A 71905-nucleotide genomic window follows, 5' to 3' on the forward strand; every position below is an offset into this window, starting at 1 on the left:
CCCCCGGGTTTACGCCAAATACCTGATCTTCGGACCTTTCGCCGCGAACTGAAGACACATCTTTTCATTCGCGCGGGGCTGGCTTAAATTTTATTGATTTTATAATTTTTGCTATTAATTTTAAATGGGGTTTTAGTTTTCTATACATTTTAAATTTTTAGGCTAATTATAATAAGTTTTTTAATCTTGCATTTTATACTGTATATTGTCTTGTCTGTTTTTATTTGCCTGTACACCGCCCTGAGTCCTTCGGGAGAAGGGCGGTATAAAAATCAAATAAATAAATAAATAAATAAATAAATTTCTGGCCTGATTGTACAGCATTTTATCACCTTTTCTGTAGGCTTCCTCTTTGGAATGTCGTAGCTGCTTAAGTTTAGGTGTAAACCAAGGTCTGTTGTTACTGTGTATTCGCAAATTCCTTGTAGGTACATATAGGTCTTCACAGAAGCTGACATACGATGTTACAGTATCTGTGAGTTCATCCAGGTCTGCAGAGGTATCTTTAAAAATATTCCAATCAGTGCAGTCAAAACATGCCTGTAGCTTTAATTCTGATTCCTCCGTCCAGGTTTTCACTGATTTAATTATTGGTTTTGTGGCTTATGTCTTTGCCTGTAAGCAGGTACAAGGTGAATCATGCAATGATCAGAGTGTCCTACAGCTACACGTGGTAAAGACCGATAGGCATCTTTTAGTGTTGTGTAGCAATGGTCTAGAGTATTCTTGCCTCTGGTGGGACAATTGACATGCTGAAAGTATTTTGGTAGCTCTTTCCTTAAGTTTGCCTTGTTTAGATCTCCCAAAACAATGGCCAGTGAATCAGGGTGTTTGGCTTCAGCCTCCATGATTTGGTCAGCTAGAGTTTGTAATGCCTTGTTTACACAGGCTTGTGGTGGGACATAAACAGCAATTAGAAGAAATGAGGAAAATTCACGAGGCGAATAGTAAGGTTTGCAGATGTGAAAAAAAGAAAAAGGATACATTACACTGAAAAAGCAAACAGGCCCCCATCCTAGAATAACCTCTTTAATTATGATTCATCGAACATTACAGAGATCTAAGTTCAAATATCCATTCAATCATAAAATTCTGTTATTGATTTGCATCTATCATAAATTCTTAGTACTGCAATGGGTTATCAATGAATATATCTGGAAATATTATTATTATTATTATTATTAATTAAACTTTTATACCGCCCTTCTTCCGAAGGACTCAAATTCAAATGTACATACCTATAAATGTATATATATGGGAAATCCATGCTTTTTCAACCTGAAAAAATGTCCCAAAAACGTTGAAGTCAAGCCATCTGAGCTAATTTTAGAGATGTGGGGGCTTTAATTGATGAAATGATGCCTAAAGTCTCTACAAGATTTGAAGCACCAGTTTTGCCCATGGTAGTCCTCAGCTCCAAATAAGTGCAGTAAATACTGTCCACAATCTCTCTGGTGCATCAAGTAGTCCTAACTTATTGCCTGCATTTGGGACTGGCATCTGTGTCATTAAGTGGCTCGATCATTACGCATGATGTCACATGACAGTGCCAACTTACATCTGTTCTTCTGCAGTTGTTAAACAAATCACTGTGGATTGTTAAATTCAATTTCACCTCTCCACTGATTTTGCTTGTGTGAAGCTAGCTGGGCAGGTCACAAATGGGGATTATGAATGTGGGATGCTGCAACCATTATAAATATGTACTGGTTGGCAGAACCCAAATTGGTGCAACTCCTTTTCCTGTATCTTCATAATCACAGACTCAGTGAACAAGTGGCAAGTGAGGACTACCTATACAACTGAACATCCCCAAAAGTCCTCATTAGCTATTTTTAAAAAAGTGCTGGCTTAAGCACAGTTGAACCTGGTTAATACATGGATGGGGTACCAGTAGGAAATACCATGCTGGTTGATTAGACATGGAAGTGTAACCAGTGGCAGATCAGTCTGTTATTGTTGCCAAGAAAACAGCAGGTCCATTAGAGAATAATAAGAGTTAGAAGGGACATTGGAGGTCGTCCAGTCCAATCCCCTGCTGAGGCAGGAGACTTTGTACCATTCTGGACAAATGTCTGTCCAATCTCTTCTTAAAAACCTCCAGTGATGAAGCATCCACAATTTTTGGAGGCAAGCTGTTCCATTTGTTCTCATGGACGGGAACTTTCTCTAAGTTCTAGCTTGGGTCTCTCCATAAGTCTCCATCTGTTACTTCTTTTTCTGCTCTCCGGCGCTTTGGAGAACAGGTCAAACCTCTCTTCTATGTGACACTCTTTCAAACTCTGAAAGACTGCTATCATCTAAACAGAAACTCTCCATGCGAGCATTTTAGTCAAACAATTGAAGCCTTGCTGCAGCCGAACCAACCTGGTTCATCTGTACACCAGCCTGTTCCCCAGAACGCTCTGCAGGCAATTATTAGAGCTCCCAGGCCTGTCATTTATCCTGAAATTCTGATATCTTTCTAAATATTATCGCAGAACCCCCTTGATTTCTATGGAAAGCTGTTTGTAAAAAATAATAGAAAGCTTCTTTTTCAGGGTAGATTATACCTGTATAATTTATATCTATAAAACAATATATATAATTTATATATATATATATATATATATGTCTTTGGTTGTTCGGGTTTTCTCCCGTGTAAGATTGGAAGTGTCTTGGCGACGTTTCGAAGTCTCATTTCATCTTCAGGCTTCAACCGTGCTTCTGGGAGCAATGTGTGATCGCAGCTGTTTCTTCCTTTTAACTGCTGGTGGGGTTTGAACTGATTGGGTGGGAGCTTGGCTGTGCTCTGATTGGATGGGGTTTTTCTGTGCTCTGATTGGCTGGGGTGTGTCCTGTGTTGGTGGGGCTTGGTTGTGCTCAGTCTAGTCTGTGCTGCAGGGGGATTTGAGCTGGTGAGCTGCATAGCTGTTGTTTGGCTTTGTGGTCGTGCTACATCTTCATAGTGGGTGTCAGTCTGCTGCATGAATGGATTGGAGGGGTTTGAAATGGCTAATGTTGCAGCTGCGGTCTGGCTTCTGGTCCTTGGTCGTGCTTCATGATCAGTGTGGGTTTGGGTCTGCTTTCTGGGTGGATGTGTGGTGGTGACATCCTGTGTGGACCTTGTGAGTGTGGGTCTGGTGTCATTCCTCGTGTTAGGGACTCGTTTGTCAATAAGGGCGGGTTTCCAAATGGCTGGTAGGCGGGAGGTGTCATCTCGTTTGTTCATGCTGTGTGGGCGTTTTTCTATCTCAATGGCTTCTCTGACCTATATACAAACACCCGTGAAAACCTCAGAAAACATATATATATGTTTGCAGGGGGATTTGAGCTGGTGAGCTGCACTGCTGCTGTTTGGCTTCGTGTTCGTGGTCGTGCTACATCTTCATAGTGGGTGTCAATCTGCTGCATGTATGGATTGGAGGGGATTGAAATGGCTAATGTTGCAGCTGTGGTCTGGCTTCTGGTCCTAGGTCGTGTTTTCTGATCAGTGTGGGTTTGGGTCTGCTTTCTGGGTGGATGTGTGGTGGTGACATCCTGTGTGGACCTCATGAGTGTGGGTCTGGTGTCATTCCTCGTGTTAAGGACTCGTTTGTCAATAAGGACGGGTTTCCAAATGGCTGGTAGGCGGGAGGTATCATCTCGTTTGTTCATGCTGTGTGGGCGTTTTTCTATCTCGATGGCTTCTCTGATTATTCTGTTGTTAAAGTGTTCAGTTTTGGCGATAGTTCTGGTCTTTTTAAAGTCAATTGATATATATAACTATAAAACAATAGATGCAATCTACATAGACTTCTGCAAAGCTTTTGACTTCTCCTAAAACTAAAATCCTATGGCATTTCAGGACCCCTTCACAAATGGATATCTGCTTTTCTGTCTAACAGACAACAAATGGTCAAAATTGGCAATGCTCTATCAAATCCCGTTCCTGTCAAGAGTGGCTTTCCTCAAAGCAGCGTCCTTGGACCAACACTCTTCATACTATACATCAATGATCTTTGTGACCATATCGCAAGTAATTGTGTTCTCTTTGCTGACGATGTCAAACTATTTAACACCACAGACAATACATCTATCATTCAAAAAGACCTTGATCATCTAACCACTTGGTCTAAAACTTGGCGACTCCAAATCTCAACCAGCAACTGCTCAGTCTTACATATTGGAAAAAAGAACCCAAAAACTAAGTACATACTTGATGGACATTATCTTACAGATGACTCCCCATTAAAGACCTTGGAGTTTTCATGTCAAATGATCTAAGTGCTAAAGCCCACTGTAACTACATAGCAAAAAAGGCTCTTAAGAGTTGTAAACCTAATCTTGCATAGCTTCTTTTCCAAAAACTCTACACTACTAACCAGAGCATATAAAACATTTGCTAGACCAATTCTAGAATACAGCTCGCCTGTTTGGAACCCTCACCACATCTCTGACATCAATACAATTGAACGTGTCCAGAAATATTTTACAAGAAGAGTTCTCCATTCCTCTGAAAACAACAAAATACCTTATCCCACCAGACTTGAAATCCTAGGCTTAGAAAACTTGGAACTCCGTTGCCTTCGACAAGACCTAAGTTTAACTCATAGAATCATCTATTGTAATTTCCTTCCTGTTAAAGACTACTTCAGCTTTAATTGCAATAATACAAGAGCAACCAACAGATTTAAACTTAATGTTAACCACTTTAATCTAGATTGCAGAAAATATGACTTCTGTAACAGAATCATCAGTGCTTGGAATACTTTACCTGACTTTGTGGTCTCTTCCCATAATCCTAAAAGCTTTAACCAAAAACTTTCTACTATTGCCCTCACCCCATTCCTAAGAGGACCATAAGGGGCGTGCATAAGCGCATAAACATGCCTACCGTTCCTGTCCTATTGTTTTTCTTTTCTTCTTCCTATATATATATTGATGCTTATACCTCCTAATATTTACTCATATATATGTTTATATACTATATAATCTTTTTATATGATGTTGTGACAAAATAAATAAATAAAATTATACAACACTTAAAAGAACTAAAATTAAAATTGAAAACCTTTGCAGACAGAGCTGTTCAGTTACATGTACAGAGAGAAACGGATACAGGAGTCACCAGAAAGGGAATCTGGGCAAGTTAAGAGAGGCACATTCAGGTGCTGCATCTCAAAGCAAGCCCACCTGGACAGGGCTGCCCATTATCCAAGCTCCCCTGGACGCCTCTCAGGTCTCTGTCACTTGCCTTTCAGATGCCACTGGGCTCCTCCTAGCAGGCTTGCCGCCCTGGGAGGGAGCCCTCCAGCCACGATCCCTCTGAGCCCAGATCCTCTTCCTCCCCTCCAGACATTGGGAGGCGGATCCCCCTCAGCAGTGACAGGGACGATCCCGTGGGAACGGTGGTGCTCAACCTTCCCCAACACCAGGCAGCCTCTCTCTGGGAGCCGGGCTGCATCAAATGTTGGGCTGTGGGGAAAGAGGGGCGCTTGGAAGGAGGATTTTAAGGGGATTGGATAGTCGATCGCAGAAAAAACCTTGCAAGGAAAGGCGGAGAGTCGGAAGGGGAGGGGGGGCAACTGGGGAAACCCCACCTCGATTTCCTTCCCTCCCTCAAGGAATCCCTCCTCTCCTTCCCACACCTGGCACCCCTCCTCGTTCCCCCCCCTCGCAGAGTCCTTGCCCACTTGACGCCCCTTGAGCGCCCCTCTCCGTGAGGGGATTTCCCCCCCCCCAGTAAGAAGAGAGAGATCAGGAAGAGGGACCTGAAGGAGGGGAGGGAAGCTGGGTTCCCAGCCCCCTTTTCCTGCCTCCCCTTTAGGGGCAAAAGCTCTCTGCGTTTAACCCCTTCGCTGAAGCCGCCAAGCAAGGCCAACGTCCTCTTGCCGGGCCCCGCAAAAGACCGTCACCTCTGCCACCCCCAGGGGAAAACTAAAAGATCAAAATAAGGATCAAGATTTAAAAAAATAGTTGCATATGCTAATGTAAGGAAACAGATATACTGAAATACTAGAATTAGTAGAAACTTGCTGTTTCCTGCAACGTATATATGCATGATATATCTTTGTATACCTACTGTGCCATAAATATTTCTTTCCTGTGACACTGACATATATATTATGCCCTTTGTAGTTATAACACAAACATGCCACATTGAGTAACTTCCTGGATTGTTACTGGGATCTGTTGTGAAGTATCTGGCATTTGTCAAACTATATGTCCCACCTTTTGATCAGTCTTATCTCCCCCCCTCCCCTTCCAGTAAGTATCAGATTGGACATGCTAACACTCAATCTGTGTTGATTTCCATTCCCTTCACACCAAGGGGTCAAGTGGTCAGTTGTGAGAACAAAGGAAAGAGGCTCTACCCTGTTTCAGGGGATATACAAACCAAATTCCAGGAATACACAAAGATGCCAGAATTGGAGATTTATGACTTTCCTAAACAATATAAAAGGGGTTCACATTCCCTCTTGTTTGTAGATGTTACCTGCATGTATCTTGTATTTGGAGCAGCTAACCATTTAAGCTTGATCAAGATTAAATGCTATTTTATTCAAGCCTCTGTTTAAGTTTCTTGTTTGGCATTTATGAGCTTAAACATATTATTTTTGGACCTTACACTAATCTGCACCTCTAAATGCAAATTAGGGATTCATTGTTATTAAAGATTGGAGAGAAAGACCTGTAGATGTCGTTGAGACTAGAACACCCACCATCCTTCACCCCGGCATTAGATGCTGCGATTTGCTGAATAGCATCTATCCTTATGTAGTATGTCAAGATGAGTCTTGATAGCATCTTTTCGAACAGATTGCATTAAAATGCATAACTAATTCTGAGTCTGCAAAAGTGCTATTCTATGCCATCCGGTTTTTGGCTCCCATAGACTCACACGGCTCTCCTCCCAAAAATATCTGTTTCCTGCCTGCCTTCTCTTGTTTTAAAGGTTTCATCCATCTCAAATGAAGCTGCACTCCCTTCACTCTCCTTTTCCACCAATAGATTTACATGTTCACCAGGGATAAAATGAAATTAGCCACAGGAGCCAACGGATGCCACAATGATGCCTTAGATCAGATAATCCAGGGAATGTCATCCAATCCCCTTTCCTAACTGCTATCAACATTTGCAATCACACCAGAAGAAAAAAAGGAGGAGGTGAAGGGATCCACAGAAGGACAAGAGAGGTGTGAGTGATCAGAACAGGCTGGCAGCCAGAACAAAGCACAGAGCAAGAGGCTCTGAGAAATTAGACCAGTGACTGAGGGTGGGAAGTCTCCCAATTGCCAAGGAGAAAGGGACAAAGGGATCCAGACTTTTGCGTCCTTTCAGAGCAGCGCTTCACAACAAAATCAAAAAAGACCCATTAAACAAACAAGCTTCCCAGCCGACTTCCAATAACATAGGACAACACATTTACTTAATGACTTGTGGTTGTTTAACAATCACAGTAAAAATGGACATAAAATCAAGTGATAACTCACGTCACAAATGCATTGCTTAGCGACTGAAATTCTAGTCCCAAAAGTTGTTGCCAGTTGAGGACAATATGCACCCTTGAAATGGCAAATTCTCAAAACAAATCCTGAGGGGGAAAATTAAGGCAGAATGAAAAATAAACTTTTAGTGGCACGACAGTTTACAGAGGAACCAAGGAATGTTGGGTGTCTTCTCAAGTGAAAAGCAAATATCCCGCCAAATGATTTGGCCAATTGATAAGCTGGCTCTAACCTTCTTAGAGGGCCATCATACGTACAGCACTACTCCCAATGCAGACCCAAAAGCTGTGGATGTGATGATGATCCAACTACTAGAGTTAAAAGAGGCCTGTTCAGCTTTTGGCCCCAAGGTCTATTCCATGGAGCAGGGGTCTCCAACTTTGGTCGCTTTAAGACTTGTGGAATTCAAGAGAGCATAGAAAACATTCCTATCTTTTGTATATAGATAGTCCTCAACTTACAACCATTCATTCAGTGACCAGTTACAATAGCGTTGAAAAAAAGTGACACGACAGTTTTTATACTTAGGACTGTGGCATCATCCTCAGCGTCATGTGATCCAAATTTGAATGCGAGGCAACTGGTTAATATTTATGATATCTACAGTGTCCTGGGGTCATTTGATACATTTTGTGACCTTCTGGCAAGCAAATGGGGAAGCCAGATTCACTTAACAACCATATTCTTAAGAACTGTAGCAATTCACTTAATACCTGAGGCAAGAAAGGTTGTAAAATGGGGCAAAACTCACTTAACAAACAGTAACAGAAATTTCAGGCTCAGTTGCGGTCCTAAGTCAAGAACTACCAGTAATATTTTTTAAAAATCTGCACCAGCTTACTGTAGCCTCCCAGAAATGTTGTTCCTATGTTTCCCTGTTGCTGCTGGGGAGGATCAGCTCTCTAGTGTTTGGAGATGAGGACTTGGGAAAATCTGAGATCAGAGGAAAAACGTGAAGGACCTGAAGGCATGATCTGTCTTAGGAGGAGACCAGTATCCCGAAGACCAGTATTCAGGAGGCAACTTTTGAAGATGTTTTGCTTCTCATCCAAGAAGAGAAGTGAAACATCTACAAAAGAAAAAACCCAAGTCCAGTTGCCTCCTGAAAAAACATCTTTGGGACAATCATGACCTGGATGATAGAATCTCTACAGAGGAGACCAGTGGCATCTGAAGGCTGGTGTCAAGAGACCTGAGAGCAGGGGTGAAATGCTCCCGGTTCAGTCCGGATCGCCCGATCTGGTAGCGATGACGGCGGGTGGTTCGGAGAACCGGTAGCAAAAATCCCTGCCAATGGTCAGCAGTCGCGCGATCATCAGAGGTTTTTTGTTATACTTTTAAAAGCATTTTTTCTTTGGCCGAAAAAAATGCTTTTAAAAGTTTAAAAAAAAGCCTCTGATGATCACGCGGCTCAGCTTGGATCGTCAGAGCTTTTTAAACGTAAAAAAAATGCTTTTAAAAGAAAAGAAAAGCCTCTGACGATCAGGCAACTCAGCTGGGATCGTCAGAGCCTTCTAAAAGCATTTTAGAAAAGAGGTTGTAGAAAAAATGTTTTTGAAAGAAAAAAAAAAGTTGGCCACACCAACCCAGTCACATTACCACCACCACCACCCCACCAAGCCAAGCCCATAGAACCGGTAGTAACAAATTTTACATTTCACAACTGTCTGAGAGGCATCCCAGGCTGGGCCAATGGGCAGCCCTGTCCAGGTGGACTTGCTTGGAGATGGCGCACCTGAATTTGCCTCTTACGTGCCCAGATTCCCTTTCTGGTGGTTGCTGCATCCATGTTTTATCTCTGCCCCACTAACTGAAGAGCACCACTCCCATGGAGGTTTCAGTTGTTGCAATATAATGCTGCATGCAGCCATTTTGTAAGATCGTCCTGATTCCTCTAGCTATTCCATTACAATCCTCCCTTTCCAGTTTTAATTTTCCTCCCAATTTCATGCCTGAAAACGGGCATGGAATTTTTCTGAGTCTCTCCACCTTCACTTTTATAGCTTTCACTTACTCTGAAGATTTCCAAAAGTATTTTAACATAATGTAAGTCTTGTGGCATTTCAGAACCTATTAACGTCAGCTTGGCGCATGGATGATGGTAATTTGATCGGGCTTTTTTAAAAGGTAGGGCAGAAATCCATTTTCCCCAGGTGCTTTGAAAGGATAAATCAGTGTTCGGATCAATCATTTTTAATGTAAAACTGCTTAGTAAGTTTTAATAAGCCAAGGGCATTCCCTACAAATGTTCCCACAGAATGAAGCACTGAATTAAAAATAACTTTAAAAAGTTCCTTGGCATAGAATACAGGAAAAAGAAAGTATGAACATTCAGATGAATATTTGGCTCCCATATAGCTCTCCAGTTTTAAAAAAGGACCTTGACTTTGACCTCGCTCAACAGCAGTAACTGAGAGGGATCTATGAGTCCTAATGGACAACTACCTAAATATGAGACAGCAGTGTGGCTGCAGCTGCAGAAAAAGCCAATGCGGCCCTAACCTGCATCAACAGTGGGATGGTATCAATATCACATGAAGTGTCCGTACTGCATTATATTGCACTGGTAAGACTACACTTGGAATATTGCATCCATGTTTGGGCACCATGATACAGAAAAGATGTTGAGGCTCTAAAAACAGAGCAGAGAAGAGCAACAAAGATGACTGTGGGGTGGGCGGTAAAACAAGATGGAACAGCTGCAGGAACTGGATATGTCTAATCTACTACAGAGAAGGGCTATAAGGGTGATTAGTAGTCTTTCAATATTTGAATGGATGACACAGAAAAGAGGGGGGGGTCTATCTATTCTCTAAAGCACCCGAGAGATGGACAATAAGTTAACAGAGGGAGATTTATCAAAGAGACCCAACCTAGAATTAAGGGCCTCTGGTGGCTCAACAGGCTAATGCAGTCTGTTATTAACAGCAGCTGCTTGCAATTACTGCAGGTTCTAGTCCCACCAGGCCCAAGGTTGACTCAGCCTTCCATCCTTTATAAGGTAGGTAAAATGAGGACCCAGATTGTTGGGGGCAATAAAAGTTGACTTTGTATATAATATACAAATGGATGAAGACTATTGCTTGACATAGTGTAAGCTGCCCTGAGTCTTCGGAGAAGGGCGGGATATAAATGCAAATAAAAAAAACAACAACCTAGAATTAAGGAGAAACTGCCTGACAGTGAGAACAGTTAATCAGTGGAACGCCTTGCCTCCAGTGGAGATTTTTAAGAGGAGATTGGACAGCCATTTGTGTGGAATGGCCTAAGGCCTTCAGGGAGCCAGAGGAAATGGGAAAATGCCTGAGAGGGGACAGTGGGGGAAGGAAAGACCTGGTGGGAGCCTTTTAGGGTGGAAAAAGCATGGAGGTGACCAAGAGTTGGGAATCGGAGCACAGGGTGTCTCTGAGGGTAAGGCAGACCTCGAAGAAGTTCCCACAACCCTGAGGTAGCCAGTGTTCTGCTTAGCAACTTGCACATTTGTTTAATGGCTGCATCACGGAGATCAGGGACTTGAGTAATTAACCAAAGCACTCTTGCTTAACAACCATTGCAAAATGCTACCATAATTGGCAGCTCCAATTACATTTATATGTCTAGGACTAATTCTATGCTGGCTTGGGAATTGTGGGGCTCAAAATATGTAGGACACCAAGAAAGAAGGCTGAAATTTGACATGTGGAAATTCCAAAATCAGTATACAATAAAACATTACGGAAAACCCTTTTTGAGGAATTCCACAACTTCTGCAAAAGGAATCATAACAGTACTTTTGCTGAAAAGTGAAACAGGAGTTAGCTTTTATGAAAGTAAAATTTTCAGTTTTTTTCCTCTATCTAATCCTAAGAGATGTTGACTAAAAGGAATTAGGCCAGAATTCAAATAGTCAATTTACTACCTATACTCCCAATTGGAAATCAGAAATGAAATTTAAGCCTTTTCTAAATTCATCAATGTTTGCCTCATATGGATTTCCTTGTGTGCAATAAAGGACGATTTATGCCTGAAGTACCGTCCACAGACTGGACATCTGAAAGGTTTCTCCCCTGTGTGTAAACCTACATGACTTAGAAGACTAGACCTACTACTAAAATCTTTCCCACAATCCGGACATTCATACGGTTTCTCTCCTGTGTGTGTCCTCTGGTGAATCACCAGGCTGGAATTCTGACTGAAAAGTTTTCCACAATCAGGACATTCAAAGGGTTTCTCTCCTGTGTGAATCCTCTGGTGTCTCACCAGGTTGGAATTCTGACTGAAACCTTTGCCACAATCAGGACATTCAAAGGGTTTCTCTCCTGTGTGACTCCTCTGGTGTATTGCCAGGTCAGAACAGTGACTGAAGCTTTTTCCACAATCCGGGCATTCATACGGCTTATCTCCTGTGTGAGTCCTCTGGTGTTTCACCAGGTTGAAATTCAGACTGAAAGTTTTTCCACAATCATGACATTCAAAGGGTTTCTCTCCTGTGTGAGTCCTCTGATGTTTCACCAGGTTGGAATTTTGACTGAAAGTTTTCCCACAATCGGGACATTCAAAGGGTTTCTCTCCTGTGTGTGTCCTTTGGTGTTTCACCAGGTCAGAACTGTAACTGAAACATTTACCACACTCTAGACACTCATACGGTTTTTCTCCTGTGTGAGTCCTCTGGTGTTTCATCAGATCAGAACGGTAACTGAAAGTTTTCCCACACTCTGGACATTCGTAGGGTTTTTCTCCTCTGTGAATCCTCTGGTGTATCACCAGGTCGGAATTCAGACTGAAACTTTTTTCACAATCTGAACATTCAAAAGGTTTCTCTCTTGTGTGAATCCTCTGGTGTTTCACCAGGTTGGAATTCTTACTGAAACATTTCCCACAATCAAGACATTCATATGGTTTTTCTCCTGTGTGAGTCCTCTGGTGAATCACCAAATGGGAATTCTGACTGAAACTTTTCCCACAATCAGGACATTCAAAGGGTTTCTCTCCTGTGTGAATCCTCTGGTGTATTACCAGATTGGAATTCAAACTGAAACTTTTTCCACAATCAGGACATTCAAATGGTTTCTCTCCCGTGTGAGTCCTTTGGTGTTTCAACAGGCTGGAATTCTGACTGAAACGTTTCCCACAATCAGCACATGCAAAAGGTTTCTCTCCTGTGTGAGTCCTCTGGTGTATCACCAGGTGGGAATTTGCAATGAATCCTTTCCCACAATCAGGACAAATGTATGATTTCTTTCCTGTGTATGGCCTGCGGTGTATCATCAGGTGGGAATTTGGATCAAAACTTTTACTACAATCAGGGTATTCAAATGGTTTCTCTTCTGTGTGAATCCTCTGGTGTTTCATCATGCTATATTTCTGTCTGAAACGTTTCCCACAAACAGGACATTCAAAAGGTTTCTCTCCTGTGTGAGTCCTCTGGTGTATCACCAGGTGGGAATTTGCTGTAAAACTTTTCCCACAATCAGGACACACATATGATTTCTTTCCTGTGTACGTCCTGTGGTATATCACCAGGTGGGAATTTGGATCAAAACTTTTACTACAACCAGGGTATTCAAATGGTTTCTCTTCTGTGTGAGTCCTCTGGTGTTTCATCATGCTAGATTTCTGACTGAAATGTTTCCCACAATCAGGACATTCAAAGGGTTTCTCTCCAATGTGAGTCTTCTGGTGTATCACTAGGTGGGAATTCGCCATAAAACTTTTCCCACAAATAGGACAGTCATAGAGTTTCTCCCTGATGTGAATCTTCTGATGCATCTCCAATTTGCCATTTTCGCTAAAGCATTTACCACATTCAGAGCACTTGTAGGGCATCTCTCCTGTGTGGGTCCTTCCATGATCCACAAGGGAGCTGTTCTGACCAAATATTTTATCACATTCAGATAAATTGTATGGTTGTTCTCCAGAGTCGATCGTGTTGTCCACAATGAGCTCTGATTTGCAATCTGTTCTTTTCCCATAATAGGCAGATCTGTGCACCTTTTTCAATACTGATATTCTTGAAGAGGTCAAAAATATGCGTGATCCTTGTTGGATTTGATCCTTGTTGCTTTGATTACAGCTACTGTTTTCTTCCTCACAGGGTAAAGCCTCCATTACTGTCTGCCCTATGTGGCTTCCCAATTGACCTTTTCCTCCCCACTGACTTCCAGATATTTCACTTTTTTTCTAAATGGAATAATAATCTCCCTTGACTTTTCATGTAATGCTTCCTTCTGTTCCTTGTACTCTATTTATTCCAGCTTGAAATCTCTCTTGATTTTCTCTCTTTTGTCGATCACCTTCTGGAGAAGGAGAATAATTGTATATTTTTCCAAAGGAAATGGAAAATATTTTGATTTCTGGATTGATTTGCTTCCTTCTTCAAAGTTGCTTGTTATTCTCAGTTGTCTGGAGTGCTCTTATTGGCATCCTCTTTTTCTGTAATATTCAAATAAAAATGTAACATTAATTGTTTATAAAATGGTTGAAGAATATGTGAAAAAAATAAAAGTATGCATTACAAGTAAATAGCAAACATGCCACAATGGTAAAATAATTTCTTACATTAATTATGATTGATTTGACATATTAAAGATTACCGTGATCCAAGTTCAAATATCCATTCAATCATGAAATACATTTGTGGACTTGGATCAATCACAAATTCTTAGCATTGCAATTATTGGGTAGAATCTCTTTAATTAAGATAAATGTTTTACCAAAGATGCTTTTACTGTTGTAGACTTTACCAAAACGTGTAACTCATACTCCATTTAAACAACGGACATCTGTAAGTTTATATGGCAAGGGGAAAAACCCAAGAATTAAATATAAATTATCACAAGACGCTAAGGAAACAGGAGGTTTGGGCTTACTAGATTTGCAATTGTATTTTGATACTTGTTGTTTTGTCTGCCAAAAAGAGTTGGTGACTCTTAAGAGGCTATAAATAAGAGCTACGGGGCCATAAATTAAGATTTTGATGGCATGGCTATTTATGGGTTGATAAGGTTAAAGAACATTTTTATTTTAATCATCACTTTTTTAAACATGCAATCTTAAAGAGTTTGGAATAAATATAAAGTAAGGTTCTCTGCAAAGATGTCTTTTTGGGTATTTCAATTAATTAATTTTGATCCTATGTGGAAATTGCTTTTGGATTTTTTCCTTGAGGAGAAAAAAATGAAAGACTAATTTTAGGATTTTTTTGATTAGATACAGTAAGTTTGTTGTTATAGAAATAGCTGGTACAGATTATTATATAAAATCAAAAAGTTGAGGTTTTTTATTAGTACCTTATTCTACTGCACTAAAAGGAGTCAGAGGTCAATACTTTTTTTCTTTTCCTTTTTCCCCTTAATCCTACATTTTCCTCTCTTCACCTTTTCCTCCCTTATTTTACAATTATTTTCATTTTTCTTTATATTTATTTTTTTTATATGTTCTTCAAAGGTATAAAGAGCAGACTATATTCAGTATTTAAATATAAGTGAAACTTTTGATCTGCAAAGCAAAGTCTTAAGATTCAGGCTGTTTGAAGTTTATGATGCATATTGTGGGAAATACTTTCTGTTCTCCCCCCTTCCTTCTCTTTCAGGCCTATTTGACAGCACAGTCCTTCATTCAGTGACTATTTTAGCTTTTTTTTTTAAAGAAAAACTCTATATTTAAAAGACTGAGTCTGAGTAATTCATATATAACTGCATAATTAACCTTCATGAATATGAAACTCACAGATCAGTAAATCAAATTTTTCTTACAGTCCTAGACTAGAATAAGAAGGGTGGGATGTAAACAATTTTAAAAGCTAAAAAATATAAAATACACAAATTTAAAAACATTTTAAAAACCAAATTCTTTTCTAAAAAAAGAAACTTATTAAAAAGATAAAACATTAAATACAAACAAAACAAAAGTATATGGCTGACTATATCTACCATAATACCGAATGCTCTTAACTGACAAGTTAAAATTATTTTTTTAAAAAATAAGATTAACTTGAAGCTCATAAAAGCTTAAATTTTCCTGGTATGGATAAATTTGTCAAAATGAAAACACTGACCAGGTTATTGTATTTTTTAAAAAAGAGTTTTAAAATCTGAAGCCATCCATTTGTGGTGGGTGGAGTCTAGGGCTCATATAGGGTGTTAAGAAAGAGAGAGAGAGAAACAAGAAAAAAAGAGAAAGAAAGGAAGGAAGGAAGGAAGGAAGAAAAAGAGAGAAAGAAAGAGAGAAAGAAAGAGAAAGAAAAAGAAAGGAAGAAAGAAAGAAAAGAAGGAAGGGATGGAGAGAGACAAGAAAGAGAAAGTGAAAGAAAGATAAAAAGAAAGGAAAAGAAAGAGGAAGGAAGGGAGAGAGAGAGAGAAAGAAAGAAAAGGAAGGAAGGAAGCACCCCAAACCCTGACACTAGATGTGGCATGTCTAGTGGGACCCAGTCACATGACCAACCAGCCATGACCACCCAGTCACATGACCAATCAGCTACGCCCACCCAATCACATGACCACCGAGCAAGCAATGCTCACGGAACTGGTAGTAAATTTTTTTGAAACCTACCACTGTCCAGGACATTGCAACCGTCATAAATTTAAGTCACCTGTCAAGCATCTGAATGTAAGCCATATAACTATGGGGATGCTACAATGGTCATAAGTGTGAAAAATGATCATAAGTCACTTTTTTCAGCACCGTTGTAACTTTGAATGATCACTAAATGAAACTGTTGTAAATTGAGGACTACCTGTACTTACAGAGAAATGAAAGGGCAACAAACAGGGCTAGAGGGGGCTAGAGAATAAAACATATGAAGAACAGTTGCAGGAATTGAGCATGTCTAGTCTAATGAAAAGAAGGGGTGACATGATACCAGTGTTCCAATATTTGAGGGGCTGCCACAAAGAAGAGGGCTCAAATTATTTTTCAAAGCACCAGAAGGCCGAACGAGAAACAATGGATGGAAACTAATCAAGGAGAAATTTCCTGATAGTGAGAACAATTGATCAGTGGAACGGCTTGCCTCCAGAGGTTGTGGGTGCTCCATCACTGGAGGCTTTGAAGAAGAGACTGGACAGCCATTTGTCTGAATTGGTGTAAGGTCTCCTGCTCAAGCAGGGCATTGGATTAGATGACCTCAAAGGTCCCTTCCAACTCTGTTATTCTATGTCTAAGGAAATTCTTAATCATCTAGATCATGGTTGTCCCAAAGGTGCTTTTTTTCAAGAGGAAGCTGGACTTTCTGGTTTTTCTTTGAAGACATTTAGCTTCCTGGATGACAAGTGAAACATCTTCAAAGAAAAACCAGAAAGTCCAGTTGCCTCTTGAAAAAAAAGCACCTCTGAACCTATTATTCTATATTCTATTCAATACTCTAGCTGCTCCTCTGATCTACGGCCGTGGAGGAAACCTAACAGCCCTACTTGCTCCCAGCCTCTCCTCCGACCTCTCCTGAACTCACCTGCCAGCTGCTGCTTCGATCCTGGGAAGAGCACAAAAGCCACTCGGCACACCACCTTCCTCCCCTGTGCGATCCAGTAGAGGAAGTTCCTCTGCGCTTCTTCTCTCCTCCCATCCTTTCTAGCAACACAGCACTCGATGGTTTTAACTCCTTTAAACTCAAACACAGGTGGTGCTGTTATACTTTGGCTCTCTAGGTACAGATGTTGCCTATCTGACTGCCATCTTGCGACAGGAGGCGGAAAAACATGTTTGTCCTGTTTGCAAGATGTTTTCATTGATTACATGCTATCTAGTCATTTTCCATTCCTAGCAATTGGACTTTGCAACTCTGCCAAGTGAAATGTGACACTACTTCTCTTGTGAATATTAACTATGTGCTGAATTACAGAATAAAAGTTGGAGAAGGGTCCAACTTCTCCAAGCAGGAGAGCTTATACCATTCCAAGCAAATAGCTGTTGAATCTCCTCTCAAAAACCGTCACTGATAGAGCACTTCTGGAGGCAAGTCGTTCACTACAGTAATTGTTCTCATGGATGGGAACTTTGTCCTTGATTCTAGATTGACTCTCTTTCTGAAAAGTCTCCGCCTGTTACTTCTTGTCCTGCTCTCAGGCACTTTGGATAATAGGACGACCCCCTCAAATCTGTCAGCTCCTCAATTATTGAAAGATTGCTATCTTGTCATCCCTAGCCGTACTCATCACATATTTTAGAATCTAGTGCCTAGGTTTTTTGTGGGTTTTTTTCTGCACTCTCTTCTCTTTTCTTTTTCTGCACTAGATTCTCATAATCTTTTTTCTATCATGGTGACCAAAACACAATATTCCAAGTGTCGCCTTACTAGTACAGTAGAATGCAGTACACTGAAAGCATATGACCCAAAACAAATTCCTTGTGTGTCCAATCACACTTGGCCAATAAAAAATTCTATTCTATTCTATTCTTCTACTGACACTTCCTGTGATCTTGATACTATCCCTCTGTTGATGCAGACAAGGTCTGTATTGGTTTTTTTCTGCAGCTGCAGCACACAGCTAGCTCATACTTGGGGTGGTTGTCCACTGGAACTCCTAGATTCATCTCAGTTACTGCTGTTCAGCCAAGGACAACCTCTTCTCTAGATATGCATTTAGTTTTTCCTGCTTAAGTGTAAAAAACTATTTTTCTCACCGCTGAATTACATCGTGCTGGAAATTACATTGTGCTGTTCAAGACTGTTAAGATCGTCCTGTTGTCTCCAAATTTGGTAAGTTCCCCCTTCTATCCCTTCACCAAAATCATGTATGAAGATGTTGAAGAGTACTGGGCCTAAGACAGAGCCTTGGGGTGTCCCCATTGCACGCTTCCCTCCATATAGATGCAGTCCACCTTTTGCCACCATCAGATAAGCAAAGACAATGAGAAAGCCAGATTCACTTTACAAATGTGTTACTAAGTTAACAACTGCAGTGATTCACTTAGCAACTGTGACAAGAAACATAAAATGGGCAAGACTAAGTAACTTTCTTTCTTAGCAACAGTTTTCTCTTCCTTGTCTGTCACCTGCTGGGGAAGAAGAAGAGTTTTGTAGCTTTTCTGAAGGAACTGTAAGATTTTAATTGATCAGTTTGATCAGGTTTGTTTGTACTAGAACGCATGGCGCCCAGGTGCCCCAGGCTGTTCATGCATTGATTTGACATTTTTATAAAAAAATAAAAAAATTGGAAAAGAAAAAAAAAGATTTTAACTACAGCTTTGGTTTGCTTTCCATTTTAATGCTGCTTGTGATTCTCAGTCCTCCACAGTGCTCTCTTTGGCATTCTTTTGATTCACATAAAAGAGTGAGTTTCATTATGGTTTGTAAAATGGCGGCTCAAATTTGAAAAAATGAGAAAAAAGCATACATTTCAATTAAAAAAAGCATAACATAACATAACATAACATCAGAGTTGGAAGGGACCTTGGAGGCCTTCTAATCCAACCCCCTGCCCAGGCAGGAAACCCTACACCATCTCAGTCAGATGGTTATCCAACATTTTCTTAAAAATTTCCAGTGTTGGAGCATTCACAACTTCTGAAGGCAAGTCGTTCCACTTATTAATTGTTCTAACTGTCAGGAAATTTCTCCTTAGTTCTAAGTTGTTGTTTTTTTTTATTATGTTAACAGAATAACAAAGTTGGAAGGACCTAATAATAACAACAACAGAGTTGGAAGGGACCTTGGAGGTCTTCTAGTCCAACTCCTGCCAAGGCAGGAAACCCTACACCATCTCAGTCAGATGGTTATCCAACGTTTTCTTAAATATTTCCAGTGTTGGAGCATTCACAACTTTGAGGAAAAGTTGTAAGTCTTCTTTTTCAGCACCACTGTAACTTTGAAAGCTGAGTGGTCAAAGGTAAGCAAGGACTGCCTATAAATCTGAACATCCCAACTGGTGCTCGGTAGCTACTTTAAAAGAAGTCCTGGGATCAGCACACTTGTGCTAGGTTAGTACATGGACGGTGCACCACCAGGTGCTTGTTTTCTAGATATGAAAGTAAAAACAAAATCCCTGAAGGCAGCAGTGGCAGATCAGTTTCATACTGTTGCCAAGAAAATAACGTGTCATAAAATCACAAGAAATCAACCCTAATAGAAAGGAGATTTTAACTACTGCTTTGGTTTGCTTTCCATTTTAATGCTGCTTGTGATTCTCAGTCCTCCACAGTGCTCTCTTTGGCATTCTTTTGATTCACATAAAAGAGTGAGTTTCATTATGGTTTGTAAAATGGCGGCTCAAATTTGCAAAAATGAGAAAAAAGCATACATTACAATTAAAAAAGCATAACATAACATAACATAACATAACATAACATAACATAACATCAGAGTTGGAAGGGACCTTGGAGGTCTTCTAATCCAACCCCTGCCCAGGCAGGAAACCCTAAACCATTTCAGACAAATGGTTATCCAACGTTTTCTTAAATATTTCCAGTGTTGGAGCATTCACAACTTTGAGGAAAAGTTGTAAGTCTTCTTTTTCAGCACCACTGTAACTTTGAAAGCTGAGTGGTCAAAGGTAAGCAAGGACTGCCTATAAATCTGAACATCCCAACTGGTGCTCGGTAGCTACTTTAAAAGAAGTCCTGGGATCAGCACACTTGTGCTAGGTTAGTACATGGACGGTGCACCACCAGGTGCTTGTTTTCTAGATATGAAAGTAAAAACAAAATCCCTGAAGGCAGCAGTGGCAGATCAGTTTCATACTGTTGCCAAGAAAATAACGTGTCATAAAATCACAAGAAATCAACCCTAATAGAAAGGAGATTTTAACTCTCCCAAAAGCAAAAACTTGCAGGCAGCAGCTTTTAAAGTATGCACCACCAGGTGCTTGTTTTCTAGATATGAAAGTAAAAACAAAATCCCTGAAGGCAGCAGTGGCAGATCAGTTTCATACTGTTGCCAAGAAAATAACGTGTCATAAAATCACAAGAAATCAACCCTAATAGAAAGGAGATTTTTTAACTCTCCCAAAAAGCAAAAACTTGCAGGCAGCAGCTTTTAAAGCATGCACCACCAGTGGAATAAAATCCACCGGGGAAGAAAGGAATATGCAGCAGCTGATTTGTTTCAGCCTCCTTGCTTCTCTGCTTTTACACCACGGAGGAAACCAAACAGCCCTACTTGCTTCCGGCCTCTCCTCCACCTTCCTCAACTCACCTTTCAGCCGCTACTTCGACCCTGGGAAGACCGGGAGAGCCGCCCTCCACGCCTCGATTTTCTCAGCGGAGAGCCGGAAAAGGAAGTTCCTCTGCTGTACTCCTCCAAGTCCTCTCTAGCAATCTAATATTCGAATGTTTCAACTCCTTCGGCGTCCGTTACCGATGCTCTATATTTGCTGTGACAGTCGTCTAGCGCGGGCGTTGCTTTATCTATAGTGCGCCATCTAGCGACATAAAGCTGAAAACCAGGTTGTTCCTCTGTACCTAAGGCGGTTGCAAGATCATTATTTTTTTTTATTATGTTAACAGAATAACAAAGTTGGAAGGGACCTAATAATAATAACAACAACAACAAGAACAACAGAGTTGGAAGAGACCTTGGAGGTCTTCTAGTCCAACTCCCTGCCAAGGCAGGAAACCCTAAACCATTTCAGACAAATGGTTATCCAACGTTTTCTTAAATATTTCCAGTGTTGGAGCATTTACAACTTCTGCAGGCAAGTCGTTCCACTGATCAACTGTTCTCACTGTCAGGAGGTTTCTCCTTAATTCTAGGTTGTTGTTTTTTTAATTTGCATTTATATCCCGCCCTTCTCCGAAGACTCAGGGCGGCTTACACTATGTCAAGCAATAGTCTTAATCCATTTGTATATTATATACAAAGTCAACTTATTGCCCCCAACAATCTGGGTCCTCATTTTACCTACCTTATAAAGGATGGAAGGCTGAGTCAACCTTGGGCCTGGTGGGACTTGAACCTGCAGTAATTGCAAGCAGCTGCTGTTAATAACAGACTGCATTAGTCTGTTGAGCTACCAGAGGCCCTTGATTAGTTTCCACCCATGGCTTCTTGTTCTACCCTCAGGTGCTTTGGAGAATAGTTTGACTCTCTCTTCTTTGTGGCAACCCCTGAGATATTGGAACACTGTTATCATTGGAGGTCTTCTAATCCAACCCCCTTTCCAGACAAGTGGCTGTCTAATCTCTTCTTAAAAACCTCCAATGTTGGAGAATCCACAACTTATTTTTATTTATTTATTTTTATTTTATTTATTTGTCAATCATATATAAGATAACAGGTAAACATATAAACATAATTTGGATACATGAAAAGAGTAAGTAAAAATGAATATTAGGCCAGGGACAGTAGGCACGCAGGTGCACTTATGCACGCCCCTTACAGACCTCTTAGGAATGGGGTGAGGTCAACAGTAGACAGTTTAAGCTTAAAGTTTTGGGGGTTTAGGGAAAATATTACAGAGTCAGATAGTGTATTCCAGGCATTGACCACTCTGTTACTGAAGTCATATTTTCTGCAATCAAGTTTGGAGCGGTTTACCTTGAGTTTGTATCTATTATTTGCTCGTGTATTGTTGTGGTTGAAACTGAAGTAGCCATTGACAGGTAGGACATTGTGGTAGATAATTTTATGTACCATGCTTAGGTCAGATTGAAATCTGTGTAGTTCTAAGTTGTCTAAGCCCAAAATTTGGAGTCTGGTGGCATAAGGTATTTTATTGGGAGCAGAGGAATGGAGGACTCTTGTGAAATATCTCTGGACTCTCTCAATTGTATTTATGTCCGATATGCAGTGTGGGTTCCAGACAGATGAGCTGTATTCAAGGATTGGTCTAGCAAATGTTTTGTATGCTCTTGTTAGTAGTACAATATTACCAGAGAAGAAGCTACGCAAGATTAGATTAACAACTCTTAGTGCCTTTTTGGTAATGTTGTTACAGTGGGCTGTGGCACTTAGATCTTTAGAAATGAGTAGTCCAAGGTCCTTGACAGAGTGAGGGTCATCTATAAGGTCATGTCCATCTAATTTGTATTTTATGTTTTGATTTTTGTTGCCAGAGCATTTGTGTGTTGAGATTTGAAGTTGCCAGTTGTTAGACCAATCTGACACATAGTCAAGGTCTGGAGGCAAGTTGTTCCACTGATTAATTGTTCTCACCAGTGGTGGGATTCAAATATTTAACAACCGGTTCTCTGCCCTAATGATTTCTTCCAACAACCAGTTCACCAAACTGCTCAGAAAGTTAACAAACGATTCTCCCGGAGTGGTGCGAACTGGCTGAATCCCACCACTGGTTCTCACTGTTAGGAAATGCCATCAAGTAGCATAGCATAGCATAGCATAGCATAGCATAGCATAGCATAGCATAGCATAGCATAGCATAGCATAGCATAGTTGGAAGGGATCTTGGAGGTCTTCTAGTCCAACCCCCTGCCTAGGCAGGAAACCAGTAGTTTTGGCATTGCAGCCCCAGTGACACTCCCAGTAGAAAGGCAAGCACTGCCACCACCCTCGGACGAGTGTTGCCACCCCGTGCCCCCCCTTCAGAGGTGGGTTTCAGCAGGTTCTGACCAGATCTGGAGAACCGGTAGTGGAAATTTTGAGTAGTGCAGAGAACCAGTAGTAAAAATTCTGACTGGCCCTGCCCCCATCTATTCTCTGCCTCCCAAGTCCCAACTGATCGGGAGAAAATGGGGATTTTTGCAGTAACCTTCCCCTGGAGTGGGGTGGGAATGGAGATTTTACAGTATCCTTTCCCTGCCACCCCCACCAAGGCACACCCACCAAGCTATGCCACGCCCACCAAGCCACACCCACAGAACTGGTAGTAAAAAAATTTGAAACCCATCACTGGTGAGGACTATCTGTATTACACTCAGAAAAAAAAAAAGCCATTGCAGTAGATGTGGATAATTTTTTTTGTATCCAGTTGTTGGATTACCCGGAAGGATGTGAAGGATCATGGTGAGAAAAAAACAAGGCTGATTAAATATTTGCTGCAGCCAGTGTCTATAACACTGTCTACAAGTGTCTACTTATCCCTGGACCCCCGTTTCTGGCACTACTATCCGGGTCTTGATAGTAAAAGGGTGGATAGATGCACTTACCATCATGTCACCGTCACTGTTGCTCCCCTTGGTGGAGCTTGGGGGGGTGTTCTCCGGCTGGAATTCCCTTGACTTCGTCTAGAAGATGTGGAACCTCCACAGCCTGTCTGCCAATTTTCCCCTTGTCTGGCGGCTTCCATGGGGTTTTTCTTATCTGGGGTGTACCTGGAACTCGAACTTGGGGAACGGGAGCTGGACCCAGGCATTCTGATGCCCTATTCTGTGCTGTCCACACCAGTAGCATTTGACAGTCCCGGAGGGTGTGGGCAGCAGTGGCTCAAGCAGCTTAGCTAGGGTCCAGCGACCCAAGGGTCTTCTCATCGGTTTCTCTGTGGTCGGCTTCCGATCGGGGTGGATCTCCAGATCCATGGCCACTGCTGTGCTGTACCAAGCTTGTATGCATTCTGGGACCCTCTGGATGCCGCATGCCTGTCAGAGTTCTGGGTCGAGGGCCTCTTTGAAGTGGTGAATAAGGAGGTATTCCGACCAGGGGTGGGCTCCTGGGGGTTCTGGCCATCCTCGAGCCTCCAAAGCCTGGGGACGGTGAAAACAGGCCTCCCAGAAGTTCCAGATGTTCTGAAACATGCCTGTTTCCGGCCTCTGGAGGGCCTCCAGAGCCTGGGGGAGGCAGTTTTTGTGGCCCTCAGGCTCCAGAGGCTTTTCCCGAGCCTCTGGGAGGGTGAAAAACAGCCTTCCTGAAAGGTCCAGAAAGCTGGAAACGGGCTTGTTTCTGGCCTCCTGTGGGCCTCTGGAGCCAGAGGGAAACAGTTTCCACCCTCCCGGAGGCTTGAAGGAAACGTCTGGAGCCTGAGGGTGAAAAAAGACCCCACCCCACCATAGTGCAGGTGGCTGACTAGGCCACATCCACCATGGCCACTGTTGTGGTCCGTCAGCAGCCTACAGAGCTGGCAATGGAGACAGACAGCGATGAGGCTGGGGTGAGGCCAGGGCCATCGGGAAGTGAGGTGCGGACTCCAGAGTCTCCAGACACTGATAGTAGTGAGGCAGAGGAACAGGAGGAACCTGTTCCTAATGCACACATGAGAAGAGCTGCCAAAAGGCAAGAGCAGCTCAAGCAAAAACGACAACTCAGGAGAAGGGCCAAGAGATGATTGGCCTCTCCCATACAGCTTAAAACAGACCAGCACCCGCATTTGAACTTTGCTGGAAAACAACGTTGTCGCTGTGTCTTCTGCTTCATCTTCTGCTTCATCTACGTCTTTATTTTTGTGACTTCTGGATGTTTGCCAGGAAGGGCCTTTGGCAGTTTGCGAGATAACTGAGGAATTTTTGTTGGGAGGCATTTGTTTTACTTTGAGTTGAACGACACTGGGAATGAAGTAATTCCCAGCTCTTCGAATAAAGTATGTTCATGGACTGAGTTTCTTAATACTTACTTGGGCCTGGGTTACAACAGCCACACGCACCCAGCAACAGGGCAGTGAACCAATTGCTAAGGGATCTGGTTCCGGCCAGTCCCTCAGCTTCCCAGCCAGTCTTTGGAATTCCCACACTAACTCCTTGGGAAGTTGGCCCGCTTGTTTCAATGCCTTGATTTGAGCCTCGGCTTCAAATCGATGGGCCATGTCTTCGAAGCGGCTTCAGAACAGCTGAACGAATTTGTCTGCATCATCTAGCTCAGGGGCTTCCTCAGCTATCCACTCTGCCACTTATCCCTCATTCATGCCCTCCGCAATCACCGAAATCAATTTCTGATCGGTTGGGTATTGGTCCCCATATTGATCGATGTGTGTCCAAACTCAGTTGAGGAAATAGGCTAGCCGCCCCGGGGTCCCATCAAAGGTCGCTCTAAATTGCAGAGGAGGAGGAGCTGGCAGGACCGGTTGCTGAGCCGACATGGGCTGCTGGGCTGGAACGGGCTGTTGGGTAGTATTGGCAGTGGAGCAGCAACTGGTGGCTGGAGTTGCACTGTTGTTGGACAGGCACTTGTGGCAGGACCATGACCTGCAGCTGTAACTGCACCAGCTGCTGGATCAGTATCTGCGGCAGGGCCATGGCTGGTGGCTGGAACTGCACTGGTTGCTGGATCAGTACAGGCTGCAGAATTGGAGACGGTGTCCACTGGTACTGCACCCACCCCTGGCCAGGGTAGAATGCCCACCCAGGTGGGATTTGGTCAGCTGGAGGAAGTCTGAGGATGTGCTGCTGGGGCTGAACCATGGATCCTACCAGTCCCAGTTGCAGTCCTTGCAGCGTCAGACTAAGATGGATCATTAGGCTTTGCTGCTACCCTACTCCAAATCCAGTAAGGGCTATTCCCTCAGTAGATCGGGCCCGAAGCGTGAGGCTGGGGTGCCAAATAGAAGGAGGCTGATTGTCCACTCGGTAGTGCTGAGGCTTTGAGGCTCAGGTAGGTGAACGTGGGTTGAGCCAGGGTCCACCAGGGTTGCCCAGCCCCAGGGAGCTGAGTGGTAGTGCCCACGTTGAGTTGGCCGAACTGTTACGGAAGGCCCACTAACGACTGGCTGAAAAATGGAGGTGGGAATCCCCATTCCTGGCAACATCTGGGGTTTGCTGGTCCCGATGCCCTCCACTCGTAGATTGGGGTCTGGTCCGCTCTACTCATTCCTGTCTGCTGGCTCGACAGCATCTCTCTGACCAATGCCTCCTGGGACAGCCCAGCTCCCGCAGCCTTGCTCCATAGAATGGGATCAGGCTGAGTGGCGTGCTCAGGTGCCAGCTCTTTGGGCCAGGCACCCAGTTGGTGCTCCGCTTCCACAGCCATGGTTCCCTCCATGGCCGTCTTGTCTTCCTCCATCTTCCCTGAGTCTTTGTGCCGCCCAGTTTTGGGTTGACGTTCAGGGCTCAGGGCCCAGGACAGCACCCCAGAGTTCAGGGAGCTGGTAGAAGATTTAATGGAAGATTCAAGTTAATATCACGGTTCAAAGTAACACCCCCAATGAAAGAAGACACTGAGACTAGGCATTCCTCAAAGTTCCATTTTATAAGAGATGTCATATTGGCAGGAAAAACCCGAATCTGAAAGCTTCCAGGTTTTCCCTACTAAAAAAAAAGTCCAAGTCCCTCCCCCAGCACCCACATGTCCAACACATGGTTCAATCAATGCACCGTCTCAACTGGAGATGCTTCCCAGTCACACCCCTCCAGGTGCAGGGCAGAGTGGCCTTGACTCTCGCAGAAAGGAATGTTATTTTGGCTATATATTTCCCCATCTCCATATAATCCCCCCTCCCAGTTTCCCACAGCACTAAATGTGGCAGGCCTGAAGATCCAATGCCCAAGATGGTTTCCAGGCCTGACAGCTGTTTGCATTGGATGTCATTTGCTGGAAACATCATGGGGAGGAAATAATTGTTGTTGTATCCAGCTGGTGGATTACCCAGAAGGATGTGAAGGATTGTGGTGAGAAAAAAACATTTCTGCTCTGGGAGATCCCCTTCTTCTGGGACTGATGGAGGAATTTGGGATTATGAGTGCGCACAAATGCATGGGTCTCTCCCAAATGAATCCCTTTGTGAGTCTGAGATCTTCCAAAGAAGCTCCCATAGGGAGCACAGTCACTTCTTAAAAGGCCCCTCACGACGGATTGGAAACTGCAGGATGGTTGGGAGAAGGCGGAAGTGGATATGGCTCCTATAGATTTGGAGTTAACAGACTCGATGCATTATGAACTGGACTTTCTTAAGACTGGGGAATGGATCTACCATATCTAACTGGAAAACAATGTGGAAAATGGATCAACCAAGAGGTTTTATGATTTGGAGGAATAAAAAACAACTGTTGTCTTATTGTTCTCAACTTAAATTTTAAAAAAAGTTTTATTAATAAGAATCAAACAAAGATATTTCAGCCCGGACAAATCAGAGACAATGATTCTGGTGATTTATGGTAAATAAGCCATTTTAAACTTTATACAAATTAAACTGAATTATTAATTATTAATGATTGTTAACAAAGTGCTTTGTTATTTAACTTTGTTGTTGGTTCACCTGTTAATTACAATGCCTTTATAGATTGTAGATAGATGAATGTCAAATTGGCTATAAATAGAAGCAGAAGTTTATAAATTTTGAGCCTGCTTCACAAGGGGAGACAACTAATATTGCTCCAATATGTATACGAATATTCTAGTGGGGGGGATAATAAAAGTAAATCTGTTTTTACCTATTTTAATGTACATTTTTTCTTTTTATATGGACTTTCTATCCTTGTTTTGCTTTTTTAAAAATTCTGTTTTTGGAATTTGTACTGTATATTAATATTTTGAATAAAATAACCTTTTTTTAAAAAAAGTCCACAAGCATGTTTATGGCGCAACTGTGGACCTATTTTCTAAACTGCCTCTGAATTCATAGAATCATAGCAACATGGGGTTAGTTGTATCCTCGTGACCAGAACTGGACATACTATTCTAGGTCTGCTGTCACCAGCACAGTGTAAAGCAACTCTATCACTTCTTGTCTTGACACTATGCCTCTGTTGATGCAGCCTAGGACTGCATTGGCTTTTTTTGGCAGTGGCAGCACTATACAGCACAATACTGGCACAAGTGGTACTTATCATAGTGCCCGGGATACTTGGCCTGCCCATTTGAAGATATCCCAAAGGCAGCCACCATTTTCACTGCACCCACAATTCCTTAACACAGTTTACAAAGTGTTACGGTAGCAAAACAGAATACTTTGTCCTAGTAACAATGACCCAGAAGCAGCCACCATTTTGACACAGAAGCAGACATGACAAAATGGCAGCTGCTTCCACAAGTCCACCACATGACCCAGGCATGAATCCCAAGCACATTCAAAATAATGACTGCTTCAACGATACAGTCAAGAAGCCCACAAATGCGTGTTTTGCCTTCCTTCACCAATATGAGGTTCAGAGATCTTCAAAAGATATGGAGAAGGAGGAGGCTGTGATGCCTGGTGAGTTGGGAGTCAGGCCTAACAATTCCAGGGACCCAGTGGGAATACAAAAATGCTGTGGAGACCCAAAAGGTGAAGTCGTGGAGGCTAGGCCTACAAGAGATTCCCACAACCCTGCGGTAGTCACTGTTCCAGTAGTGGAATTCAAATTTTTTAACAACCGGTTTTGTGGGCGTGGCTTATTTTGTGGCATGGCTTGGTGGTCATGTGACTGGGTGGGCCATGGCTATGTGCATAGGGACTAATCAGAAGGCTAAAAAAAGTCATATCTGACTGGTCCTTGCACTTTTGACCGGTCCTCACACTTATGACCATCCTCACATTTATGCCCGTTGAAGCATATTTACCAACTGTGTCACTCATTTCACAACTGCTTCTCTTCACTACAATTACAAGATAGGGCGCAAAACGTAAAATGTGAGGACAGTCGTAAGTGCTAGGACTGGTCAAAAGTGTGAAAGGGTATGTAAACTCATGTTTGAATGTTAATCTTTCTAGCTAGCCAATAAGCCTTGCTGAATGTCACTCATCTTCGTTCCTTGTCATTAAAAGCTTCTGTTTTGTTATTCAATTATTTCTTCAAAGTGCTGATCATTGTATCCTGGCTGGAAGAACTCCAACACAGGAGTATTTCCTCCCAACAGCGGTGTAAAAAGCTTAAAACAACCCTTTCCCTTTAAGAAAGTAAAAAAACAAAAAACTCTCCAAGAAGCTCTGGAACTGGAAGTGACAGTAAAATTGTAATAAGCGTTAACGGAGAGGCAGTTTCTGTAAGCAGGAGAATAAAGAATATTATGTTGTAATTCCTTACAGGATTAACCCTGTAAAGTGGAAAAAAACAAAAGGAGATTTCTTCTAACAACCGGTTGTCTGAAGTGCTTAACTACTTAAAAACCGGTTCTACCAAACCGGTGAGAACCGGTAGAATTCCACAACTGCACTGTTCTGCTTAACGACTTGAACATTCATTTAACAATTTCATCAGGGCGAGAAGGGGATGGGGGTAGGTAGTTAAGCAAAGTAATCTCACTTAACAACGATTGCAACATACAGCCATAATTGGCAGGCCCCATTACAGTTGTATCTAGAGGACTATTTCTATGGTGGCTAGTGTATTCTGGGGCCCAAAATCTGGAGAACAATAAGGTAGAAGACGGAAACTCCCGCTGTGGGAATTCCATAATCAATATACAAAAACCACCACCCAAAAGCCTTTTTCAGGAATTCCAGTACTTCTGCAAAAATGAAATTGCTGCTGATAACAAGAAACTGGTAGTTAGCTCTTTTCCATTTTCCTTTTTTCTCCACTTACAAGTCTAATTCTGATATATGTTTTTACCTACATTCCAAATGAGACACGAGAAATAAAATTCAAGCCTTCTCTAAACTCATCAACTTTTCCCTCAATTCGATTTCCATGTAGGCAATAAAGAACAATTTATGCCAGAAACAACATCCACAGATTTGTCTCCTCTGTGAGTCTTCTGGTATATCACCTGGTTCAAATTCTGACAGAAATGTTTGCCACAAATAAGACATTCAAAGGGTTTCTCTCCTATGTGAGTCATGTGGTGTTTCAGCAAGTTGGAATTCTGACTGAAATATACCCATAATCAGGTTACTCAAAGGGTTACTCTCCTGTGTAAGTCCTCTGGTGTTTTACCAGGTCAGAATTTTCACTGAAACTTTTCCCACATTCTACATTTGCAAAGGGTTTATCTCTTGTGTGACTTCTACTATGTCTTACCAAGTTGGAATTGTAACTGAAATGTTTTCCACAAACAGAACATTCAAAGGGTTTCTCTCCTGTGTGAGTCCTCTGGTGTTTAGCGAGGTTAGAATTCTCAGAGAAACTTTTCCCACAAACAGGACATTCAAAGGGTTTCTCTCCTGTGTGAGTCCTCTGGTGTTTAGTCAGTTTAGAATTCTCACTGAAACTTTTCCCACAAATAGGACATTGAAAGGGTTTCTCTCCTGTGTGAGTCCTCTGGTGTATCACCAGGTCATAATTCCGACTGAAACTTTTACCACAATCAGAACATTCAAAGGGTTTCGCTCCTGTGTGAGTCCTTTGGTGGTTCACCAGGTTAGAATTCTGACTGAAACTTTTCCTACAAACAGGACATTCAAATGGTTTTTCTCCTGTGTGAGTCCTCAGGTGTTTCACGAGGTCAGAATTTTTTCTGGAACTTTTCCCACAAAGAGGACATTCAAAGGGTTTTTCTCCTGTATGAGTCTGTTGATGACTCACTAGATAGGAATTCTGACTGAAACTTTTCCCACAAATAGGACATTCAAAGGGTTTCTCTCTTGTGTGAGTTCTCTGGTGTTTCACCAGGAGAGAATTGCTGCTGAAACTTTTCCCACAATCAGGACATTCAAAGGGTTTCTCTCCTGTGTGAGTCCTTTGGTGTTTAACCAGGTTAGAATTCTCACTGAAACTTTTCCCACAAACAGGACATTCAAAGGGTTTTTCTCCTGTATGAGTTCTCTGGTGTTTCGCCAGGTCAGAATTCTCATTGAAACTTTTCCCACAAACAGGACATTCAAAGGGTTTCTCTCCTGTGTGAATCCTCTGGTGTTTAGCCAGGTTAGAATTCTCACTGAAACTTTTCCCACAAACAGGACATTCAAAGGGTTTCCCTCCTGTGTGAGTCCTCTGGTGTTTAGCCAGGTTAGTATTCTGACTGAAACTTTTCCCACAAACAGGACATTCAAAGGGTTTCTCTCCTGTGTGAGTCCTCTGGTGTTTCACAAGGTCAGAATTTTGTCTGAAACTTTTCCCACAAAGAGGACATTCAAAGGGTTTTTCTCCTGTATGAGTCTGTTGATGATTCACTAGATAGGAATTCTGACTGAAACATTTCCCGCAAACAGGACATTCAAAGGGTTTCTCTCCTGTGTGAGTCCTCTGGTGTTTCACTAGGACAGAATTGCTACTGAAACTTTTCTCACAAAGAGGACATTCAAAGGGTTTCTCTCCTGTGTGAGTCCTCTGGTGTTTAGCCAGGTTAGAATTCTCACTGAAACTTTTCCCACAAACAGGACATTCAAAAGGTTTCTCTCCTGTGTGAGTCCTCTGATGGTTCACCAGATTAGAATTCTGACTGAAACTTTTCCCACAAACAGGACATTCAAAGGGTTTCTCTCCTGTGTGAGTCCTCTGGTGTTTCACCAGGTCAGAATTCTTATGGAAACTTTTCCCACAATCAGGACATTCAAAGGGTTTCTCTCTGTGTGAGTCCTCTGGTGTTCCACCAGGTGGGAATTCTGATTGAATCATTTCCCACAAACAAGACATTCAAAGGGTTTCTCTCCTGTGTGAGTCCTCAGGTGTCTCACAAGGTGGGAGTATCCAATGAAACTTCACACAATCTGGACAGTCATACGGCTATTCCCTGCTGTGAGTCCTCAGATGTATCAGCACGCTGCCAGCTTTGCTACCACATTGGAAGCACTTGTAGGGCATCTCTCCTGTGTAGGTCCTTCCATGAACCAAAACTGACCTGCTCTGACTGGAGCTTTAACCACATTCAGATAATTTGTATCTGTTCTTCTTCAGAGTGGATTTTCCCCTCCATAATCACTTGTGAATAGAACTTTTCTCACAATAGGCACATCTATGGAGCTTTTCCAGCACTGATATTCACACAAATCTGATATTCTTGAGAAGGTCAAAAATATGCGTGATCCCTTGTTTAGTGGTGCTTTGATATATGTCCTTTTCTTCCTCCCAGGGCAACACTTGTATTACTGTCTGCCCTGTGTTCCTATTTATTTGACCTTTTCCTCTCCACTGACTTCCAGATATTTCCCTTTCTGAATGGAAATATAATTTCCCTTGACCTTTTTGTATATTGTGTCCTTGAGTTCCACATACTCTACTTTTTCCAGCTCAAAATCTCTTCCTGATTTTCTTTCCTTTTCTTCACCTATAGGAGAAGGAGAAGTATTGTGTGGTTTTCTGATGGAAATGGAGAATATTTTTATTTCTGCCTCAATCTGCTTTGCTTTTCAATATTGCTTGTTATTCTCAGTTGTCAAGTGTGGTCTTCTGGCATCATCTTTTATCTGTAAGATTCAAATGAAAATGTAGCTTTTATTGTTTGTAAAAGGGTTGCTGAAGATTTGAAAAAAGTGTACATTAAAATGAAAAAGCAAACATGCCACAATGCTAAAATAATCTCTTACAAATCTTCTGAGGTAATTTATAGAGGTGGGGCTTTATTGATGAAATGATGCCTAAAGCCTCAGCTAGATTTGAAGCACCAGTTTTGCTCATGGAAATCCATGAGCTCCAAATAAGGGCAGAAAATACTGCCCAGAATCCCTCTGATGACATCCCCATTCAAGTAGTTCTCCCTCACTGAGCATAATTGGGACTGGCATCATTGTCACTAAGAAGCCCAATCATGAAGCCTGATGTCACATGACAGTGCCAACTTACATTTCTTCCTCTGCAGTTGTTAAAACAAATCCCCGTGGATTGTTAAAGGCAATTTCTTATGACTGAACTTGCAACTTCCTGATGGCATCTCCACTGATTTTGCTTGACAGAATCTAGGTCACAAATGGAGATTCTGAGTGTGGGATGTTTCAACCATCTTAATTGTGCAGCGGTTGGCAGAACCCAAATTAGTGTAAGTCTTTTTCCTGCATGTTCATAACCACAGAAACTGCTGGTGTGTGGCCACTGAACAAGTGCTACAATGACCACAAATTTGTGAACAAGCTGTACATATCCTTTTACAGTGCCACTATAACTTTGAAGGCTCAGGAAACAACTAAAAGATTCTAACAACAAAGAATGCAATGACGAAACAGTTAAAGCAAACCTCTTCAACATTTTCTTTGGCTCAGTTTTTGTTAACTCCGATAACACACATCCGACATTCCACAAACGTACCAGCAATGATTATGATGACTTAACTCATATAGATTTCAGAGAAGATAACGTTGGAAAAGCTCTTCATAACTTAAAACCATCGCTATCTATTGGACCCGATGGACTATGTGCATACTTCTTAAAAATACTTTCCATTAATATAGCAGAACCCCTAAGCATTATCTTTGATAAAGCCTTCACTACCGGTTCCCTTCCCAAACTTTGATCACTAGCCACAGTCATCCCTATCTTCAAAAAAGGAGACCCCAGCTTAGTCGGAAGTTACAGACCGATCTCTTTGTGCTGCGTCACCTGCAAAGTCATGGAATCAATCATCAACCAATCCATTACCTCACACTTAGAAACTAACAACCTACTCTCCAATAAACAATTTGGTTTCCGGAAAAAATTTTAATGTAACTTACAACTTCTCCACTGTAAAAACATATGGACTACAAATCTTGATCAAGGCAAAACAATAGATGCAATCTACATAGACTTCTGCAAAGCTTTTGACTCAGTAGTACACGATAAACTTCTCCTAAAACTAAAATCCTATGGCATCTCAGGACCCCTTCACAAATGGATATCTGCTTTTCTGTCTAACAGACAACAAGTGGTCAAAATTGGCAATGCTCTATCAAATCCTGTTCCTGTCAAGAGTGGCATCCCTCAAGGCAGCGTCCTTGGACCAACACTCTTCATACTATACATTAATGATCATTGTGACCATATCTCAAGTAATTGTGTTCTCTTTGCTGACGATGTCAAACTATTTAACACCACAGATTCAAAAAGACCTTGATCATCTAACTGCTTGGTCTAAAACTTGGCAACTCCAAATCTCAACCAGCAAATGCTCAGTCTTACATATAGGAAAAAAGAACCCAAACACATACTAGATGGACATTACCTTACAGATGACCCCATTCCCGTTAAAGACCTTGGAGTTTTCATGTCAAATGATCTAAGTGCCAAAGCCCACTGCAACTACATAGCAAAAAAAGCTCTAAGAGTTGTAAACCTAATTTTCCGTAGCTTCTTTTCCAAAAACACCACACTACTAACCAGAGCATATAAAACATTTGCTAGACCAATTCTAGAATACAGCTCGCCTGTTTGGAACCCTCACCACATCTCTGATATCAATACAATTGAACGTGTCCAGAAATATTTTACAAGAAGAGTTCTCCATTCCTCTGAAAACAACAAAATACCTTACCCCACCAGACTTGAAATCCTAGGCTTAGAAAACTCGGAACTCCGTCGCCTTCGACAAGACCTAAGTTTAACTCACAGAATCATCTATTGTAATGTCCTTCCTGTTAAAGACTACTTTAGCTTTAATTGCAATAATACTAGAGCAGCTAATAGATTTAAACTTAATGTCAACTGCTTTAATCTAGATTGCAGAAAATATGACTTCTGTAACAGAATCATCAGTGCTTGGAATGCCTCTGTGGTCTCTTCCCATAATCCTAAAAGCTTTAACCAAAAACTCTCTACTATTGACCTCACTCCATTCCTAAGAGGACCATAAGGGGCGTGCATAAGTGCACAAACGTGCCTACCATTCCTGTCCTATTGTTTTTCTTTTCTTCTTCCTATATATATATATGCTTATACCTCCTTATATTTACTCATATATGTGTTTATATATTATATAATCTTTTTGTACGATATCTACATATATTGTTATGACAAAATTAAATAAATAAAATAAATAAATAAAACAACTGAACATCTCAAAAAGTCCTTGATAGCTTTTTTTTTTTAAACAAAGTGCTAGGTTAATCACAGTTGAACCTTGTTAATACATGGATGGCTAGTGTTATATATCTAATTTTGGAGGGAAAATTTAAGCGGGAAAAAGCTTGATGATTCTTGGCCAGCACCCTGGCCAAGAAACTATGTAAGGAGAGCTTCTCCTACTGTACATTCGCTGGATTTTCACTGTGAAATAAAGAGCTGTTGTTCACATAGACCTGGCTCCTGGATCCTCACTCGCCCAACATAACAGTTAGACATGTAAATAATTAAAAAAAAATCTCAGAAGAGAGCAGATGCAGATCAGTCTGATAGTGTTGCCAAGAAAACAACAGCTCCATAACAGAATAACAGAGTTGGAAGGGACCTTGGAGGTCTCTAGTCCAATCCCTGCTCAGGCAGGAGACTATATCATTCCTGATTAATTGCTGTCCTATCTCTTCTTTAAATCCTTCAGTGATGTATAACCGACAACTTTTGGAAGCAAGCTGTTCCCAAGGAATTAATCTTAACTTGAAGGAGACTTTAAAATCTTCCCACCAGCAGAAAACTGGGGCCACCAGTGTTAAAGCGTCAAGCACCAGAGGATTCAAAATTTGGGAAGGAACATGTAGCAACAGCTGATATGCTTCAGCCTAGTTGCTTTTCTGCTTCCATATCATGGAGGAAATCAGACAGCACTACTTGCTCCCAGCCTCTCTTTGAACCTGACCTCAACTCACCCTCCAGATGTGTTTTGACCCTGGGAAGAGCAGAAAAACCACTGGGCACACCACCTTCCTCCCATGAGTGATCCAGAAGAAGTTCCTCTCCTGGCATCCTTTCTACCAATGCTGTACTCAATGGTTTTAACTCCTTTAAACTCAACCATGTATGCCTATTAAGGGCTTTCTAGTCACTGATATGTGACAGCCATCTCCCGATATGAGGCAAAACAACCCGCTTATTCTGTCTCTATCTACTGTGTTTGTAAGAGGTTTTCACTGATGAAATGCTATCAAGTCATTTTTGACTCCTAGCAACTTACTTTTGCAACTGAGCCATGTGAAATGTGACACTAAATAGCTTGTGAAGGTTAGCTGTGTGCTGAGCCCTAAATGTTTATGAAGCACTTACAGAATTACATAGGAAGAGTTGGAAGAGACCAACTGTCTAAGAAGGAGATCCTATACCCTTCCAGACAAATGGCTGTCCAATTTCCTCTTTAAACCCCCCATTGATGGAGCACCCACAACTTCTAGAGGCAAAGAATTTCCACTGATTATTATTGAAAGGAAATTTCTCCTTTAATCTAGGTTGGATTTCTTTTTCATAAGTCTCCCTCTGCTACTTTTTGTCCTGCTTTCAGGGGCATTGGACAATAGATCCACCCGCTTTCTTCTGTGTCAGCCCCTCAGATAGTGAAAGACTGCTATGATAGTCTTTCTCTATGTTAGACTAGACTAGGGGTCACCAAACTTTCGGACCTCAGGGACCACCAAAGTCATAACCTTAAATCCTGCAGACCACTAATATGATTTTTTAAAAAAGATAAATAGTATTTAGTGCAATATAAAAATGCAAATAATCTTTCTGTGGACCACCAAAATTTTCTTGCGGACCACCAGTGGTCCACAGACCACCAGTTGGTGACCACTGGACTAGACATATCCAGTTCCTGCAATAGTTCATAGGAGTAGAAATAAAGAAATTAAAAGGACAGTATGTATTGTCAGAGAAGCAGGGAAAGAAAATGTAATAGACATAATTTATTGTCCACCAGAAAATAATTTAGCTGACCTCATAGCAAAACCATTAAGTATACAAAACCACAAAAATTTTGTGAAAAGGAGACGACTTCCGGTATCCAGCGGCAACGGACGTCTGGAAGGCTTCTCCTGCCTCCAGCGCCCGAATCCGGCCGCCTCCGAGGCCCTCAGGGGCCAGGTGTTCCGAAAAGGACACCTGCCGCACGGACGGCTCGCCAGGGGTCTCCCAGCCGATATACAGGACTGTGGGGACCGATGCTGGCGCGTCCTAGGCTCGGAGGGGTTCGGAGGCCACAGGCATGCCATTATTTTGGTGCCGCCGCCTGGGCTGTGCCCGTGACACCGGGCATTGGATTTATAACTGCAGCAGCCTGGTGGTGAACAGGGCACGGAGAAGAATTGAGGAGGAGAAGGGAAGGAATATATTTCCTACATATAAGGAAAAGTTATATAAAATGTTTTATTTTCTTAGGTTTCAAAATTTTGGAAGAAGTGGACCAAGAAGACTTGAGAGATGTTGTGACTAAATTGTTGGGAGAATTTCTTGGGAGAGGTGTTGATTTCATGAATTGGGATGTGGATCGAGTTTATAGAGTTAATTCACAATATGCATGCAGTTCCCAGAGAGGTTCATGTCAAATTTGTGAGAAGAGGCGAGAGATGAAATTCTTAGAAAACATAGGAGTGGGGCACTGATTTACAGGGGCAGAGATAGCCATTCTGAGGCAGATTCCCAGACAGGTGCGTGAAAAAGAAAGAAATATTATTTTTGTCAAGCAAATTGTACCAGAAGGGAGTGGGCTTCAGATGGCTGATGCCAGAGGATTGATGATTTTCCGGGAGGGCATTACGAAAAAATCAGTACAATTATGGAGGCTACGGCCTATGTGGAGGAACACAAAGCCTTCCTGGAATCAGAGGACCCAGGAATTGAAGAAGGGGAGGTTATAGATCATGGAGCTGAAGCGGCTGCCGCTGTTGCGGCCCTGGAGTTGGGTCAGGCTGAACCCAGAGTTCTGAGATCCAAAACTAGGAAGTGATAAAGATATTTGGGATTGTGTTGGTTTTCTTTATTCTCTTTTGTACGATATTCTGTTTATTCTTGACTCTTCTTTATTACGTATTTAAAATTTGCAAACTTAGCTACTTCGTGTCACCTGCTTGCCTTATGGCTGTTGTATGTGTTAAAAAATTTGAGTAAAATTCTTATTTTAGATAAGAAAAATGAAAATTTACCATACCTGATATGTATTTGTATAAACCTTTTTTGACTAATAAAAACTTTTTTTTTTTGAATAAAAATTTTGTGAAACTATTTAGTTTAAATGCTGTCCAGCTATAAATTAAATTTAGTAACTAGAACAGTTAAATTGTACAATGAGCAAGAATAGTTAGTTGTAAGTTATAATAATAATAATAATAATAATAATAATAATAATAATAATAATAATAATAATAATAATAATAATAATAATAATAATAATATCAGAGTTGGAAGGGACCTTGGAGGTCTTCTAGTCCAACCCCCTGCCCAGGCAGGAAACCCTGCACTATTTCAGACAAATGGCTATCCAACATTTTCTTAAAAATTTCCAGGGTTGGAGCATTTACAACTTCTGCAGGCAAGTTGTTCCACTGATTAATTGTTCTAACTGTCTGGAAATTTCTCCTTAGTTCTAGGTTGCTTCTCTCCTTGATTAGTTTCCACCCATTGCTTCTTGCCCTGCGTTCAGGTGCTTTGGAGAATAGTTTGACTCCCTCTTCTTTGTGGCAGCCCCTGAGATATTGGAATGCTGCTATCATGTCTCCCCTAGTCCTTCTTTTCATTAAACTAGGCATACCCAGTTCCTGCAACCGTTCTTCATATGTTTTAGCCTCCAGTCCCCTAATCATCTTTGTTGCTCTTCTCTGCACTCTTTCTAGAGTCTCAACATCTTTTTTACAACCAAGTTGATTGGTTGGAGAGTGCTGGCTCCTGCGTGAGGCAATCTACACTATGATTGGTTGCTGTAGGTATAAAGGGGGAGTTTCCCATTTTTCCTGCTTTTTTCTTCTGTGTGTGCTGTATGCTATTTGGATTTACCTCAGGATGTTCCTGACCATTTTGTTTGCTGTAAATATAAATGTTAAATATATTTATTTATATAAAACTACAAATTTGCCTTAACGTCTCTGAGTTTATTTGGAAACCTGATGCACAATTTCCTGACAGAGGACAGAGGACAGGGGCCGTAATAGCTCAGGCTGTTAAGAAGCCTGTTATTAGAACACAGCAGCCTGCAATTATTTATTTTATTTATTTATTTATTTGATTTTTATACCGCCCTTCTCCCAAAGGACTCAGGGCGGTGTACAGGCAAGATAAAACCAACAATACAAATATACAGGTTAAAATACCATTTAAAAAACTTATTCAAAATTAGCCTGAAATTAAAATTACCGTAAACTAAAAACCCCGTTTAAAATTAATAAAATTTCACATTAAAAATCCAATTTAAGCCAGCCCCGCGCGAATAAAAAGATGTGTCTTCAGTTCGTGACGGAATGTCCGAAGGTCAGGTATTTGACGTAAACCCGGGGGAAGCTCGTTCCAGAGTGTGGGAGCCCCCACAGAGAAGGCCCTTCCCCTGGGGGCCGCCAACCGACATTGTTTGGCGGACGGCACCCTGAGAAGTCCCTCTCTATGGGAGCGTACGGGTCGGTGGGAGGCATGTGGTAACAGCAGGCGGTCCCGTAAGTACCCAGGTCCTAAGCCATGGAGCGCTTTAAAGGTCGTAACCAACACCTTAAAGTGCACTCGAAAGGCCACAGGCAGCCAGTGCAGTCTGCAGGAGCGGTGTTACATGGGAGCTACGCGTAGCTCCTCTATCACCAGCGCAGCTGCATTCTGGACTAACTGAAGCCTCCGAGTGCACTTCAAGGGGAGCCCCATGTAGAGAGCATTACAGTAATCCAAGCGAGAGGTAACGAGCGCATGAGTGACTGTGCATAAGGCATCCCGATCAAGGAAGGGGCGCAACTGCCGAACCAGGCGAACCTGGTGGAAGGCCCTCCTGGAGACGGCCGTCAAATGATCTTCAAACGACAGCTGATCATCCAGGAGGACACCTAAGTTGCGCACCCTATCCTTTGGGGCCAATAACTCGCCTCCGACAGCCAGCTGCGGCTGCAGCTGACTGAATCGGGATGCCGGCATCCACAGCCACTCCGTCTTGGAGGGATTAAGCTTGAGCCTGTTTCTCCCCATCCAGACCCGTACGGCTTCCAAACACCGGGACAGCACTTCAACAACTTCATTGGGGTGGCCCGGGGTGGAAAAGTACAGCTGGGTATCATCTGCAGGTTCAAGCCCGGCCCGAGGTTGACTCAGCCTTCCATCCTTTATAAGGTAGGTAAAATGAGGACCCAGATTGTTGGGGGGGCAGTAAGTTGACTTTGTAAATATACAAATAGAATGAGACTATTGCCTTACACACTGTAAGCCGCCCTGAGTCTTCGGAGAAGGGCGGGATATAAATGTAAATAAAAAAAAACTATCATTATTACACCCAGAGAAAAAAGGGCATTTGCACTGTATGTCATTTGCTGGAAGCATCACAGGGAGGAAATAATTGTTGTCATATCCAGCTGGTGGATTACCCAGAAGGATGTGAAGGATCGTGGTGAGAAAAAAAACATTTCTGCTCTGGGAGATCCCTTCCTCTGAGACTGATGGAAGCATTTAGGATTATGAGTGTGCACAAATGGATGGGTCTCTCCCGAATGAATCCTTTTGTGAGCCTGAGCTCTTCCAAAGAAGTTCCCACAGGGAGCACAGTCACTTCTTAAAAGGCCCCTCACGCGGATTGGAAACTACAGTGTTGCAGGAAATAACGAGACTCAAATCTCAGAATCAAAGGTAGCTGTATTTTGTCTGCGCAAACAAAATAGGTCCAGATTGATATAGCCAAAGCCAAATCTGAACAGCTTCCTTATGAACAAACAAGCATTCTTATACTTGGAAAAACATGGAAACATACATCATAACAGCATCATCTCAGCATTGATCAGTTATTGGCTCATACAGATGTGCAAAAAAAAAAAGCAGTTTAATATCTTGCTCCCCCCTTCCTCTTCTAACAGGAGGGAGGTGAGCAGGCCCCCCTTGCTAGCATTTCACATATCTAACATAGTTCGTGTGGTTACTGACATAATGTGTGAAACTGTGGTTTGCCCTTTTAACATTGTTCTTCACCTCTTTCTTATCTTAAGGAACAATCTGATTTTAATCTATTTTTCATGTCCTGTCTCAGCAGGATGGTTGGGAGAAGGCTGAAATGGATGTGGCTCCTACAGATTTGGAGTTAACAGACTCGATGCATTATGAACTGGACTTTCTTAAGAAGACTGGGGAATGGATCTACCATATCTAACTGGAAAACAATGTGGAAAATGGATCAACCAAGAGGTTTATGATTTGGGGGAATAAAACACAGCTGTTGTCTTATTGTTCTCAACTTAAATGTTAAGAAACATTTTTATTAATAAGAATCAAACAAAGATATTTCAGCCCGGACAAATCAGAGACAACGATTCTGGTGATTTATGGTAAACAAGAAGCCATTCTAAACTTCGTACAAATTAAACGGAATAGTAGATTGTTAACAAAGTGCTTTGTTATTTAACTTTGTTGTTGGTTCACCTGTTAATTACAATGCCTTTATAGATTGTAGATAGTTGAATGTCAAATTGGTTATAAATAGAAGCAGAAGTTTATAAATTTTGGGCCTGCTTCACAAGGGGAGACAACTAATATTGCTCCAATATGTTTATGAATATTCTAGTGGGGGGATAATAAAAGTAAAACTGTTTTTGTATTTTTTTAATCTACATTTTTTTAATATGTTTTTTTTATCCTTGTTTTGCTTTTTTAAAAATTCTGTTTTTGGAATTTGTACTGTATATTAATATTTTGAATAAAATAACCTTTTTTAAAAAAAAGTCCACAAGCACGTTTATGGCGCTACTATGGACCTATTCTCTAAGCTGCCTCTGAATTCATAGAATCATAGCAACATGGGGTTAGTTGTATCCTCGTGACCAGAACTGGACACACTATTCTAGGTCTGCTGTCACCAGCACAGTGTAAAGCAACTCTATCACTTCTTGTCTTGACACTATGCCTCTGTTGATGCAGCCTAGAACCGCATTGGCTTTTTTCGGCAGCGGCAGCACTACACAGCACAATACTACTACAAGTGGTACTTATCATACTGCACATGTGGATTTCCATATGGGCAATAGGGAACAATTTATGCCAGAAGCATCACCCACAGACCGATTTGTCTCCACTGTGAGTCCTCCGGTATACCACCAGGTTTGAATTCTGACAGAAATGTTTGCCACACACAGGACATTCAAAGGATTTCACTCCTGTGTGAATCCTGTGGTGTTTCACCAAGTTGGAATTCTGACTGAAATATACCCATAATAGAATAGAATAGAATAGAATAGAATAGAATAGAATAGAATAGAATTTTATTGGCCAAGTGTGATTGGACACACAAAGAATTTGTCTTGGTGCATATGCTCTCAGTGTACATAAAAGAAAAGATACGTTCATCAAGGTACAACATTTACAACACAATTGATGGTCAATATATCAATATAAATCATAAGGATTGCCAGCAACAAGTTATAGTCATACAGTCATAAGTGGAAAGAGATGGGTGATGGGAACTATGAGACAATTAATAGTAGTGCAGATTCAGTAAATAGTCTGACAGTGTTGAGGGAATTATTTGTTTAGCAAAGTGATGGCCTTCGGGAAAAAACTGTTCTTGTGTCTAGTTGTTCTGGTGTACAGTGCTCTATAGCGTCGTTTTGAGGGTAGGAGTTGAAACAGTTTATGTCCAGGATGTGAGGGATCTACAAATATTTTCACGGACCTCTTCTTGATTCGTGCAGTATACAGGTCCTCAATGGAAGGCAGGTTGGTAGCAATTATTTTTTCTGCAGTTCTAATTATCCTCTGAAGTCTGTGTTTTTCTTGTTGGGTTGCAGAACCGAACCAGACAGTTATAGAGGTGCAAATGACAGACTCAATAATTCCTCTGTAGAACTGAATCAGCAGCTCCTTGGGCAGTTTGAGCTTACTGAGTTGGTGCAGAAAGAACATTCTTTGTTGTCCTTTTTTAATGATGTTTTTGATGTTAGCTTTTGATTTTAGATCTTGCGATATGATAGAACCTAGAAATTTGAAGGTTTCTACTGTTGATACTATGTTGTCAAGTACTGTGAGAGGTGGAAGTATGGAAGGGTTTCTCCTAAAGTCTACCACCATTTCTACGGTTTTGAGTGTGTTCAGTTCCAGATTGTTTTGGTTGCACCACAAGGCTAGTCATTCGACCTCTCGTCTATATGCGGATCAGGTTACTCAAAAGGTTGCTGTCCTATGTGAGTCCTCTGATGTTTTACCGGGTCAGAATTTTCATTGAAATTTTTCCCACATTCTACACTTGCAAAAGGTTTGTCTCTTGTGTGAATTCTCTTATGTCTTACAAAGTTGGAACTGTAACTGAAACTTTTCCCACAATCAGAACATTCAAAGGGCTTCTCTCCTGTATGAGTTCTCTGATGATTCAGCAGACTGTAATGGTGATTGAAACTTTTCCCGCAAACAGGACATTCAAAGGGTTTCTCTGCTATGTGAATACTCTGATGATTTAGCAGACTGGAATTCCAACTGAAACTTTTTCCACAATCAGAACATTCAAAGGGTTTCTCTCCTGTGTGAATCCTCTGATGGTTCACCAGGCTGTAATTCTGATTAAAACTTTTCCCGCAAACGGGACATTCAAAGGGTTTCTCTCCTGTGTGAGTCTTCTGATGATTCACCAGATAGGAATTCTGACTGAAACTTTTCCCGCAAACAGAACATTCAAAGGGTTTCTTTGCTGTGTGAGTCCTCTGATGGTTCACCTGGTTAGAATTCTGACTGAAACATTTCCCGCAAACAGGACATTCAAAGGGTTTCTCTCCTGTGTGAGTCCTCTGGTGTTTCACCAGGACAGAATTCTTACTGAAACCTTTCCCACAAACAAGACATTCAAAGGGTTTCTCTCCTGTGTGAGTCCTCTGATGGTTCACCAGGTTAGAATTCTGACTGAAACTTTTCCCGCAAACAGGACATTCAAAGGGTTTCTCTCCTGTGTGAATCCTCTGGTGTTTCACCAGGTCAGAATTCTGACTGAAACTTTTCCCACAAACAGGACATTCAAAAGGTTTCTCTCCTGTGTGAGTCCTCTGGTGTTTTGCCAGGTGAGAATTCTCAATGAAACGTTTTCCACAAACAGGACATTCAAAGGGTTTCTCTCCTGTGTGAGTCCTCTGGTGTTTCACCAGGTCATAATTCTGTCTGAAACTTTTCCCACAAAGAGGACATTCAAAGGGTTTTTCTCCTGTGTGAGTCCTCTGATGGTTCACCCGGTTAGAATTCTGACTGAAACATTTCCCGCAAACAGGACATTCAAAGGGTTTCTCTCCTGTGTGAGTCCTCTGGTGTTTCACTAGGACAGAATTCTTACTGAAACCTTTCCCACAAACAAGACATTCAAAGGATTTCTCTCCTGTGTGAGTCCTCAGGTGTCTCATGAGGTGGGAATATCCAATGAAACGTTTCGCACAATCTGGACAGTCATACGGCTTCTCCCTGCTATGAGTCCTCAGATGTATCACCAAGTTGCCATTTTCACTAAAGGATTTACCACATTGGAAGCACTTGTAGGACATCTCTCCTGTGTGGGTCCTTCCATTAATGAAAAAGGAGCTGTTCTGACCTGAGCTTTTGCCACATTCAGATAATTTGTATCTGCTCTTTTCCAGAGTGAATTCTCCCCTGCATAATCACTTGTGAATAGAACTTTTCTCACAATAGGCACATCTATGGAGCTTTTCCAACACTGATATTCACACAAATCTGATATTCTTGAGAAGGTCAAAAATATGCGTGATCCCTTGTTTAGTGGTTCTTTGATATATGTCCTTTTCTTCCTCCCAGGGCAACACTTGTATTACCGTCTGCCCTATGTGCCTATTTAATTGATCTTTTCCTCCCCACTGACTTCCAAATATTTCCCTCTTTCTGAATGGAAATATAATTTCCCTTGACCTTTTTGTGTACTGTGTCCTTTAGTTCCACATACTCCTACAAGTGCTTCCAATGTGGTAAATCCTTTAGTGAAAATGGTTTCCAGCTCAAAATCTCCTCCTGATTTTCTTTCACCTACTGGGGAAGGAGAAGAATTGTGTGGTTTTTCTGATGGAAATGGAGAATATTTTTATTTCTACCTCAATCTACTTTGCTTTTCAATATTGCTTGTTATTCTCAGTTGTCCAGCGTGGTCTTCTGGCATCATCTTTTATCTGTAAGATTCAAATGAAAATGTAGCTTTTATTGTTTGTAAAAGGGTTGCTGAAGATTTGAAAAAGTGTACATTACAATGAAAAAGCAAACATTCCACAATGCTAGAATAATCTGTTACATTGTGATATTTGACTACTACGTTCCAGTTCAAATATCCATTCAATAATTAAATTCACTTGTTGACTTAGGTCAATCACAAATTCTCGGCCCTTGAAAGGGTTATCATCAGGTGTGGCTCAGGCTGTAAGAAGCCTGTTATTAAAACACAGCTGCCTGCAATTACTGCAGGTTCTAGTCCCACCAAGTCCAAGGTTGACTCAGCCTTCCATCCTTTATAAGGTAGGTAAAATGAGGACCCAGATTGTTGGGGGGGCAATAAGTTGACTTTGTAAATATACAAATAGAATGAGACTATTGCCTTACACACTGTAAGCCGCCCTGAGTCTTCAGAGAAGGGCAGGATATAAATGTAAATAATAAAAAAAATACAGTTATGTGAAGAAGAAAGTACACCTTAGAGCACTATGATTTTATGTATCATGACATAGTAGAAAGAATCTCATCCATAGCAGTTTAAAAATAGGTAAATATAACGTCAAATGAGTAACAACAGATGATATATTATACCAATGTCATAATTTTTTTTACAAAGAGCCAAAACAGAGATGTGAAAAACTAAAAACACTCTTACTTCTTCCATAGGTATGAAGGGGTGAAGTAACAGCTAGTTCTCCCCCCCCACCCAGTTTTTTTTTTCAAAATATCAAATCAATGTGTGAACAGTGTGGCACCTGAGTGTCATACATTTTAATACAAATAAAGCTAATCCAGTCAATCATAATCCTTACATTCAATTTCTAATACTGCATACTTAATTTATAGTCTATCATTATTCAATTATTCCACATTTTCTCGTTATTACTTTCATTTTGTAATATAAATATTCCCCCTTTTCTTGTTTCAATCACTTATTCTAGCTTTTGATCATATCACCCTTTAATAAAAAAAAGCTTTTCCTTTCTTTCTTGTCTAACTTCTAATCATGTCACCTACTTAAAAGAGGAAAAAAAGGATGCAGAAAGCGAGAGAGAAAAAAGTAACTCATAACAACAAAAAGAGCATCTACTGTATCTATCATCCCTTGCCCACTCCCATAGTTTCTTTACTATGCTTTACAAGAAAAATAGGAGAGTAAATCAAAACAATATAATAATAAAAGAATATCACCTGTTCATTGTCCCTTGCCCACCTCAGTTTTAATTGCTATGCTTTTTTTTTACTTACCTCCCAAATTCCTCTCTTAAATCTACTTCCTGAATGCTTAATCTAGGTATTCCTCCCACCTCTACCCTCTTCCACTGCCTAGTTTCTAACATTTCTACCGAAGCCCCTATCGTGCTTTCAGACCTCTCTTTCTCCTGTGATATATTCTCCCCATGGTTTAATTCATCAGCCATTATTATTTCCACAGTTGTCTCCTCTTTGTCTTTATTTTTTATTTATTTATTTATTTATTAAATTTTTATACCACCCTTTTCCCGAAGGACTCAGCCAAAATAAAACACAATATATATACAATTAAAATCAAAATTTAAAATAAAGCATATTACAAAAAGGCCAATATTTAAAAAATATAAATTTAAAATTTAAAAATTTAAAACCCCACAACAATAAAACTCATTTTAAAATGTTAAAAAACCATTATGCCAGTCCAGCTTGAATAAATATGTTTTTAGCTCATGGTGAAAGGTCCGAAGATCAGGCACTTGGCGTAGGCCAGGGGGAAGTTCATTCCAGAGCGTCGATGCTCCAACAGAGAAGGCCCTACTCCTGGGGGCCGCCAGCCAACACTGTTTGGCGGACGGCACCCTGAGGAGACCTTCTCTGTGAGAGCATACGGGTCGGTGGGAGGCATAAGGTAACAGCAGGCGGTCTCGTAAGTACCCGGGTCCTAAGCCATGGAGCGCTTTAAAGGTGGTAACCAAAATCTTGAAGCGCACCCGAAAGACCACAGGAAGCCAGTGCAGACTACGGAGCAGCGATGTTACATGGTAGCCACGAGCGGCTCCCGTTACTACTCGCGCAGCCGCATTCTGGACTAACTGTAGCCTCCGGGTGCACCTCAAGGGCAGCCCCATGTAGAGAGCATTGCAATAATCCAACCGAGACGTAACCAGAGCGTGAGTGACTGTGCATAAGGCATCCCGGTCAAGGAAGGGACGCAACTGGCGGACCAAGCGAACTTGGTAAAAGGCCCTCCTGGAGACGGCCGCCAGATGTTCATCAAAGGACAGCCGTCCATCCAGGAGGATGCCCAAGTTGCGAACCACCTCCCTTGGGGCCACTAACTCGCTTCAACAGTCAGCTGCGGTGCAGCTGACTGTACCGGGTGCCGGCATCCACAGCCACTCCGTCTTGGAGGGATTGAGCTTGAGTCTGTTTCTCCCCATCCAGACCCGTACGGCTTCCAGGCACCGGGACAGCACTTCGATAGCTTCATTGGGGTGGTCCGGGGTGGAAAAGTACAGCTGAGTGTCGTCAGCGTACAGATGATAACTCACCCCAAAACCACTGATGACCTCGCCCAGCGGCTTCATATAGATGTTGAACAGGGTAGGCGAGAGAATCGACCCCTGAGGCACCCCACAAGTGAGGCACCTCATGGATGACCTCTGCCCCCCTGTCAACACCGTCTGCGACCGGTCAGAGTGATAGGAGGAGAACCACCGGTGAACGGTGCCTCCCACTCCCAATCCCTCCAACTGGCGCAGCAGGATACCATGGTCGATGGTATCAAAAGCCGCTGAGAGATCTAATAGGACCAAGGCAGAGGAGCAACCCCTATCCCTGGCCCTCCAGAGGTCATCCACCAACGCGACCAAAGCCGTCTCTGCTATAACCGGGTCGGAAGCCGGACTGGAACAGGTCTAGATAGACAGCTTCATCCAGGTGCCGGGGAAGCTGCCATGCAACCACACTCTCTACAACCTTCGCCACAAAGCGAAGACTGGCCGGTAATTCCCCAAAATAGCTTGGTCCAGGGAAGGCTTCTTAAGGAGGGGTCTCACCACCGCCTCTTTCAAGGCAGCGGGGAAAACCCCTTCCAACAAAGAAGCATTTATAATCCCCTGGAGCCAGCCTCATGTCACTTCCTGAGCAGCCAGCACTAACCAGGAAGGGCACAGGTCCAGTAAACATGTAGTTGCATGTAACCTCCCCAGCAACCTGTCCACGTCCTCGGGAGCCACAGAATCAAACTCATCCCAAATAACCTCAACAAAACGTGTCTCCGTCATCTCGGCTGGATCATCGCAATCTTGGTCCAAACTATCCCGAAGCTGAACCATTTTATCGTATAGATAACCATTAAACTCCTCAGCTCGTCCCTGTAAAGGGTCATCCCGTCCCTCCTGATGAAGGAGGGAACGGGTCACCCGAAACAAGGCGGCCGGGCGGTTATCTGCCGATGCAATGAGGGTGGAAACGTAAGAATGTTTCACCTCCCTCATTGCCACTAGGTAGGTCTTAGTAAAAGACCTCACTAGTGTCCGATCAGCCTCGGAACGGCTGGACCTCCAGGTGCTCTCTAGGCGTCTTCTCCGGCGTTTCATCTCTCTCAGCTCCTTGGAAAACCAGGGAGCCAATTGAGATCTGCGCCGGGTCAGAGGCCGCAAAGGCACGACACGGTCCAAAGCCCCAGCTGCGGCCCGTTCCCAGGCCGCAACCAGATCTTCAGTCGTGCCGTGGGCAAGATCCTCAGGAAACGGCCCAAGCTCCGTCAGGAACCTCTCCGGGTCCATCAGGCGCCTGGGGCGGAACCAACGCGTTGGCTCCGTCTCCCTGCGGTGGTGAGCAGCGGTCCGAAAGTCTAGGCGAAGAAGAAAATGATCTGACCATGAGACCGGTTCCATCACTATATCTCCTAAATCCAGATCATTAACCCACTGACCAGAGATAAAAATCAGATCTAGTGCACCTCCCCCAATGTTTGTAGGGCCATCAGTTACTTGAATCAGGTCCAAGGCCGTCATGGAGGCCTGGAACTCCTGAACCACCGTTGACGACAAGCCGGCCGATGGCAAGTTGAAATCCCCCAAGACCAGAAGTCTGGGAATCTCAACCGCCAAGCCAGCAAGCATCTCTAGTAGCTCAGGTAGGGCTGTAGTCACGTAGCAAGGAGCCAGGTACGTGATAAACAGCCCCATCTGATTCCGATGGCCCCACTTCACAAGGAGGGATTCACAACCAGCTATCTGAGGTAAAGTGGACTCCCTCGGCTCCAGACTCTCTTTAATCACAACCACCACCACCCCACCCCTACCTTGGGCCCTCGGCTGATGGAATGCACAGAAACCCGGAGGGCACAGTTCAACCAGGGGTACACCCCCCTCTGTGCCCAACCAGGTCTCCGTAATGCCCATAAAGTCCGCGGACTCCCTCTGAATAAGGTCACAAATCAGGGGAGCCTTATTGACCACGGACCGGGCATTGCAAAGCATCAGCCACAGACCCAAGCTCTGAGGGTCCTGACCATCTGGGGAACGAGTAAGGACTAAGGGGCCGGAGCACGTGATTGCTTTTAAACATCGAACACATGCTCCCGAAGAACGATACGGCCCCCTGCCTCCGCCATATCTGCCTCTCCCACTTACTGTACAGATGGAATAACACTCTCTGCTCTGCACATTCCCCTCCCCCCCTGTCTTCGGACCAACTGAGGTAAAGCCGTGAGCGCGCGCTGGGACTGGACATACCCTCCACGACTGGTTTCCCCCAACACCCGCCCTTGCCCTCCCCCCCCTTAAAAATTCCCTATTTAAAAATCCCCAAAGGCTCTTTCTTTTTTTTTTTTTTTTATAAAAAGTTTTATTTTTACAATCATATCAAATAATTCATCCAATGTACAGTTATATACAACAGTCACCACCCCCTTTTAACACTCTTCCTCTTCTACCTTCTTCTGCTTTCCAGACCTTCCTCTCCTTCTCTTATCTACATCCTCTCCTCCACCCTACACCTTCCTTCTCCCTCTTCTACCCTCTTCCTTCCTCTTCTCCTCTTTCCTACCTCCTACTCTCTCTTTTCTCCCTCCCACCGCTCTAAAATGGTAACTAGGCAGACCCGACCCTACATTAATTATATTTATACATCTTCAATAATCCCTGTACATTAACCATCACTCCATCTCTACCAACCCCCCAATTCCCTCCTCCTTACCCCCACCCCCACCCGACTTCCCAGAACAAAATGCAGGGTATCAAAACTAACAATCATAATCTAAAATAATTCCTAAATTATAATCTCTAGTCACACCACACTTAGTCACACTCTCAATTCCCCTCTCCTTCAAAAATATATCTAATACAAAATATTTCCTAAATTTACTCATATGCTATTCGATATTTTTTTATCTGATACTTATTTTGAATATAATCAATCCACCTACGGTTTGGCACCGTAGGTGATGGCGGTGATCTTTATGATCACCAACCTCTGGATTATGTGGAATCGCTAGGACAGCTTAAATCTGCTGTCCAGCGGTTCGGAAAACCCAAAGGCTCTTTCTTGACGCATGCCACCTCTGTGGGTCCCAAGACCCGTCATTGAGGCCGGCCCTAGGTAATGTAACGGGCCATTCCTGCGAGGCGGGGGCACCTCGCAGGCGCAGGAGTTCATGTGTGGAGTATCGCATGATGAAAGAAGAGACAGCGAAAGAAAGTCATATCCTCAGGATAGGCAAGGCAAGTTCTTGATGTTCCGTCCAATGGGAGGCCCATTTGTCTGATGGGAAAAAAAGGGCCAACAATCCTATTGGAAACTAGGTGAGTAGCGTCATCGTCCCAACCATTGCTGTCACTGTTAATTCCCGGAAAAGAAGGTCCCCCGGTCAATCTACAAAGCCAGGTAATAGCCCCTCACCCCATCCTCTTCCAAAAGGCATGGGGGGGGGTCCAAAGTACCGTCGAAAACAACAATGACTCAGCGATGGAAGATAATAAATGGGACCATAAGAGGCGCCGATCCCAGAGCTCACCACGCTGCGGCCTCGTTCCCTGCCACGGTCTCGCCAAGCTTCAAGCGCCGATGGTGCAGGGCGGACGCCGATGTTCACAGATCGGACCAGGCGCCGATGGATAAATGCGGACATGGGCCGTGGTCTTCCACGTATCGCCCAACCGCTCAATGGCCGCCATTTGCCACCTCCCTTCCGGCCCGTTCTTCGTGCCCACAACCTCCATGGACACATACCTCAGCAGCCCCAAAAACCACCAAAATCCTCTACTGGGCTGCAGGGGCGATGGTAGGCAGTCCGTTGACATAGACGCCGAAGAACGCTGCTGACCGAAAACAAACAGCAGGCTGCAAACGGCAGACCACGCGCCGATGGAAATGGCCGCCGCTCGCCGCATCGCCGCCTCCCCCCTGCCCGTTCTCCGCAGCCGCTAACCCAAGAAGGTCCAAAGACCTCTCCTGCGGCTGCAGAGATGATAGTCCACCAGGTCAGGGGGTATAGGCAGCGCAGCGGGTCGTCAAGAAGCTGCCATCCTTAGGAAACAATCCCTCGCCGGCTCCCGTCTCAGCCGCGAGCCTCCATTCCTCGCGCATGCCTCCTTCTTCTTCATTCCTTCGGTTGACTCCTCCTTTTCCTTCTATAATTTATTTATTTATTTTTTATTTATTTATTTTGTCACACATTATATATAAGCATAAGTATGAAATAACTATACAATATATAAGCATATATATGAATATGAGTATGTAATAACTTATATTCTAATATTCTTATAATATTCTTACAATATTCTCCATTTTTCCCAGTCTCCTTAAATTCTCCTTTCCCAGTCTCCTTAAATTCTTTCTCCATAATGTTTTTTAAATTTTGAAACAGTAAATCCATCTCTTGTACAATACCACTCTTCTTCTTTATAAGGTACCTTGTTTTGTTTTGGAAAAATATTCAGTTTTTATCCAACAGTCCAAGAGGCTATTTATTCAATCTTTAAGTTACTAGTCCCAATTCTTTATAACCCATTAACAATCAGTTCCATTTAAATAGTTTCAGAGGTTAAACTTGAGTCACCGATAATCCAATACTCCAGGGGTGAAATGCTCCCAGTTTGGACTGGATCAGCGATCCAGTAGCAATGGCGGCGGGTGGTCCAGAGAACCAGCAGCAAAAATCCCTCCCCGCCATACCTACCCAATGCCCGGTCACCCGCTTCCCTGCTTGCAGCTTCTTTTAAAAAAATGCTTTTAAAAGATAAAGGGACTCTTACAATCACAGTTGTGCCATGTGATCGTCAGAGCCTTTTTTTTATTTTTAAAAGCATTTTTTACAACCTATTTGGCCAAATAGGTTGTAAAAAAATGCTTTTAAAATAATTTACTAAGGCTTTATAAAGCGGTGCTGATACTTTAAGTGATTTTGATTCTAGAGTCAAATCTGAGACCATCTGTCCAATAGTAGTTTCTCACACACGGCTTCTCCATTTTGTCTTTCTTTTTGCAAAATACGTCATGACAAGATGTAATATGTTCATGTGTTGTTGATCATCTGAGGGTATATATACCTACTTTTAAAATTTCTAAGAACCAGATGACTTTTACTATGTGCTGCTATGTAAAACTATAGACCTCAAACAGGGTGTAGTTTCTTTTTCACATGGCTGCATATTTTGACGAAATGGGACTAGACTATACATTCGCAGATATACGTATACAGAGAGAATTATAAATGTATATATGGAGAACATCCATGTTATTCAAGTCCCAAAATGGTTCAAGTCAAACCTTCTGAGGTAATTTATAGAGGTGGGGCTTTAATCGATGAAATGATGCCTAAAGCCTCAGGAAGATTTGAAGCACCAGTTTTGCTCATGGAAGTCGTCAACTCCAAATAAGGGCAGAAAATACTGCCCAGAACCCCTCTGATGACATCCCCATTCAAGTAGTTCTCCCTCATTGAGCATAATTGGGACTGGCATCATTGTCACTAAGAAGCCCAGTCATGAAGCCTGATGTCACATGACAGTGCCAACTTACATTTCTTCCTCTGCAGTTGTTAAACAAATCCCCGTGGATTGTTAAAGGCAATTTCACATGACTGTAACTTGCAACATCCTGCTGGCGTCTCCACTGATTTTGCTTGACAGAAGCTAGCTGGGAAGATCACAAATGGGGATCCTGAGCGTGGGATGCTTCAACCATCATAAATGTGCAGCGGTTGGCAGAACCCAATTTTTTTATTTATTTATTTTGTCACAACATTATATACAGGAACATATATTGAAAGGAAACAATAGGGCAGGAATGGTAGGCACTTTTGTGCACTTATGCACGCCCCTTATAGTCCTCTTAGGAATGGGGTGAGGTCAATTGGTAAATTGGTGTAAGTCTTTTTCCTGCACCTTCATTATCACAGAAACTGCTGGTGTGTGTCACTGAACAAGTGCTACAATGACCACAAATTTGTGGACAAGCTGTACATATCCTTTTACAGTGCCACTATAACTTTGAAGGCTCAGGGAACAAGTGGTAATTGAGGACTACCTTTATAACTGAACATCTCAAAAGGTCCTTGATAGCTTTTTTTTTAAACAAAGTGCTAGGTTAATCACAGTTGAACCTGGTTAATACATGGATGGCTAGACATGTAAATAATAAAAAAAAAAATATCAGAAGAGAGCAGATGAAGTTCAGTCCGATATTGTTGCCAAGAAAAAAGCATGTCCATAATAGAATAACCTATTATTCTATATTCTATTCTATTCTATTTTATACCCTAGCTGCTCCTCTGATTCTATGGCTGTGGAGGAAACCTAACAGCCCTACTTTGCTCCCAGCCTTTCCTACAATCTGTCCTCAACTCACCTTCCAGATGTTGCTTCGACCCTGGGAAGAACAGAAAAACCACTCTGCACTCCACCTTCCTCCCATGAGTGATCCGGAAGAAGTTACTCTCCTCTCATCCTTTCTAGCAATGCTGTACTCAATGGTTTTAACTCCTTTAAGCTCAACCACGTATGCCTATTGTTGAGTTTTCAGAACAAACACACAGCAGTAAGACTCGTGTGAACTCGAACTCTTTATTAACTAACTAGGTGAGCAACATTACTAACGAACAAAAACAATCGCTGCCTGACAGCTGCTTAAAAAAGCGGGCTGTCAGACAGGCAGAACCAATAAGAGCTCTCCAATCTCCCGCTTGTTTGGCTGCTCGCGCTTTAGCCAATCAGGCTCCCCCTAGCAACAGCCTTGTCTCCAAGTGTAAAGGGCCATGAGGACACAACACCTATTAAGGGCTTTCTAGTCACTGATATGTGACTGTCATCTCCCGATAGGGGCAAAAGAGCAGCTTGTACTTATTATCAAATACATGCTTGACGAGATAGGTGGGTAGGTAGGTAGGTAGGCAGATATATAGATAGATAGATAGAATGTTCTAACTCAAAAGAAGAAAATAGAACAATTGCTAAAAATATATAGAAAGTTGTGAAAATGTGCACACTCACAAGATACCAGATTTTAAAACCATCAAAAATAGAACAATTTGTAATCCAGAACTATCAGGCAGTCATAGGAAGTCTGTTTATGCAGTATTTATCACATATCGTGGCCAGACATTACCAATTCAGTCAACATTTTAACCTACTACATATAACAACCTATATAACAAAATTGGTTAGGAATTAAAAGGATACTGTCTTATTGAAAGGGAACCACACATTTAGGATTGCATTTACAACTATCAAGTGAGTTGGAATTGTAGACACTATTTGGGCTGATGATGTACAAGACAGAAAGTCAATGTCAGGATTTGTTATGTTAGCAAACATACTAGCTATTTGGAAATCTAGAAAACAGACTTCAGTTGCCACTTCCACAGCTGCAGCACAATTCATAGTATTATCACAATTGTCTTCAGAGATGACATGGTGTATATAGTTAGTAAAGGATTCGGATATTGAAGTGAAAGGAGCTGTACCAGTATTTGAAGATAACACAACGTGAGAGTGAAAACCAGAAGCAAGCGTGTTGCGTGTTGACATAAAATAATGTAATGTTAGAGGAGCAGTGAAAGAAAATGTAATGGACATAATTTATTGTCCACCAGAAAATAACTTAGCTGATCTCATGACAAAACCATTAAGTATACAAAAATACAAAGATCTTGTGAAACAATTTGGTTTAAATGCTGTCCAGCTATAAATTGGAGGGGTCTTAGGATATTAAATTTAATAGTTGGAACAGTAAAATTGTACAATGGGCAAGAACAGAGCAGTTGTAAGTTGAGTGCTGACTCCTGCATGAGGCAATCTATGCTACATTTGGTCGCTGTAGAAGCAAAGCATTTCCCCCGCTTTTTTTCTTCTGTGTGCTCTGTATGGTATTTGGATTTACCTCAGGATGTTCCTGACCATCTTGTTTGCTGTAAATATAAATGTTAAATGTATTTATTTATATATACATATTTGCCTCAGTGTCTCTTAACTTCATTTGGAAACTTGCTGCGCAATTCCCTGTCAAGGGACTATCTCTATTACACCCAGAGAAAAAAAGTCATTTGCACTGGATGTCATTTGCTGGAAGCATCATGGGGAGGAAAGAATAGTTGTCATATCCAGCTGGTCAATTACCCAGAAGGATGTAAAGGATTGTGGTGATCGGATTTCTGCTCCGAGATCCCCTTCCTCTGGGACTGATGGAAGCATTTAGGATTATGAGCGTGCACAAATGGATGGCTCTCTCCCAAATGAATCCCTTTGTGAGCCTGAGCTCTTCCCAAGAAGCTCCCACAGGCAGCACTGCCACTTCTTAAAAGCCCCCTCACTATGGTTTGGAACAGAGATGGGTGTATAAGTAGCCCTGGACTTACGACCACAATTGGCACGAGAATTTCCATTGCTAAGCAAAGTCAGGGGTTAAGTAAGTTGTGCTCTTTGTTGCAGTCGTTAAGTGAATTACCGCAGTTATCAACTGGATCGTGTGGTCGTTAAGTAAATTCAGCTTCCCCGATTGACTGCTTGTTGGAAGCTAGCTGGGAAGGTCACATCATGTGTATGTGTGTGTATGTGAAAAAGACCTTGAGGGACTGAGGAAAGGGATGCTGCCAAGGGAATGATCAGGTAAGAGACAGCATAGCTTGCAGCTGAATAATGGGGCAGGTTTGAAGTTCAGAAGAGACTTTCCCTAGTTTCTCAGGCTGTAAAGGAGACAGAGAAGTATAATTCTACTTTCATACCGGCAAGATTCTGTCAATGTAGCTTTACAATGAAGTAGAATGAACTCATCTGGTTGTGATTTCTGTCTGCTTTACCCTGTGAAGCTGGCACCAGTCTTGTAACTCTGAAAGTATAATCCTCCCACCCAGGGGTGGGGCTGCTGGGGCTTCGCAGGGGTTCGGGAGAACCTATAGCTAAGATTCTGTGCAGTTCGGAGAACCCCAAATCCCATTCCTGGCTGGCCCTGCCCATCCAACCCCGCCCCTCCTACATGGCCCATTTTGGATGCAGGTAAGTGCAGGGGAGGCTCGGGGAGGGCAAAAAACGGGCCTATCGGAAGTTTGTTTCCAGTCTCCAGAGGGCCTCCGGAGCCTGGGGAGGCCATTTTTGCCTTCCCGGAGGCTCGAGAAAAACCTCCAGAGCCCGGGGAGGGCAAAAACGCCCTCTCACCACTGCGGTGCAGGAGGCCGACTAGGCCACACCCACCATGGCCACACCCAGCCAGCAACCAGGCAGAGAACCCCTTGCTAACATTTTTGAAGCCCACCCCTGCTCCCACCGCTTTGCAGCTCAAGAAACTAGGGAGGGTCTCTACTGAGCCCCTTTCACTATCTGGAGAATCGATAGCAGAAATTTTGAGTCGTTCAGAGAACTGGTAAATACCACCTCTGACTGGCCCCGCCCCCATATATTCTCTACCTCCCGAGTCCCAGCTGATCGGGAGGAAATGGAGATTTTGCAGTAACCTTCCGCTGGAGTGGAGTGGGAATGGAGATTTTACAGTTTCATTCCCTGCCATGCCCACCAAGCCACGCCCACCAAGCCATACCACGCCTACCAAGCCACGCCCACAGAGCCAGTAGTAAAATTCTTTGAAACCCACCACTGGATTGGAAACTGCAGGATGGTTGGGAGAAGGCTGAAGTGGATGTGGAGACTACAGATTAACAGACTCGATGCGTGATGAACTGGACTTTCTTAAAAAGATTGGGAAATGGACCTACTATATCTAACTGGAAAACAATTTGGACAATGGATCGACCAAGAGGTTTTATGATTTGAGGGAATAAGTCATAATTGTTGTCTTTTTGTTCTGAACTAAAACCTTAAGAAAAAGTTTTATTAGTAAGAATCAAACAAAGATATTTCATCCCTCACAGATCAGAGACAGTGACTGTGGTGATTTGTGGTAAATAAGAAGCCATACTAAACTTTATACAAGTTAAATGCAATAATAGATTATTAAAAAGTTCTTTGATGTTTAACTTTGTTGTTGGTTCACTTATTACGTTGCGTTTATATATTGTAGATAGAGTTGGTTGTAAATAGAAGTAAACGTTTATAAATTTTGGGCCTGCTTCAGAAAGGGAGCAAACTAATATTGCTCCAATATATTTATGATTATTCTAGTGGGGGGATAATATGGTTACATATGTTTTTGTCTTTTTTAATGCACATTTTCTTTTAAATGTGCTTCAACTAAATTGTCTATCTTCGTTTTGTTTTTGAAAAAAATCTTTTTTTGGAGTTATATTAATTTCCTGAATATAATTTTTTTTTAAAAAAGGCCCCTTACCAGAAGCAAGTCTGTACCTATTTTCTAAATAGCTTCTGAATTCATAGAAACATAGCATCATGGGGTTGGTTTTACTGTAGAGCAGCAACGTAAAGGGATTGCATCATCTCTTCTATTGATACTATTTCTGATACTATTGATGCAGCCTAGGACTGCTTTGGCTTTTTTTGGCACCTGCAGCACAATACTGTTACAAGTGGTACTTAATCCAACTATCATGCGCCACAGGGATACATGGCCTACTCTTTTGGAGATCTGTGGGAGGCAGCCACCCACAAGTCTTTAAAATGGCTTACAAAATGTTAAGGCAGCAAAACAGAGTATTTTGTCCCACTCCCATGCCCAGTGACCCAGAAGCAGCCGCCATTTTGACACGGAGGCAGGCATGGCAAAATGGCAGTTGCTTCCACTAGTTTACCACATGGCCCAGGGATGAATCCTAGGCACAGACTGAAAAGTTAGGGTAGGGGACTCTAGGCCTCCAAGAGATTCCCCCAGCCCTGAGATAGTTACTGTTCTGCTAAAAAACGTGCACATTTATCTAATGGCTTCATTAGGGAGCAGGGGGTGGGAGTAGTTAAGCAAGATAATCTCGCTTAACAACCATTGCAACATGCAACCATAATTGGCAGGCCCCATTAGCAACAGCAATAGCGCATAGACTTATATACCGCTTTACAGTGCTTTACGGTGCTCTAAGCGGTTAATAGTCAGCATCTTGCCCCCAACGATTTGGATTCTCATTTTACCCACCTTGGAAGGGTGGAAGGTTGAGTCAACCTTGACCCTGGTGACATTCAAACTGCCAAATTGCAGGCAACTTGAAGTACTGCACACTAACCACTGCACCACAATGGCTCATTATAGATTACTTCTACGGTGGCTGGGGTATTATGGAGCTCAAAATCTGGAGGAAACCAAAGCAGAAGATGGAACTCCATATGTGGGAATTCCATGATCAATATACAAAAAACATCACCCAAAAACCTTTTTGAGGAATTCCACAACTTCTGCAAAGGAAATATTCAGAAACATCTGCTGATAATCAGAAACAGGTAGACTTTATTGAACTAAGATTTTTTTCTATCCGCCAAGTCTAACGCTGAGATGTATTTGACTAAAAAGCATTAGACCAGGATTCAAATAGTACATTCCTGACCTACATTTCGAATGAGAGTTCAGAAGTGAAATTCAAGCCTTCTCTAAACTCATCAACCTTTGATTCCAGTGGATTTCCTTGTGGGCAATAAAAGACGATTTATGACTGAAGGATTGTTCACAGACAGGACATTTGAAAGGTTTCTCTCCTGTGTGAGTCATCTGGTGTCTCACGAGGTGGAAATTTTTAATGAAACTTTTCCCACAATCAGAACATTCAAAGGGTTTCTCTCCTGTGTGAGTCCTCTGGTGTATCACCAGGTTGGAATTCTGACTAAAACTTTTCCCACAAACAGGACATTCAAATGGTTTCTCTCCTGAGTGAGTCCTCTGGTGCATCACCAGGCTAGAATTCACACTAAAACATTTTCCACAATCAGGACATTCAAAGGGTTTCTCTCCTGTGTGAGTTCTCTGGTGTTTCACCAGGTTGGAATTCTGACTAAAACTTTTCCCACAAACAAGACATTCAAAGGGTTTCTCTCCTGTGTGAGTCCTCTGGTGTATCACCAGGCTGCAGTACTGACTGAAACTTTTCCCACAAATAGGACATTCAAAAGGTTTCTCTCCTGTGTGAGTCCTCTGGTGTATTACCAGGCTAGAATTGAGACTGAAATATTTCCCACAATCAACGCATTGAAAAGGTTTTTCTCCTGTATGAGTCCTCTGGTGTTTCACCAGGTAGGAATTCTGACTGAAACTTTTCGCACAATCAGGACACTCAAAGGGTTTCTCTCCTGTGTGAGTCCTCTGGTGTATCACCAGGCTGGAATTGAGATTAAAACGTTTCCCACAATCAACACATTCAAAAGATTTCTCTCCTGTGTGAATCCTTTGGTGTTTTACCAGGCTGGAATTCTGACTGAAACTTTTTGCACAATCAAGACATCCAAAGGACTTGTCTTCTTTGTGAGTCCTCTGGTGTTTCACCAGGCTGGAATTATGACTGAAACTTTTCCCACAATCAGAACATTCAAAGGGTTTCTCTCCTTTGTGAGTCGTCTGGTGTATCACCAGGCTGGAATTGTGACTGAAACTTTTCCAACAATCAGGACATTTAAAGGGTTTCTCTCCTGTGTGAGTCCTCTGGTGTATCACTAGGCTAGAATTGTGACTGAAACTTTTCCCACAATCAGGACATTGATACGGTTTCTCTCCTTTGTGAGTCCTTTGGTGTTTCACCAGGCTGGAATTGTGACTGAAACTTTTCCCACATTCAGGACATTCAAAGGGTTTCTCTCCAGTGTGAGTCCTTTGGTGGTTCACCAGGCTGCAGTATCGACTGAAACTTTTCCCACAAATAGGACATTCAAAAGGTTTTTCTCCTGTGTGAGACCTCTGGTGTATGACCAGGCTGGAACTGTGACTGAAACGTTTCCCACAATCAGGACACTCATAGGGTTTCTCTCCTGTGTGAATCCTCTGGTGGTTCACCAGGTTGGAATTCTGAGTGAAACTTTTGCCACAATCTGGGCACTCATATGGTTTCTCTCCTGTATGAGTCCTCTGGTGATTCACTAGGTGGGATTTGTGACTGAAAGTTTTCCCACAATCCAGACACTCATACGGTTTCTCTCCTGTGTGAGTCCTCTGGTGATTCACTAGGTGGGATTTGTGACTGAAACTTTTCACACAATCTGGGCAGTGGTGCAGTTTTTCTCCTGTGTGAGTTCTCTGATGTATTACTAGGTCATAATTCTGACTAAAACTTTTCCCACAATCAGGACATTCAAAGGGTTTCCCTCCAATGTGAATCCTTTGATGATTCACTAGGTGGAATTGTGACTGAAACGTTTCCCACAATCAGGACATTCAAATGATTTCTCTCCTGTGTGAGTCCTCAGATGATTCACTAGGTGGGATTTTTGACTGAAACTTTTCCCACAATTTGGACACTCATAGGGTTTCTCTCCTGTGTGAATCCTTTGATGATTCACTAGATGGGATTTTTGAAAGAAACTTTTTCCACAATCTGGGCACTCAGGCAGCTTCTCTCCTGTGTGCGTCCTTTGGTGTATCACCAGGTCATAATTTCGACTGAAACATTTCCCGCAATCGGGACATTCAAAGGGTTTGTCTCCTGTGTGTGTCCTCTGATGTCTTGTGAGATGAAATTTTCTAATGAACCTTTTCTCAGAATCTGGACATACATAGTGAGCGGTGGGAGACGAACGGCCATGTGGAGGTGTGGGGGGGGCGGCGGATGCCAGCTTCGCCGCGACGCCCGGGTTGTGTGGCTCAGCATTTTGGCCCTCGCTTCTTCAAAACGTCTTTTCCATCGGCGGTGGAGGCTTGGCGGACTGGTGAAGGCGGCCTTGTGGAGATGGGGGGAGGGGGCTGCATGTTTTTCAGCTGAGATGGCGCTTATTCAGCTGCGCCTTGTTTGCACCCCTGGACTCCGCCTCCTTGGGCTTCTGGTTTCCAGCTTGTTAGATCATCTCTCCCACTGTGGATGGGGGCAAGTGATGGACATGATGACCATGTTGAGGCGTGGGGCAGGAAGGTGTATTCTTCAGCTGATACTGTGGCTACCCTCTACCCCCACCCCCGGACCTCCTTCCTGGACTGCTGGAACATCTCTCCCGCAGACGGCATACTCCGGTCCAGCGGAACATCTACCTGGTGGATGGGCTGAGACGGTTTACGATCTTTTGTCTGCTAATCCATCAGGATATAAATGGACTTTACATCTTTTTAGGACGGACTGCCTGTCTCTTTTTTCCATCTCTTTTTTCCATCCGTTACCGGACTCCAGAATGACATCCCAGTATAACATCTCGGCTGCCAAATGGGACATAGTCAGCTGATGGTTGATTCTATGCGTTATTCGCAACAGGAACTCTTGCGCCTGCAGTGCCCCGCCTCGCAGGAATGGCCCACCACACTATCGAGGCGGCCTCTATGACGGGTCTTGGGACCCACAGAGGTGGCATGCTAAAAGAAGGGTTTATGGGGTTTTAGAAAGAATTTTAAGGGTGGGAGGGTAAGGCGGGTAATGGGGGTAACCCGTCGGGTGAGGGGCCAGTTCCTGCACATGCTCATGGCGGTTTTCTTTATTAGGTCCAGAGGTTATGGGGAGTGTGTTCCTATCTGTGAGGTGGTTCTATTGACACGGTAAGTGGGAGAGGCAGATATGGCGGGCGAGGGTCATATCAAGTTTGGGAGCGCGTGCTCGATGTTTGAAAGCGATCACGCTCCGACCCCTTGGACTTCACCCGTTCCCGGATGGTCAGGATCCTCAGAGCTTGGGCCTCCGGCTGATGTTGTGCAATGCCGGTCCGTGGTGAATAAAGCCCCTCGTTTGTGACCTTATACAGGGGTTCCGGACCTTATGGGCATTACGGAGACCTGGTTGGGCACTGAAGGCGTGCCCTGGTTGAGTTGTGCCCGCGGGTTTCCGTGCATTCCATCAGCCGAGGCCCAGGGTAGGGGTGGGGGTGGCGGTTGTGATTAGAGAGTCTAGAGCCGAGGAGACCACTGTACCTCAGATTGCGGGTCGAATCCCTCTTTGTGAGATGGGGTCATAGGTGTCAGATGGGTATGCTGATCACGTACCTGGCTCCTTGCTGTGTGACAGCTGCCCTGCCCGAGCTCCTGGAGGTGCTGGCTGGGGTGGCAGTTGAGACCCCCAGACTTTTAGTCATGGGGGACTTTAACTTGCCATTGTCTGGCTCGTCATCGACGGCAGCTCGGGAGTTCACGGCTTCCATGACGGCCTTGGACATGACCCAAGTAGTTGATGGCCCTACTCACATTGGGGTGGCACCCTGGACCTGATTTTCTCTCTGGTCAGTGGTTGAGAGATCTGGACTTAAAGGAATTAGTCATTGAACCTTTGTCATGGTCAGATCACTCTCTTCTTCGCCTGGACTTTCTGACCGCCATTCACCACCGCGGGGAGGAGCCGATCGTTGGTTCCGTCCCAGGCGCCTGATGGACCGGATGGGTTCGGACGGAGCTTGGGCCATTTCCTGAGGTCTGGCTCACGGCTCGACTGAGGAACTTGTTGCGGCCTGGGAACAGGCGCGGCGGGGCCTTGGACCGTGTCGTGCCTTTGCGACCTCTGACCCGGCGCAGGTCCCAACCGGCTCCTTGGTTCTCCGAGGAGCTGAGAGGATGAAGCGCGGAGAAGGCGCCTGGAGAGTCTTTGGAGGTCTAGCCGTTCGAAGCTGATCGGACACTAGTGAAGTCCTATACTAGGACTTACCTAGTGGCATTGAGAAGCGGCGTAGCTCGCCTCCTCCCTCATTGCATCGGCAGATAACCGCCCAGCCGCCCTGTTTGGTGACCCGCTCCCTCTACACCAGGGGAGCGGGATGACCCGTTGCAGGGCGTGCTGAGGAGTTTAACGGTTATCTATACGATAAAATCGTTCAGCTTCGGGATGGTCTGGACCAAGATTGCAGTGATACGGGCGAGATGCGTGAGGCGGTCTTGGTGACATTGTGTGGGATGAGTTTGACCCTGTGGCTCCGAGGACATGGACAGGTTGTTGGGTAGGTTGAATGCCACCACGTGTTTACTGGACCCGTGCCCCTCTTGGCTGGTGCTGGCCACTCGAGAGGTGACACGAGGCTGGCTCAGGCGATTCGACCGCTTCTTTGGTGGAGGTGTCTTCCGGCCGCCTTGAAAGAGGCGGTGGTGAGGCCCTCCTTAAGCCGTCCTGGACCCGGCTGTTTTAGGTAATTATCGTCGGTCTCCAACCTTCGCTTCACGGCGAAGGTTGTAGAAATATGGTGGCATATCAATTTCCCTTGCACCTGGATGAAACTGTCTATCTAGACCCGTTCCAGTCCGGTTTCGGCCGGTTACAGCACGGAGACGGCTTTGGTCGCGTTGGTGGATGATCTCTGGAGGGCCAGGGACAGGGGTTGCTCCTCTGCCCTGGTCCTATTAGACCTCTCAGCGGCTTTCGATACCATCGACCATGGTATCCTGCTGCGCGGTTGGAGGATTGGGAGTGGGAGGCACCGTTTATCGGTGGTTCTCCTCCTATCTCTCCGACCGGTCGCAGTCGATGTTGACGGGGGCAGAGGTCGGCCCGGGCGCCTCACTTGTGGGGTGCCGCGGGGTCGATCCTCTCGCCTTCTGTTCTTTATCTACATGAAGCCGCTGGGTGAGATCATCAGTGGTTTCGGTGTGAAGTACCAGCTGTATGCGGATGACACCCAGCTGTACTTTTCTACACGGACCACCCCAACGGTTATCAAGTGCTGTCCGGTGCCTGGAGGCCGACGGGTCTGGATGGGGAGAAATAGGCTCAAGCTCAATCCCTCCAAGACAGAGTGGCTGTGGATGCGGCATCCCGATACAGTCAGCTAAATCCGCGGCTGACCATCGGTGGCGAGTCATTGGCCCGATGGAAAGGGTCCGCAACAGGCGTCCTCCTGGATGAGCGGCTGTCTCTAGAAGACCATTTGTGGCCGTCTCAGGAGGCGTTCTACCAGGTTCGCCTGGTACGCCAGTTGCGCCTTTCTGGACCGGGATGCCCTATGCACGGTCACTCACGCACTCGTGACGTCTCGCCTGGATTACTGCAATGCTCTCTACATGGGGCTCCCTTGAAGGGCATCCGGAGGCTACAGTTAGTCCAGAATGCGGCTGCGGGTGATAGATGGAGCCCTCGTGGCTCCGTATAACACCATCCTGCGCAGGCTGCACTGGCTACCTGTGGCTTTCGGGTGCGCTTCAAGGTTTTGACCACCTTTAAAGCGCTCCATGGCATTGGGCGGGCTACTTACGGGACCGCCTACTGCTACCGAATATCTCTCACCGACCCGTGCGCTCTCACAGAGGGTCTCCTCAGGGTGCCGTCGGTAGCGGCAATGTCGTCTGGCGACGCCCAGGGGAAGGGCCTTCTCTGTGGGGGCCCCCACCCTCTGGAATGAACTACCCCCCGGACTTCGTCAGCTTTCCGACCTCCGGACCTTCCGCCGCGGGCTTAAAACGTATTTATTTAATTGTGCAGGGCTGAGCTAGATTTTAAATTATTGGTTTTAAATTGGGTTTTTATTTGATATTTTAATTCTAAATTTACGGGCTTGTTAGAATCAGTTTTTTAATTGTTTTATATTGTATTTATATGTCTTTTAAATGCCTGTACACCGCCCTGAGTCCTTCGGGAGATAGGGCGGTATATAAATTTGAATAAATAAATAAATAAATAAATAAATATGATTTGTTTACTGTGTGAGTCCTCTGGTGGTTCACCAGGTTGGAATTCTGACTGAAACTTTCCTCACAAGTTAGACGCTTATATGATTTCTGCCCGATATAAATCCTCTGGTGTCTCACCAAGTTGACATGCATGATAAAGCTCCATTCCTGTATGAGTCCTTCCATCAAGCACAAGGGAGTTGTTTTGATCAAAGCTTTTGCCACATTCAGAGTGTTTGTTTGTCTTTTCTCCAAAGTGAATCATTTCATGCATAATCAGCCATGATTTGAAGTCTGTACTTTTCCCACAATATACATATAGGTGGAGCTTTTCCACCATGTTTGATACCTTGTTTAGCAGTGCTTAGATTGCAGCTACTGTTCCCTTCCTGACAGGGCGAGGTCTGCCTTACTGTCTGCCCTATGTGGCTGTTCAATTGACCTTTTCCTCCCCACTGACTTCCAGACATTGCCCTGTTTTTCTGAATGGAAAAATAATCTCCCTTGAATTTTCATGAAATGTATCCTTGAGTTCCACATACTCCACATCTTACAGCTCAAAATCTCCACTTAATTTTCTCTCCTTTGTCGCTCACCTCCTGGGGAAGGGGAAGAATTGTGTGGTTTCTGGAGGAAATGGAAAATATTTTGATTTCTAGCTTGATTTGTTTTTCTTTTCAAAGTGGCTTGTCATTCTCTTTTCCAGACTGTTCTTATTGGCATCCTCTTTGCCTGTAAGATTCAAGTAAAAGTGTAACTTTGTAATTATTTATAAAATGGTTGCATATGATGTCAAAAAAGGAAAAAAAGTATACATTACAGGTAAAAAGCAAACATGCCACAATGCTAGAATAGCCTCTTATATTAGTTATGATTCATTTGACACACTGAAGATTACCGAGATCCAAGTTCATGTAGCCATTTAATCATGAAATTCTCTTTTTAACTTGAATCAATCACAATTACTTAGTATGGCAATTATTGGGTAGAATCTCTGTAATTAAGATGAATAGAACATAGAACATAGTATAAGAGAGCTGGAAGGGACCTTGAAGGTCTTCTGGTCCAACCCCCAGCTCAAGCAGGAGACCCTGTATCATTTCAGACAAGAGTCTCTTTTTGAAAACCTCCAGTGATGGAACACACACAACTTCTGAAGGCAAGCTATTCCTTTTGTTGATTCCTCTAATCCAGGGGTGTCAAACTCGTGTTGTCATGGCGTCAACAAGTGATGTATTGAGACTTTTTTCTCTTTCACTAAACCAGGAGTGGGCTTGGCCAGCACATGACGCATCTGGCCCGTGGGCCACAAGTTTGACAGCCTTGCTCTAATAATTAGGAATTTTCTCTTTAGTTCTAGGTTGCTTCTTTCCTTAGTTTCCATCCATTGTTTCTTCTATTGGAACACTGCTATCATGTCTCTGCTGGTCCTTTTCAGTAGACTAGACTAGGCATACCCAATTCCTGTAACCCTTCTTTGTATGTTTTAGCCTCCAGCACCCTAATTAACAAAGATGCATTTTCTGTTTCAGACTTTACCAATACTTGTAAGTGATACTCCATTTAAACAATGGCAGATGGAGATCTCCAAGTTTATATTGCAAGGGAAAAAACCAAGAATTAAATATAAATTATTGCAAGACGCTAAGGAAAGAGGAGGTTGGGTTTACCAGATTTGAAATTGTACTTTGATGCTTGTTGTTTTGTCTGGGAAAAAGAGTGGCTCAGTGGCTAAGAGGCTGAACTTGTCAATCGAAAGGTTAGAAGTTCAGCAGTTTGAATCCCTAGTGCCGCGTAAGGTGGTGAGCTCCCGTTACTTGTCCCAGCTTCTGCCAACCTACCAGTCCGAAAGCACATAAAAAATCCAAGTAGAAAAATAGGCACCACTCAGGGGTGAAATCTAAATGTTTTTGCCACCGGTTCTGTGGGTGTGGCTTGGTGGGCATGTGACTGGGTGGGCGTGGCCAACATGACATCACTCATGTCTTTCTTTCTTTGTTTCTTCCTTCCTTTCTTCCTTCCTTTCTTTCTTTCTTCTCTCTCTCTCACACACACACAAACACACACACACCTGGTCTGAGCAGCGGCTGCTGCGGGAGAAGGAAGAAAGTGCTCTGGAAGGGACGGAGGGCAGGCGGCCCCAGAAGCAGCGCATCCCCCCATCATGGGCTGGATTCAGGCAGCGAGACCCAAGACAGAGGGGAAGGCAAGCAGGCATGGGGGACAGCTGGGAAGGCAGCGTGGCAGGCAGGCAAGCATGGCAGGGCTTCGGGGAAGGGAGTAAGCTGCTAGCTTACTAGACTTTGGTGCGGCGGCAGGACCCCTTTCCCCCCCTTCTCCCTCACCATCCCCATCACTTCGTAGCTCATCCCCAATTGTAAATGCTGCCATGGTTACCAGGAAGAATGCTGGAATAAATATATCAAGACCCGTGGCACAAGCCATGCTGCTCCCACCCCCCACCTCCAATATATACTATGGCTAGTATATATTATCATATAAAGGTAAAAAACTTGAGGTTTTATGCAAGTACCTTATTCTAGCGCACCAAAAGGAGTCAGAAGTCAATGTTTTTCTTTTTCTTTTCCCCTTAACCCTACATTTTCCTCTTGTCTCTTTCCCTCCCTTATTTTACCAATATTTTCATTTTATGAAATGAAGCTTAAGGTTCTGCAAGATTTGAAGCACCAGTTTTGCCCATAAAAGTGATCAGCTCCAAGTAAGGGCAGTATATATTTTCCACAAGCACTCTGGTGATATCCCAGTTCAAATAGTCCTCATTTAAGTGACGGCATTTGGGACTGGCATTTGTGTCACTAAGCAGCCTGATCATGAGGCATGATGTACCAACTTACATCTGTTCCTCTGCAGTTGTTAAGCAAATCCCTGTCGGTTGTTAAAGGCAATTTCACATGACTGCACTTGCAACTTCCTGCCAGGATCCCCACTGATTCTGTTTTTCAGAAACTAGCTGGGAAGCTCACAAATAGGGATCATGAGTGTGGGATGCATCCTAAAAGTGCAGTGGTTGGCAACACCTGAATTGGTGCAACTCCTTTTCCTGCCCCTTCATAACCATAGGACCAATAACACAAATTAACCACAAATTTGTGGACCAGGTGTGCCACTGTAATTTTGCAATCTCATGAAACAAATGGCAAGCAAGGAGTAAAAATACAATGGAACATCCCAGAAGGTTATCAATCGCTATTTTTTTAGTTTTACCTGGTTAATTCATGGAATGGGGCACCAATAGGAAATAGTGTGCTTGTTGGCTAGACATAGAAGTAAAAAAAAACAACAACACAGCAGGTACATGCAGAATAAGAAAATTAAAAGGGATTTTGGTGGTCTTCTATTCTAATCCTCTGGTCAGGCAGGAGGCCTTATAGCATTCCAGACAAACAGTTGGGCAATCTCTTCTTAAAAACCTCCATTGATGGAGTAGCCACAACCTCTGGAGGGAAGCCATTCCCAAAGAATCAACCTTAAACTTGAAAGAGACTTTTCAAATCTTCCCACCAGCAGAAAATTGCAGCCACCAGTTTCACAGCCTGCAGCCCCAGTGGGCTTCCATTTGGGGAGGGAAGGAACCTGCAGCAGCAGCTGACCTGCTTTAGCCCAGTTGCTTCTCTGCTTCCAGGCCGTGGAGGGAACCGAACAGCCCGACTTGCTCCCGGACTCTCCTCCCACTTGCCCTCAACTCACCTGCCAGCTGCTGCTTCGACCCTGGGAAGGGCACGAAAGACCCTCTGTACACCAACTTCCTCCCATGAGCCATTTGGAAGGGGAAGTTGCTGTGCTTTGCCTCCCATCCTTTCTAGCAATATAGTACTTGATGGTTTTAACCCCTTAAAACTCAACCACAGATACCTCTACTGTACTGAGGGTTCTAGTCACTGATGCTGCCTATCTGACCGCCATCTCCCCAAAAGAGGCAAAAGAACACTTTTATACCTGGGTATATGCATAATTTTGTATTTATTTATTTTGTCATGTTTATTTAGTCTACATTGGAGGTGCTGACTTTGAGAGCTGTATGCAATGAAATTTCATTTTAATGTATGCTGATTAGCGTACATTCAAAGTGACAATAAAGTTATTCTAAGTCCCACCCCTATCTAAGGCATTTGCAATATGTTTTTACTGGTTAAATGCTATCAAGTCATTTTCGACTCCTAGAAACCTACCTTTGCGACTAATCCATGTGAAATAGTGAAATGTGATGCTACTTAGCTTGTGAAGATTAGCTGTGTGCTGAGCCCTAAAGGTTTATGAAGGTCTTACAGAATTACATAAAAAGAGGTGGGAGAGACCAACTTTCCAAGCAGGAGACCCTACAGTTTTAGACAAATGGCTGTCCAATCTCCTCTTAAAAAATCTCCAGACGGACCACCCACAACTTCTGGAGACAAGCCATGGAAGGTCATCCTTATTTCTTCTCTGTGTTAAATTGAACATATCCTTCAATCATTTATTGTATGTTTAGCCTCCAGTCCCCTTAACATCATTATTGCTCTTCTCTGAAGCCTTTCTAGAGTTTCAACAAATGTTTTTTCTCATGGTGACAAACACTGGATGCCTGAACTGGTGTAGTCTTACCAGTACAGTATAACACAGGGCTAATACTTCTTGCGATCTTGATACTATCCCTCTGCTGATGCAGACTAGGACTGAGTTGGCTTTTTCTGCAGCTGCAGCACACTGATCAGTGGATACTTAAGACTGGTTGTCCACTAAAATTCCTAGATCCCTCACAGCACAGTTAGTGTTGTTGAGCCAGAGTGAAAGTCAAGATCCTTTTTCAGATGTTAATCTGAAAGTTCATATTTTCTTTTCCCTGTATCCTTATACCAAGGAAGTTTTTAAAAATTGTTTTTAACAGTACTTCAATATGTGGGAACATGTGTGGGGAATGCCCTTGGCATTAAACTTACTGAAGAGTTTTGCATTAAAAATGATTGATCCAGGCACTGATTTATCCTTTCGAAACACTTTGGGAAAATGGACCTTGCCCTCCTCTTTAAAAAAGCCCAAAATACCATCATCCATATGCCAACCTGAAGTTAGTAGGCTCTAAAGTGCCCCAAAATTTACTTTATGTTAAAATATTTAAAGTAATATTTACAGAAAGGGAGAGCAAACTGAGGAAACTCAGGGAAATTCTCCACCTGATAAAGACATGGAATTTGGAGAAAAACTGAAAATTGATAGGGGAGAATGTAATGCAATAACTAGAGGAAGCTGGATAGGATATGAACAGAAATTTGCCATGTGGCATTTTAATCGAAGAATTTGAAGCTTCTCTGGACCTCAACCAACTTGGCTCTTCTGCACACCAGTCTCTGTTCCCCAAAATGCTCTGCAGGCAGATACTAGAGCTTCCAGACCTGTCACTTGACCTGAAATTCATTTACCTTTCTAAATACAGGTAATCCTCAGCTTATGTATTTTGCTAAGTGAGAAATTTGTTAAGTGAGCTTTGCCCCATTTTACAACTTTTCTTGCCACCTTTGTTAAGTGAATCACTGCCATTGTTAAATTAGTAACACGGTTGTTAAGTGAATCTGGGTTTCCCCACTGACTTTACTTGTCAGAAGGTTGCAAAAAGGAATCACATGACCCCAGGACACTGCAACTGTCATAAATATGAACCAGCTGCCAATGTAAATCACATGACGCTGGGGATGCTGCAATGGCCATAAGTGTAAAAAAATGGCCATAAGTTATTTTTTTCAACACCAATGTAACTTGAGAAATGTCATTAAATGAACTGTTTTGAGTCCAGGATTACCTGTATATTACAGAACCCCCTTCATCTCATCTCCTCATCTCTTTTTGTAAACACAGTGGAAAGCTTCTTTTTCAGGGTAGATAGTACAGCCCATCTATATGAAGCCGCTGGGTGAGATCATCAGTGGTTTTGGGGTGAGGTACCAGCTGTACGCTGACGATACGCAGCTGTACTTTTCCACCCCAGGCCACCCCAACGAAGCTATCAAAATACTGTCCTGGTGCCTGGAAGCCGTACGGGTCTGGATGGGGAGAAACAGGCTCAAGCTCAATCCCTCCAAGACGGAGTGGCTGTAGATGCCGGCACCCCGGTACAGGCAGCTGCAGTTGCAGCTGACTGTTGGGGGCGAATCATTGGCCCCAATGGAAAGGGTGCGCAACTTGGGCGTTCTCCTGGATGGACGGCTGTCGTTTGAAGATCACTTGACGGCCGTCTCCAGGAGAGCTTTTCATCAGGTTCGCCTGATCCGCCAGTTGCGGCCCTTCCTTGACCGGGATGCCCTATGCACGGTCACTCTTGTTACCTCCCACCTGGATTATTGCAATGCTCTCTACATGGGGCTCCCCTTGAAGAGCACCCGGAGGCTCCAGTTAGTTCAGAATGCGGCTGCGCGGGTGATAGAGGGAGCCACACGTGGCTCCCATGTAACACCACTCCTGCGCAGACTGCACTGGCTGCCTGTGGTCTCTCGGGTGCACTTCAAGGTGTTGGTTACTACTTTTAAAGCGCTCCATGGCTTAGGGCCAGGGTACTTACGGGACCGCCTTCTGCTACCGAACACCTCCCACCGACCCATAAGCTC

The 71905-nt window shown here is 43.2% G+C and overlaps 3 protein-coding genes and 1 pseudogene across 10 annotated transcripts in view; all 4 read right to left on the minus strand.

Moving 5' to 3' along the window:
• Positions 1-9646: 9646 nt before the first annotated feature.
• LOC131193104 (zinc finger protein 883-like) lies at positions 9647-21070 on the minus strand. Of its 2 annotated transcripts, none has more exons than XM_058172927.1 (2): positions 20578-21070; positions 9647-13880 (listed from the first exon to the last, which is right to left on the minus strand). In XM_058172927.1, exon 2 carries the CDS (start codon positions 13554-13556, stop codon positions 11400-11402), a length of 2157 nt encoding a protein of 718 aa, XP_058028910.1. In that variant the 5' UTR covers positions 13557-13880; positions 20578-21070; the 3' UTR covers positions 9647-11399. The 2 variants fall into 2 exon arrangements, with proteins under 2 accessions (XP_058028910.1, XP_058028911.1); XM_058172928.1 differs by lacking the exon at positions 20578-21070 and adding an exon at positions 16897-17049.
• A 5011-nt stretch (positions 21071-26081) lies between these two features.
• Positions 26082-32386, minus strand: LOC131193117 (zinc finger protein 271-like). Its single transcript, XM_058172976.1, has one exon. The coding sequence runs from the start codon at positions 31692-31694 to the stop codon at positions 30024-30026; it is 1671 nt and encodes a 556-aa protein (XP_058028959.1). The 5' UTR covers positions 31695-32386; the 3' UTR covers positions 26082-30023.
• An 8293-nt stretch (positions 32387-40679) lies between these two features.
• Positions 40680-71905, minus strand: part of LOC131193126 (zinc finger protein 135-like) — a 36957-nt gene continuing 5731 nt past the window's right edge. For 2 of the 7 annotated variants that reach the window (XM_058173006.1, XM_058173000.1), the window contains exons 2-3: positions 65906-66041; positions 40680-45196 (exon numbers count right to left, since the gene is read on the minus strand). In XM_058173006.1, coding sequence (XP_058028989.1) covers positions 43205-44563 — 1359 coding nt within the window. In that variant the 5' untranslated portion in view covers positions 44564-45196; positions 65906-66041 and the 3' untranslated portion in view covers positions 40680-43204. Of the gene's footprint in view, positions 45197-54068; positions 55627-65905; positions 66042-69017 lie in introns of all 7 variants that reach the window. The other 5 variants (XM_058173003.1, XM_058173002.1, XM_058173001.1 and 2 more) reach the window with 5 other exon arrangements.
• Positions 57076-71905, minus strand: part of LOC131193139 (zinc finger protein Xfin-like) — a 29822-nt pseudogene continuing 14992 nt past the window's right edge.

Source organism: Ahaetulla prasina, chromosome 2 (genome assembly GCF_028640845.1).
Source record: "Ahaetulla prasina isolate Xishuangbanna chromosome 2, ASM2864084v1, whole genome shotgun sequence".
NCBI lineage: Eukaryota > Metazoa > Chordata > Lepidosauria > Squamata > Colubridae > Ahaetulla > Ahaetulla prasina.

What these genes read in the sequence shown, in the direction of transcription:
- LOC131193117 (XM_058172976.1), bottom strand. Translation starts at nt 31,694, where the DNA reads ATGTCTTGTTTGTGGGAAATGATTCAATCAGAATTCCCACCTGGTGGA.
- LOC131193104 (XM_058172927.1), bottom strand. Translation starts at nt 13,556, where the DNA reads ATGGAGGCTTTACCCTGTGAGGAAGAAAACAGTAGCTGTAATCAAAGC.